The sequence below is a fragment of the Apodemus sylvaticus genome, chromosome 14 (genome assembly GCF_947179515.1).
Source record: "Apodemus sylvaticus chromosome 14, mApoSyl1.1, whole genome shotgun sequence".
In the NCBI taxonomy this organism is placed as follows: Eukaryota; Metazoa; Chordata; class Mammalia; order Rodentia; family Muridae; genus Apodemus; species Apodemus sylvaticus.
The window spans coordinates 88602508-88674596 of record NC_067485.1 but is presented as its reverse complement, the minus strand read 5'-3'; positions in this window follow the sequence as shown (position 1 = coordinate 88674596).

Below are 72089 nucleotides of genomic sequence, written 5' to 3'. Positions count from 1 at the left end.
ACAAGATGCATATATATATGCATCTAATTTTTGAATGGATATAAATTCAAAGCTAATTGTACAATCTGATCTAGAACCCAAATTTACTCTTCATTATAAATAAAGGAAAAATGACAACAGAAGACATAAGAGAGTAAGGACTCATTCCACAAAGCAAAATAAATGTTGGTGTGTCATGACCATCAATGGCAGAAGTAACAGGTAAGAAACAAGAGGTAAGATATGTCATCGCAGAGAGCCAGGGATGCTCATAGCTCAGACTTCCCATTCTGTAAGAGAAATACGAGGAGAGGAGAAGGTGAGAAGAGAGAGGAGAGGCATGCTAAAGGTGTAGGAAGGATGACAACGTAATGGTGAACTGATCAGGTGACTGAGATGCATGAAGCCATTCACTACTATTTAGTGACTTTCTTCTTAAAAAAGATGAGAATTGTAACAAGGATTTCTTCCCCATAACCTTACTAAAATAATGACTTGAATAACTAATAACCTTGCACAGAACCTAGGGTACAAAAAGTTCTCAAAGGATCCTGTAAAAACACTGATCATGATAGAGTAGTAAAGGATGTTAAGGTTTTTTTCACAATGCATGTCAGGCATTGTTGGTTTTGTTTATAGTCTCTTTAGTTTTGGTTATCCAGTGCATTGTGAGTTTGTTTCACAGAGTTATACTTCAATGTGCCTTCATGCCTTGTTGCAGAATCAGAATGTAATTGATTAAATTGATATACTTAAAGATCCAGCTATACTCCACTTGGGTGTATACCCAAAGTACGTTTCATCCTACCACAAGCTCCACCATGTTCATTGTTGCTCTATTCATAATCTTCAGAAGCTGGAAACAAACTAGATGTCCCCAATCAGAAGAATATATAAAGATTATACGGTATATTGATACATTGGCATATCACTCAGCTGTGGATGGAACTCAATACTGAGTGAGGTATTTCATAAACAAAACTATGGTAGGTATTCATTCATATGTGGTTATTAGTTGTTAAGTCAATAATAATCACACACAATCATAAAACAACAGAGGTTAGATATATAGTAAGGGACAATGAAGGAAAGGTAGATTCAGAACAGTGAAAAAAATTTAATTATGGATAGATGGGAGAACTGGAATCTGAGCATCAAGTGGGGAGGGATGAAAAATAATTGGGTGAGGAAGAAAATATTGGGAGTGACAGATAAAATTTACGGCCATTTGTGGGGAGTATGTAAACCCAATATAGAAGTTTCCTATATAAAATAGTCAAATATTAGAGAAATAGAACCCCAAATGATCATCTTCTGTCACCAAATGAAGTGTCTAGTTCTGAGAATGGGTTGTGCACAATTATGTTATTGGCCAAAGGGCTCCCATGGGAATTAGCCAACAGACAAAGTCTCTTGCTCTCCTCAACTGATTATAAGTTGCTCTCCACAAAATAACAGTAAGGTTCTAGCCGGGCAGTGGTGGCACATGCCTGTAATTCCAGCACTCTGGGAGGCAGAGGCAGGCGGATTTTAAGGCCAGCCTGGTCTACAGAGTGAGTTCCAGGACAGCCAGGGCTACACAGAGAAACTCTGTCTCGAAAAAACCAAATCTGAAAAACCAAAAAACAAACAAACAGCCCCCCAAAAAAACCCAAAAACAACAACAACAACAACAACAAAAAAGCCCAACCAACCAACCAACCAACTAACCAAACAACACCAACAAAAAAACAGTAAGGTTCTATTGCTAAAGACAATTCCCAAACAACCCACTGAACATAAAGAAATGGAGCTAGTGCTTACACAGAGTCTTCACCCCTATGTGCTAGGAATTTCACTATAGGTACTCTGAATCCTACTGAAAGAGAAGCATAAGCATCAATCCAGCCATCATTTATCTACAATGATGTCCTTCCTGCAAGATAAGCTAATGAAGTAGTAGCACAAACTTTCAAGAGTAATCAATTGATATCTGATTTAACTTAAAGCCCACCCCACAAAAATGGAATCTATACCCAACACTGTTTGGATAACCAATAACCAAAGACTAGATAATTCAGGTACATAGAGTAAAACAAAGTGACACTGTTCTATTAAAAGAACACATTGATACAATGAATCCTAATAACATTCTTTTCTGGTAATAAATCAGTACCCTGCTCAGCCAACAACAGAGAAGCTTCCTCCTGCATCAGATGTAAACAAGTACAGAGACCCATAGTCAGACATTTTACAGAGAGTGAGAGACCTTGGAACACTCACTCCTAAATGAGATGTCCCCACCAAATCCCTCACCTTAGAGAATCCTGAGATAGAGGAGGCAAAAAGACTGTAAAGAACAGAGTGGATGGAGGACACCCAGGAAGCAGAGTCCTCTAAATGAACAGGATCTATGCATATATTAATTCCCAAGACTATGGTAGCATGCACAGAGTCTGCAGGGATGTACACCAAATGGGGTCCTTGAGCTGAAAGAAGACATGAACACATGTCCCGAACCATAAATTAGAAGCTATCTTCAATTGACAACCACTTGCAAATGAAAATTTGTTTTTCTCCAAGGGAGTCTCACTGAGAGACAAACTACTCTTCAGGATAGGTTGCATGTCCAGCAGTAGATGGTCAAAGAAAACAAATTCAACAGCAGTAAATGAATTTTACATTTTTTCTCTTTCTGCCTATAGGTTCTATGAATATACTGTCTTTCAGTTTATTGTTTCTATGTGATTCCTGGCTTTGTGTGCACATAAATAGGTCTATATACCTTCCTTTGTTTTTTGTGCTTTCTCTTGAGCTCGTTTTCTTCTGTCCTATTCTTAAGTGTTCATTTTTTTCTCTTACATTTTATTTTATTTATTCTTTAGAGGTCTGTTTGCTTTTTAATGAGAGACAAAGGGGGTGGATCTGGATATGGGAGGGGAGGTGGAAAGGGACTGGCAGGAGTAGGATATGTTATATGAGAACCAAGCAAACAAAAATAATGAACTGAGAATGCAGATTTCACACAGAGCCAAGGAAACTCAAAATGGAAACTGACAATGGATGTCTAGTTTGTTTATTATGTGCAAGTATTGATCGACTAGTCACATGATATGGATAAGAAAAAGTACCTTTTCCTTTGGTTAAGTGCATGCAGAAAATGAATGTAGTTTTTAGTCTAATCACTTTAGAGACTTCAGCTTTATTTTAAGTGGTACAAAGACCTCGGTGGTCTGATTGCTAAGTTACAGCTATAGTGCAAATTTATAACTCACTGTATCCTCTTGCTTTTGACAAACCACTGGAGAGTATTGAAACATTCAGTAACTGAAATGTTCAAAACTAGGGAAAGGAGAAAGAACTTTCCACATTGCAATTAGGTGATTATTATTTGAATATTTTTTTCTCCATCCATATGATGTGCATGTGTGTGTGTGTGTGTGTGTGTGTATACCTGTTCTTGTGTGTGCATGTGAGGTCAGAGTTTGACACCAGGTGTCTTCCTCTAGTCCCCTCCACAGTAACATTTGGGATAGGTTCTCTCACTGCACCTAGAGCTCACTAATTGAGTTAGAAGTGCTCCATAGATCCCCTCTCCTGCCTACTCTGACCAAGAGCAGAAATTATAGATATGTACAGCAGCTTTTCACTTGAACTTTATTATGGGGATCCAAACTCAGCTTCTCACCATTGAGCTGCAATTCCTTTACTGCCTGACAGCCCAACTTCTGTGTTGTTGTTCTTGCTTCATCATTGTTTGGGTTTTTGTTTTGGTTTATTTTTTGGTTTTGGTTTCCTTTTGCAAAGGCACCAAGTTTAAGACACTAGTGAAGCTTTTCCATGTGAACATGTTGCAGCTAAAATCTGAGCTTTAATCTTTCCATTTGCACTTCATTAGTGCTTTGTGGAATTGGAAAGCATTCTCTCCTGTTTAGATTTCCTCCCGATGTGACATTTCATTAACTCAGGTTCCTTTCATTCCACACCCTCCTCCTCTGATAAACTCATTTCAAACAGTCTTTTAAAATTCCTTGGAAGAGATCATTTGTGAAGAAATAGGTTCTACTAAATGTTTACTTCTGAAAGACACAATCACTGGATATGGAGGCCAAGCTAATGGCAGATTTTTCTAATCATCCAAAGATGGGATTCTGCCAACTCTGGGAAGCAAGACATTGCAACAGAAATTGCCCTTTCTGCATAAGGGTCTGATTTTTCTAGGAGCAGGTAGGCTGCTCTTAAATGTCCTTGATTCAATTATATTCTTACTCTTATTATTATATCTTTGGTATGGATTTGCATCTGTTACTGCAGTCTGGAAATTACTGCTTTTCTGGAAGGTTTCTGTCTTTCATTAAGGCCAGAACACCAACAAATCATATATTTGGGAGGCAGAAGAAAACTCCCTGTTCTAGAATTTCAAGGTTCTCTTCCTTGGACCTGTGTCAGGTGGCTTTCACCACCCTATAACTCCAGTTCAAGGGATCCAAAGGCTCTTAACTACAGGAAGCTATATGCACACACAGGCACATACATGTGCACACACATACACAGACACACATATACTTAACGATAAATATTAAATCATGTTTTGAAAATTGAAAGCTAGTGCAGTAGAAACTTCCTAAAATATATGAAGGCAACCCTAATGAAGTCTTCAAATAATGAGGGAGAAACAGTTACAACCAACTGAGTTATTGGCCAAAGCAGACCAATGAAATCCCCACAAAAAAACAGGCTGCTGACAAGACAATATGTTGCTCTCTAAAAACTGATAACAGGGCCCATCGCTGATTGCAACACTCACACAACTCATTGAACATGGAGAAGTCAAGATGGTGCCTAAATAGACACTTCCTCCTATATTCTAATACTATTGCTTTAGGAAGGGACACTGCAGTTTAACAAAAACACAAATACTATTAGAAATTCTTTAATCTACAGTGCTGTCCTACCTGTTAATATATGCTAAGGTAGTGGTGGAACAAAATTTGTTGGAGCAACTAGCCAGTATCTAATGAGTCAAGGCTATCTCCACAAGAGGGAACCAGTATCCAACACTGCTTGGATAACCCAGTATCAGAGATTAGATAGTTCAGAGACCTAGGGTAAAACCAATAGTTGTGTTTTTAAAAACAAGGTGGGGCGTATTGATAAAATGATTCCTATTGGTATTTTTCTATGTTCAAACATAAATGCCTTATTCAGCCATCATCAGAGAGGCTTCCTCTGGCAGCACTTGAGAATGAACACAGAGACCCACAGCCAGACATTATGCAGAGAAAGAGGGAGAGAGAGAGAGAGAGAGAGAGAGAGAGAGATCTTGAAACACACAGCTCTAAATGAGATTTCTCCATCAAATTATCTCTTGGGAGCCTGTTCTTTCCTCATGAGAAGCAGAAAAGAAATAGATTCAGGTGGGAAGGAACTCGGTGAAGTAGAGGAAGGGGAAATTATAATTAGGATATATTGTATGAGAAAAGATCTATTTTCAATGAAAAGTTGATATATCCTATATAAAAATAAACAGATAAATTCTATTATTGTATTTTTTACTTTTCTTCCTCATGGTTTGTTATAATAAAAATCCATCATCATCGTTTGTATTTATTCTGAATCTCAAGGTCTCTGAAAAACAATGGTCTATTTCATTGCCCCTCATTGTGTTAGAAATGAGTGGGTGCATAGGAATGGGTGGGGGTTCTTAGCCTTAATGTTTTATGAACATTTTATTCTTAGCCTGAGCTCAAACAATATCCATGGGTAAGCAACATGGGTCAGGCCCATTACATGTTAAATACCATAATTAATAATATGTAGAAACAGCAATATTTAGTGTCCTCCCACAGCTGTTATTCCTGCTAATAGTACTTATAAGGTAGCATGCCAAACAATGAGTTTCTGGTGCCATTTTCATGCCTGCATGCCATTGTACTTTGCTTGTAGTGGGCACTACTACCTTTGTCATATTTCCTTTCTTAATGATCCCTCTGCCCAAATAGTTCCATATTTCTTACAATTCATACAAATGCACAGATGGGTAGATAGATCAAAAGATAGACAGATAGGCAGATACTTAGGAGAGACATATGCCACAGGGAAGAAGATATATTATGTGCAGATGTTTGGAGAAATCATTCTTAATCTCAAGTCCTCTAAAATAGTCATTTTGTCTATCTTCTAACATCTTAACAGTAGGCGTTCTGATGTGCTTTACTTTTTTCTGAATTTTTGCCCATTCTTGTGTCTTTACCAGAAATTTAATTATAAGTTTAAGGAATGACCTGTGGCCCATCCAAGATTTGAAATGGAGGTAACCCTAATTTTCAAATAAAACCACAGCCTTCAGAAATTATGATGATATTTCTTATTCTATGCATGTTCCATTATATTTTAACAGTATTTTCATTTTTAATATGATGAAGAAAATTAAGTGAACTTTGTTATATCACGAAGTTCTATTTAAAGCATTCTTCCTCAAATATATTTTGTGATAAATAATCCATAAATTAGCTACTATATTTATTTCATTATATATGTGATTTAGAATAGTTGACATTGGTTGTCAGCTTGTCAGGGTCTGGAGTCACCTTGGAGATAGGCCTCTGGGTGTGTCTATGGGATTAAGTCAAATGCCTTCACAGAGGCTGGGAGACCTGTATACTGTGGGCAGTGTCATTCCTTGGTCAAGGGATCCTAAACTGTGTGGCAGTAAAGAGTAGCCTGAGCTCTAACACACAGACACATTCACAGTCCGCTTCTGTGGTCTGTGAAGAAAATGTGAGTGTAAAAATACCCACCAATCCTCCTTGAACTGTGAGCTAGAGTGGACTCTACCTCACAGGAGTCTGAGCATTTTATTACCATAGTCGAAAGAAACTAAAACTAAAATGTGCTTACAGAAATCATAATCTAACTTTCAGAATATGTGTTTCATGCCCCTTTCCTCTTATGAATCCTGGGATATTTTTAAATGTTTATACTGTTTTTGAATGGCAGAGTCTTACAGAATGAAAAAGTATGATATGCAGAAATTTTGTGAGTCTTGCAACTGAAAGTCCTATTGCCAACGATATAAGAATGAGAATAAATCAAAGTAACAAAGCTTCATTGCGTGTGCATCTTACTGAAACCAACAAGATTTAAGACACAAAAAGGCTATTTTTTGTTTTTGATTTTTGAATTACAAATATGACAATAAAAAGGTCCAGAACAGACCACAAGACTGCCAAATTCCCTACAGGTTTGTGAGTTGGGCAGTGACAAACTTTTATCTATTTTAGTTATTTGATATATAGGAATACTTGTTTCTACTTTGAAAGAGAAAATTAAATTCAAAATGTCTGAGCCTATGTCTGTGGTATGGAAGTGTTAAATATGGTGGAAACTTGGGAAATACTAAAGTTTAAGATGAATAAACCAAAACCATTATCCCTGGGAGACTGAAGGGCTTGCATTATAATGAACAGTTTGGAGTTAGAAAGCACTAGATTATTCCTTCATGTGCTTTGGGATACTGTGGAGGAAAAGCAGATGCGAAGAGAATATAATAAAAAGTTCTATTTCAGTAAATCTAAATCCACAAAGCATCAAACTTTCAGAAGGTATGCCAGGTTGTCATAGAAAAAATACTGAGAGGAAGCAAGTGTGAAAATACATATTTGAGGTTCTTGGCACCCATACTGGCCAATTGGAATAAGTAACATACAATGAGTTAATTGAAATTTAAGCTAAACGTCACATGTTAAACATACTCATCCCTTACTCTGAGAACTAGAAATGACAAAACTTATAGATGGGAGTGCATATATACATGATTGGAAACTGCAGCCTATTTTGATGTCTAAACTACTTAAACCATGGAGCGTGATCCTATTGCTCAAGACACCACATGCTTTGGTCATAGGACACAGAGGGATCAAGCTTCCTCTCTGCTGCTTAGCTTCCTAAGTGCCAGAAGATATAAGCAGAGTACTTGGAGAGAAACTTCCTCAAAGTCTTACCAAACTGTGAATGTTGTGCTTTATGATAATGGTAAACTGGACAAGATACCTTTTAGTGTAATAATGGCACGAACATCATAGTCATAGTAGTAACCAGTAGGCTTCTCATTATATTTAAGATCTATTTCACAGTAGAGCACTCATGCCTGATAACTGTAAACCTGAACAAGACCCCATGGTTGAAGCTGGTAGACAGAAAAAGAGAATATACTATGCATATAAATGCTTATATTTATATCCATAAATTAGTTAACCTTTGTATCTCATTGAAGAAGTTTCTACTTATAGAAAACTTTCAAGATAAGAAAAGATCAAAAGTTCAGTTTAAGTCACTTTGTCTAGGTAGGTATATGTCAACTTACTCTTGAAAAACTGGAAACTAAAACCATCTTTTATATACTTTCCTACAGATGAATTTTTGCATAAATTTCACCATAAAGACTAGTTGAGCTAAACCTTCTCAGCATGCTACATAATCTCTATATACCTACACTTAGAAAACATGTTAGCAGCGAAGTGGAGAGGGAAATTGAGAAGATAGTGAATAATCAGACTTTTCTGTACATTTGAAAGTATCATGTTTTTCCTCATTCCAATTCTAAGTAGCATAGACTTCTCTACCTACCAATAACAACAAAGTTTTTGATACTATGACCATTTCTCGTGGGCAGTATGAGGTAACAAGAGACAGAAGAGTATTATATAGACAGATTCAAAATTTGGATCACTATACCCTACAACCAAGGGTCTCCTTATTAAAAGTTTAAGACACAAATAATTCAGGCATATGATCATGAAAAGGTTTAAGTTTAAAATCTTCTTATAAGGTGTTTATCTCTCTCTCTCTCTCTCTCTCTCTCTCTCTCTCTTTCTCTGTTTGTGTGTGTGTGTGTGTGTGTGTGTGTTTATTTTTATTTTGGGGTATTTTGTTGTTGTTGTGTTTTCGTTTTTTTGTAACCTGATTTGAAGGTATAGTCCTTCATGGTGCGTATGACAGAGTAGTCAGAATATATGCTTAAGGCTGTCATAGAAGAATTATGAGGCTGATTGTTCATGTCTGGAACTACAGAAAGAAATAGAACAGACAGACAGACAGACAGACAGACAGACAGACAGAGACAGAGAAACAGAGAAACAAAAACACAGACAAAGAGGAGAACCCTCTAGGTTCCAAGGTCCCACAACCTTCCCAAACAGCATCATTATCATCTAAGAACCAAATTCTGAAGTGAATGTACCTGTAGGGAGTCTCATATTGAAATCTTAAAAAATATATTAGCATAGAAGAGTATATGCAAATTTTTTCTACAAAAAGACTGACCCAGAACTTCCATCTTCCAGCTGTTTCCTTAGAAACCTAAAGTTCGAGTTATATGTAGCATATAATCTCTGTTCCTAAGCAATAACATTTAATATAAAACTCTTCCATATTTGAAGAACTACATCTCCGTAGGAGGACTGGGAAAGAGCTATTATGCACATAGGCACAGGCTTTGGTTCTGGGCCCGTGGCACCTTCTCTCACCTGAATTCTTCTTTGCTTCAGGGAGATGCCAGTGTTCTGGTCTCTGGGTTGAAAGGCATTAGACTTACTTAGAATAGAGTCTCTCTACAGACACATTCTGATTTCCTAACATGCAAGCTGACTTAAGAGTTGTAAACGTGTCATAGGACATAATGAACAAAGAACATATCTTGATGCTACTGAGCATATTGTGAGCCCTGATCTCTATGTTTATACTAAAATGAGTGCATAGTGATAGTGCAGCCCCACAGGCTGTGTGAGTGGGAGACTTTTCCCAGGCTGCACTCAGAAGATGCTGTGGCCTTGTTCTCCTTATCAATGCTGCCATCTTTAAAAATGGCAAATGCACACTTGCCAACACTTTCACCATTAGATGGAGACATATTTAACAATGTTTCTGCATTTACAGCAGTGGTATTGTTATATTACATATACGTATATAAATATACTTATTTATTTATTTATTGTATATGTATATGTGCACGTACTTTACACATGCATTTATATAGGTCCTTACAGAGTCCAGAAGAAAGCATAAGATCTCCTGGTGGAGTTACATCTGACATGGGTGCTGTGAACCAAATCCAGGTCTCTGGAAGAGCATGAAGCACTCTTAAACATGAAGCCATCTCTCTAATCCTTTTACTTATATTTCTAAATATACATTCCTGATAAAGATGACTACTATCTTTGAGGCAAATAAACACCAATAAACATTCAATTAATAACAGAACCTATCATCATTCTATATATTGTATATTTTCACATAGCTCATAATTACATTATAAAATGTGTGATTAGAATGCTGGTCATTTTATGATTCATAAAGTTTTATTCAAGATATTTCCCTATTCATACATTTGATTAAAATGTTTTATTAATACATTTTACTCCAGATTATTACAAGAGATTTATATATTTCTTCACAAACATAAAATGCTTACAATACTTTTACTTAATATATGTGTTGAATTGAAATTGTGGATCATTTAAGGTTAATAGCTGTGTGAGAAACCTGTAGATTATTGTCAGGCAAAAAAGGCAACCTATTTTATTGATTGAGGGATAGAATTTTGCTCTTAACATGAAATTCCCAAGTTCTGGAAATGTTGGCAACTATAAAGATACCTAGTGAACTATAAAGAATTCTATCGTCTTTCTTTCTGTTTTTTTTTTTTTTTCCATGATGTCCCAACGCTCACTTTCTTAAGAAAGCCTTGAAGCCATGCATTTCTCAGTCCTGCTACTTCTGGAAGAGTCATGTGACTGGGGTTTTATCAATGAAGAATTAGTGGAAACAACTATTTCAGGTCTAGATTTAAAACATGGATCAGTTTCTAGTCCTTCTGACATTGGTTCTTCTCGGGAGTAGATCACAAATAAGAAGTCCGTAACTTCCAGTCAAATAGAAAAAAGCAGAGGTAAAACTCTTGGAATTGGCAACTTTAAATGCAATACATTAGACTGACTTCATCACAACTTCCCCTGAACTGGTAATGGTGTCATATCTTGGACACCAAGATATGGTGGAGGAAGGTCTACAGTCTGCAATCTTGGTTTCATTTAAGATAGCTTATTTTGAGAACTCTATGTCACTGTAGCAAACAACCTCTTCAGTTAATACAGTAACTCATGTAACATATTTTAATGGGTTTTGGATAAAAACCTTTTCCTACCTTTTTCTTATTCTCTCTCTCTCTCTCTCTCTCTCTCTCTCTCTCTCTCTCTCTCTCTCTCTCTCTCTCTCCTCTCTCTCTCTCTCTCTATATATATATATCCCTTCCTCTCTCCGTCCCCCTCTTTCTTTCTTGAGTGTGTGTGTGTATGTATGTCAGTGTGTCTGTCTCTCATTCTCATTTCAGCACATAAAATATAGGTTTCTATATACGCACATGTACAGTGGTGCACTTTCAGAAGCATTTATCTCTGCTCTTGTCTTAGATTTACATCCCAGGCACAGTAGTAAAAAAAGATTTCCATAAAGAGCTACCCTTTAAGAGAGCTTTTCAGAATGAGTTTCTAGAGGGTTGAGGGATTCAATATTGGGTGGAATTTTAATACTAAATAGTTAATCCATGATCCCCTTCCCACTACATAGGACTCTGTTGTGTTGACCAAGTCAGAGACTTTATGGCCCTACTCCTATGCCAAATAAACTCTGAGCCACCTCCAAAGAAGGATAGAGATAGTGATAGGTGACATAGAACCTGTCTGTCTTGATGATTCCATTAAAAAGGAGACACATTAGGGAACTATAAATAACCACTCTTCCTAGAAGTTGGAGAAGGCGTATGGTCCCAGGATGTCTGATGCCACACACAGCACCATCCTTGACCTTCAGAGTTAGACAGGTAAACTAGAGAAAATGTTAATGAATCTTTTAATCTGGGATCATCCTATTTTGTGTTTTTGTAATTATTGGTAAGGTCTCACTTAAATTTCTCAGGCACATGTACTATGCCACAGGAAACACAAATACTTGCGTCTTGATTCCTCTAGACCATTGTCGTACTTGTCCAGGATCTGTGGAATCAAAGTTGTGCTTCTGCAACAGTCATGAGCAATATTCTCTAGTTCCTACACTCTGTGAAGCTCAAGATATGTTTGTCTCTATACATAATAATATATGGAGCCCCACAGGACCACAAGAAAAGTGCAGAACACATTGTTCCTGAAGACTCAGGGCACAAGAATGATAGAGTTGACTTGCAGAGGCCTTGATAAAATGAGCATTTTATTACAAGAAAATGTAGAGTTTTCTACAAAAATAAAGAGTTGGGGACTCAATCAAAGTTCAAAGTACAGTAAATGTCCCTGTTTCAAATTCCCATGGTTTTACTCTTTCATAAGAATTACAGATCAAGCCATGCATGCTATCTCTTATTCATGGATCTCCATTTGCATTAAGTAGTTTCTTTTCTTCTTTTCCCCTTAACATATGTAATATGAGCGTGCTCATATAAAAGAGTTTGCGCATGCATGCATGCATGCATGCACTTCCATGTGGAAGCCAAAGCGCAGCCTTAGATTTTGTCTCTCAAACTTCAGCTTGTTATTTGAAAACAGGATTATGTCAATTAGGCCATAATGATCAGAAAGCCCAGGCCTCCCCCCACCTTACCCCAATTTCTGAGCACTGGAATTACAAGATCATGCCACCACACCTCACATTTTTATGTGGGATCTAGGAACAGATTTATGTCTTCACAGTGGCATTCACAGAGGATGTTACTGAGTGCACTGTCTCCTCAGCCTTAGATGTTTTTGCAAGTCAGTAGGATGGTGTGAAGAACCTTTCTTCATATTTCAGAATGTAATGGGAGGACAGATAAGACCTGACTGAACTCATTTTTATAATTCATAGATAAAATCAAGAGAATCTGAAGACACATGCCACTATAAAAATGTGTTTTCAAATTATTTCTGAAATTTATTCACTTAAACTGTATTAAAACAGTTGAGTTGCAGTTGGGAGAAGAGTATCACTCTCAGAGAGTTCAAAAGAATCGTGTGTTCATTAATGTACTGAGTAATTAAATTACTACTTTTGACCTGGCTGTAACATCCACCACCCCAATTTCCCAAAAGGAAGGAGTTTTTTCCTGATTAGAAACCAGAAAAATGAAGGTTTCAATGTCTAGTATATAACAGAATAGAATTAGGTTGTATGACTGCCACTGTCATCAAATTACTGCTTTGAACGAGATTAGAGGGCCTTAATTTTCCAGTTTCTAAATCAATGTAAGTCAAAACTCACTATAAAATAATGTCTTTAGATTTGTTGGCCTCCTGAAGGTTTGTTTAAACTTTTAGTACTCATAATATTAGCAAAAGTATCTAGGAGTTGACTTCTTAAAAAACATTAAATTTTAAATTTATGGTGTGTGTGTGTGTGTGTGTGTGTGTGTGTGTGTGTGTGTGTGTGTGTGTGTTTAAATATAACATAACTGGTGTGGAATCCAGTTTTCTCCTTCTAATTTGTCTCCTGTGTATTAAATTCAGGTTGTTAGACTTGGCAGCAAGCACTGAGCCATATCATTGGCTATTTGTTTTTTCACTTTTATAAGACATGTGTCCTTTAGTTCAGGTTGTCTTTGAATTCACTGTGGAGTGGAAGATGACTCCTGATTCTCCTGCCTCTACCTCCTAGGAGCTGGGATCACAGGCCTACACTGCCACACTCAACTTGGAAGAACTTTTAATTTAAGGAGAAATTCAGGGATGTCTGTGGATCAAGATCTTAACAATCACAAAACCCAAAAAGTTCACTGTGTTGCCTGTTGCACAGCAAACTAAGTCAATCAAGTTAATAAAATGTGGAGCAGGAAAGTTAGATGTTAAACTTCAGGTACATATGAACATTGGTTGCACAGTTAAAAATCCATATGTGGCTCTCTAGAAGGGCAACTTCCCTAAAGCAGAAAAGTCAGAAATAGAGTTCCCAGGGGATGTTACTAATTCATGTGACTCATTGCTGCTCTGTATTCCAATTAAGACTATAGACTTGAATAGAACTATCTTGGTCCACTCTAGCAGTCCTTGCAACACAGGAACTGGGGATATGACCAGGGGGCAAAAACCTGTAAAAATGAGGATTGGTATTTTGATCCTCAGCACCCAGTTTAATGCCCTGCAGTCACAATGGACCAACTGTAATCCCAGTGGTCAAGACTCAAAGACCAGAGATCCCTCAGGGTGGATAGCTAGCTAGACTTTCAGACTCAGCAAGCATCAGATTCAGTGAGAGTCAACCTTAGGCTCCCACACATATACACACATGTGCACACCTAACCAAGCATACATGTACACCCCAAAACACCAAAACAGAATATAGATACCTATACACACTATGTATAACCAAATGAAAACAGGCTTAGATTCATCAATAGCACTTTCTTTTGCAGGTACCTGAAACACAGCCAGCATCACCCTTGGAGTTCCAGATGAGCTTCCTCTGCCTCACAGATACCTTTCCAAGTGTATCCTGAAGGATGAGGACTAGAGCTATGGTCTCTTCTGATTCTGGTTATATCAATCCCATCATCATATCCTCAGTCTCACTTCATTTCGAGGTCCTAGTCACTGTATAATCCAGCACTTCTCATTGCTATCATGTGGCAGATGAGGGCTCGTCATACAGGTTTATGCAGTTTAATGATAAGCAAAACCACTTCCTGAAACATGGCTGACTCTGATGCTTGTTTTGAATCCCTTTGTTTTAGTTTATGGAGACACACAAAAGAATTATTGATATTTCTGATTCCTAAGGCACAAGGTGGCTTTAATTCCCATGCGGCTTTGGAGCCATTGCTATTGTGCTCTTTGTGACCAAATCCCACAAAATATTCACTCTTTATTTTTCTAAATTAGAAATATTAAAAATCATCAGAGCCATGCTAGCCTCCCCTTAACGGCAGAAATCCAGTTTTTAAACAAAGTAAAAGTAAAAACAAAACAAAAACAAGAAGAAAAAGAAATACATTAACTGTGAAGGGAAACTTCATGACACCTCTGAAATCATTTGAGCATTTGCTATTTACAAATTTGAAGTTAATTCTCCATGAAAGTTAATACTATAATTTGTGTGATGATTGCAGTAAAGAGCACACTGCTTAGCATCACATCCCTAGAACAAAATCCATACAAGAGGAAAAGGATTCTATGGCTCAATGTTTTGAGGTCCAAAGGCATGGCACCCATTTAGGGGCAGATGAGGGAGAAAGGTCTCAGTTGAAGAAGCTCATTGTGATATGAGCATTCATGCCTTGAGTCAAGAGGCAATGGAAGAAAGACTGGGAAGGTTCCTTAATGTTGCTGAACGGCATGACTCCAGTGACCTAAGGGCTTCATGGGGCCTAGTGCTTCCCGTCTTCTCTACCCTGGACACCAGGCACTGATACCAGCATTCTTAGGTTACAATGCTTATGTTTAAAATATAAAGTAAGGGCAGAATGTTAGAGACAATCTAAAAATAAGAGACTTAACCATGTCAATAATAAATATTTTTAATATCGAGTAATATAATTGTCTATTTTTAGAGGTTCTTAAAAGAAATAAACACATTATATTAGAAGACAGACATACAGAAACTAAGACTACTCTATTATGAATAAAAATTATCTAATACTGTTGGGGATAAGAACAAGACAAACAAAAGAATAGGTAGATGTGAAAGAAAACTAAACTCTAGATACTGAACCCTCAAAAAAATTGTAGTCAGACTAATTAATTGCTGGTGCACAGAAAATGAGTAAAATCTGAAAGAGTTCAGAAAAGTAGTGACAATCAGGAATCATGGCATCCAGCTTTGCCACTCTAACAGGCTCTAGGAAAACACTTGCTGCTTTGGGAAATCTCTCTTTCCCTAGCTGGTTCTATTACTTTGGTCTCTGAGGCAAACTATCTCAGTAGCAGAGATACTGACAGGCTATGCAGCTCATGGTGAGTAACACACACAGAAGTAGACTAAAGCACAGGACCAAAGGATTGCATCTCTGAAAAGTCATGTCCTCAGCTGCCTACTTTTTCCAAATATGCCCTGCTGCCTTTCCTATTGGCTGTTAATAATGTCATCAGTTCATGAGTCTGCCTATGAACCAAATCTGTCATATAGTAAGAATCCTAAGGATTCAGTCACTTCCCCTACCCTGCTTCTCAACACTGCTTACATATGAGAATACATGCATGATTACATGAACGTTTTAATAGATATGTCCAAACTATAATAAGAAAACAGTGTTAATTCTGAGATTATGTGGTATAAAATATTTAGAAGACAGCAGAGTATTTGATGAGATAAATTTCTATGAAGGAACTTCAAAAGAAATGAGAGACAAACTATGAGTACTACTAATAATAGCTCACCAGTAACTTGCCACATGTAAGATGCAGCAATGAAAAACAAATAGTTACATCCAAAAACCAAGAAGGCGTTCCACGTTTCAACATAGAATATAATTCGACATTATCAGTGAGTTCTAGGAATGGAAAGTGCTAATGACTGCCCATCAAAATGAATGTGCTTAATACTAACTGCCAAGGGGCTGGAGAGATGGTTCACAAGTAACAGTACTATCAGAGGATCAGATTTTGGGTCCAAGAGCCCCCATCTGGCAGGCTCAAAAATGCCTGGACTTCCATACCCAAGCAATCCCACTCCCATTTTTTTTCTTCCATAAGCACCCTTGGACACATGTGAATTCACACACACACACACACACACACACCACTAAGATGTGTACTTGAGAGGTTAAGATAGTTGAAACTTAATGCTTCTTTAAAAAGTCAGTTGTGCTGGATGGTGTTTTGCTGGGGCAAACACATAAAAGAGTGCTTTCCTTAAGCAGACACAGATGAAAGACTAAGGCTGACTCCTAAAGGAACATATCACTGAATCAGACACAGGTGAAAGGATGTTCTGCTAAAGCAGGCACATGACAGAATGTGTGATGAAGGCCTCTTCACTAAAGTCATGCATACATATATTGGTCTGCCTTACATTGTGCAGTTGAACTCCTTTTGTCAGGACTATATAGAGATAAATGCACCAAAAAAACAAAACAAAACAAAAAAAACTTCCGGTGGTTTTCTGGTGGCTTTGCCTCTTCTGCAAATTCAGGCTGATTGGCAGAGTGATGTCACTTGAGACAACTTAAGTGGAGTTTTGCTAAGTCAGATTCACATGCTGAGGCAAGACCTGTGGAGGACGAATGATGTTTGGAGGGCATAGAACTCAAAAGACAGTGAAGGCTGAGCTTGCTTTGCTTGCATAGCAAAGCACTTCAAGGTCTCACATTTTCACTGATATTTGCTTCTTCAAGAGAGGCACAACTGAGAACCTTCCCTTTGGCCCTGATCCTTCCTGCTGACTCATAAATATTTGGCTTAGGCCCGGCTATTCCTGCTTGGTCATGGCACCATTGCCTCTATCCGGACACTGTGGAAATGGACTGCTGGTGTATCTGTAAAGTGTTTATGAGTGAATCGAGCTGCTGCTGACCTGTGAACTGAACTGCTGATTTCCTGACAATGCAAATGGGATTTGCTCCAAAGAACCATTTCTAAACAGGTCCACTTCCCCTATATCCTTTCTTTTCCACTACCTCTGGTGGGTAGTGGGCCAGAAGTGTGTTTAAAGTGTTGAAGAAAGCACACTCAGTAAAAGGATTTAAAAGAAGTTAAAGTTACAATGTTTTTTTTTGTTATTGCAACAGTGACTGAAAAATTTGAAGAATAAATGTGCAGACTCCACAAAAATTCTGTAAACTGAAACAAACAAGTTCATGAGTATAGAGGTAAATCTTTCTCATAAGTGGAAGAGTTCTATGTATTATATTTTCTCCATAATAACATTTAATTAAATGTAATCCTAATATTCATCCCAGGAGTGTTTTATGACAGTGGGATGTTTTCATGAAATTAAATTAAAGAACAAGTTATTGCTCAAGAAGAAGGAAGCCCAAAGTGTGGGTGCTTTGGTCCTTCTTAGAAAGAAAAACAAAATACTCATGGGAGTACATATGGAGACAAAGCATGGAGCAGAGACTGATGGAACAGTCATCCAGAGACTGTCCCATCTGGGGGTTCATCCCATATACAGTCACCAAACCTGGCACTATTGTGATGCCAAGAAATGCTTGCTGAAAGGATCCTGATATAGCTCTCTACTGAGATGCCCTGCCAGAGCCTTACAAATACAGAGGCGGATGCTTGTAGCCAACCACTGGACTAAGCACAAGGTCCCTAATGGAGATGTTAAAGGACTGAAAGAGCTGAAGGAGTTTGCAACCCCATAGGAAGAACAATAATATCAACTAACCAGACACCCCAGAGCTCCCAGGGACTAAGCCACCAACCAAGGAGTGCACATGGCCCCAGCTGCATATGTAGTACCAGAGGATGGCTTTGTCAGGCATCAATGGGAGGAGAAGTCCTTGTTCCTATGAAGGCTTGAGAGATGCTCCAGGGTAGGGAAATCAAGGGTGGGGAGTGGGAAGTGGACAGGTAGGTGGAGGAACCCTTATAGGGCAGGGGAACTGGGAATGGAATAGAGGGTTTCTGTCAGGGGGAAACCTGGAAAGGGAATAACATTTTAAATGTAAATAAAGAGAATATCCAATAAAAACTCAGGAGACAGCAGGTGTTGGCGAGGATGTGGAGAAAGAGGAACACTCCTCCACTGCTGGTGGGGCTGCAAATTGGTACAACCACAATGGAAATCAGTTTGGCGGTTCCTCAGAAAACTGGGCATGTCACTTCTGAAAGATCCTGCTATACTACTCCCAGGCATATACCCAGAGGATTCCCCAGCATGTAATAAGGATATATGATCCACTATGTTCATAGCAGCCCTATTTATTATAGCCAGAAGCTGGAAAGAACCCAGGTATCCCTCAACAGAAGAATGGATGCAAAAAATGTGGTATATCTATACAATGGAGTACTGTTCAGCCATTAGAAACAATGAATTCATGAAATTCTTAGACAAATGGATGGAGCTGGAGAACATCATACTAAGTGAGGTAGCCCAATCTCAAAAGATCAATCATGGTATGCACTCACTAATAAGTGGATATTAGCCTAGAAAACTGGAATACCCCAAACATAATCCACACATCAAATGACGTACAAGAAGAAAGGAGGAGTGGCCCCTGGTTCTGGAAAGACGCAGTGTAGCAGTATAAGGCAAAACTAGAACAGGGAAGTGGGAAGAGGTGGGTGGGAGAACAGGGGGAGGGAAGGGGGCTTATGTGACTTTCGGGGAGTGGGGGACCAGAAAAGAGGAAATCATTTGAAATGTAAATTAAAAATATATCGAATAAAAAAAAAGAAAAAAAAGAGTATATCCAATTAAAAAACTAAAATAAAACAAAAAACAAAAGATTAGCAAAGTTAATTTTGAAGTTGACGAATATGGATGATATAAATACCACTTGTTGCAGCTATAAATGGTAGGAAAGTTCTGACATGCCTGCTATGGAGCGTGGGATAATAATGGAGAGTCAGCTTTAACATTCTCTGATAATAGTCTAAGGGCTACCACAAATGAAACTTTGGTCATAAAGTCCCTGGGGAAGGTCCTCTACATGGTGGAGTCTAGGAATTCAGGGACACATGTGAGACTGGCAGAGATTTGAGCTCACCTCTCTGACTTGAGAATCATGAAAATTTCAGAAAATCTTGAGTCATCCTTTAGGCTAGGTTAAGTGAAGAGTGAATAGGTATGCTGTGACTGTTTACCAACCAATACTGAAAGACATCTGAATCGAGGACTGAGATATGACTCAGTAGGTATAGTGCTGGCTTTGCAAGCCTGAGTTTTCATATTAAAAGCTAGAGATGGTAGAATGCCCCTCAGCTCCCAGGGATGGCAGGCATAGACAAGAGGGTCACTGCAGCTTGACAGCCAACTAGCAAGCCTAGACAATTGATGAGCTGCATGTTCAGAACTCACCAACTTTGTTTTTGAACAATAAGGCAGAAAAGTGATAGAGGAAGACACCCAGTCTTGACTTCTGGTGTCTACATGTCCACACTGGCTTTTCTGAATCTCTTTCCTCTCTCTCTCTCTCTCTCTCTCTCTCTCTCTCTCTCTCTCTCTCTCTCTCTCTCTCTCTCTCTCTCTCTCTCTCTCTTATCTGCTCTCATATATCTGTCTGATGTCTGTCTGTCTTTCTCTTCCTCTGTGTTTATGTAGGTGTCTCTAGAAACAATGTACACACCCATCATTGCTTTGCATGGTAGCCCACTGAGTCATGTTGGAAATGTCTCCTCCAAATGGGCTTGATGCTGAAGTCAAAAGATCCCAGACAGGATCACAGAGAGTGGGGATGCTATTTCTTTTCTTTAAAAAAGTTCAAAGGTGAGAAAGTGGAAAAACAAAAACATTAACAAGAAACTCCACATATGTTATAAAGGTTAGTAAGCCCAGGAGACCTCTGATGCGCCCCTGCAAGTATCCCCACAAGGGAGCCCGACTGGAATGCCTAGCCCACAATGACTGCAACACATATGGCTAGGAAGAGGAATGACAGAGAACAAGTGTTACCTGAAAATGTAAACAAGAAACACACCATTCTTTTACTCCTTTTATTCCTACACATTAGTTATATTCTGCAAAGAAGAGTAACAGGTATTTAATTCAGAGAGTGAAGGTGTAAGAAGTCTTGACAGCTACAGCATGAGCTGAATGTAAGCTGTGGCATACACAACTTCATTGAGTTTACCTTTCTTGAGCACCTGCATTCACAAAATAAAATATAGAAGTGTTGCACACAGACCATGTAAACTTTCCCAAATTTGCTTTACTAGTATGCTCACTTTCTATTTTAATAGGTGAATTATGATTTATGTTAATACTGTAGTTTTTCCACATTAGAATTGTGCTCCATATGTCTATGATCATGATTATAAATACTACTTTCATCATTTCAGGTCTGTTTCTCTCCATTTTGATATCCTTGTGAGCAGTGTGAAGCTGGTGGAGGCTTTCCCATTGCTTTGGCTTCTTCTTGCATGAAGGATTACCTTTCACAAACCGTGAGAGGTGGGCCAGAGGTGGGGATTAATGGCAAGCAGACTAGTCCTCAGAATATTCAGCTCTTTTAAAATCTGGCTTGTACAGATGCAAAGTCACTCAGCATCTATAATTCTCTTCCTTGCCGTAGATTCACGATATTTTAAATTGGATGTAGTAGAGCAATTTTAAAATCAGATGAATATTAAAAGTTCAGAGGAACCCAAAGCCTTCACTATATAAAATAGAATATTTTAAGAAGGACTCCAAGCAGTCAGTGTCTTCCTTATCATGGTATATTCAGGAGCTGAGTAATGGAGACTGGGGCAATGTACAATGTCAAAGCACTATCCAGGAATTAAAAGATAGTCTAGCTGATTTCCTTTCTAACTTAATTTTCTTGCTCCTTACACACTAATTACATTTGAATCTACTTAATGAGAATATCTTAATCCTATTTCATGTATAAGTGCAATACATTTAAATGTATTTAAAAAGAGAAGATGCATGATTATGTCACCAACATAGCTTCAACTCAGGAGAATAAGAATGCAAGTGAAATTTATCTTATTGAATAACTGATTACTTTTTATCTTTTCTATTTTATTTATTTACTTTTTTTGTTTATTCAGTCTACATCCCACTGCCCCTCTCCTCCTGGTCATCTTCTCCCACAATCCTTCTGACATACTCCCTCCCCTACATAGGTATCCCCCCACTCTGGCACATCAAGTCTCTGCAGGGCTAGATGAATCCTTTCCCACTGAAGCTAGACAAGGTAGCCCAGCTAGAAGAATACATCCATAGACAGACAAGCACTATTAAGATGGCCTCCACTCCAGTTGTTTGGGGCCCACATGAAGACCTAGCTGCACATCTGCTATATATGTAGGGAGGCCTAGATCCAGCCTGTGAATGGTCTTTGGTTGGTGATTCAGTCTCTGAGAACTCCAAGGGCCAGGCTAATTGGCTCTGTTGGTCTTCCTGTGGAGTTCCTATCCCTTTGCAGCCTATAATCCTTCCCCTTACTCTTCTTGTTCTTTTTTTTTTTTTTTTGTAATTATTTTGTGAAGTCTCTCTTTTCTATTTTTTTATTAAATTTATTATTTATTTACATTTCAAATGATTTCCCATTTTCTGGGTCCCCACGCCCCACAAGTCCCATAAGCCCTCTTCCCTCCCCCTGTTCCTCCGTCAACTCCTTCCCACTTCCCTGTTCTGGTATTCCCCTATACTGTTGCACTGAGTCTTTCCAGAACCAGGGGCCACTCCTCTGTTCTTTTTGGACATCATTTAATATGTGGATTATTTCTTGGGTATTCCAAGTTTCTAGGTTATTATCCACTTATCAGTGAGTGCATACCATGACTGATCTTTTGAGACTGGGTTACCTCACTTAGTATGATGTTCTCCAGCTCCATCTATTTGTCTATGAATTTCATGAATTCATTGTTTCTAATGGCTGAATAGTACTCCATTGTGTAAATATACCACATTTTTTGTATCCATTCCTCTGTTGAGGGACACCTGGGTTATTTCCAGCTTCTGGCTACTACAAATAGGGCTCCTATGAACATAGTAGAGCATGTGTCCTTATTACATTCTGGGGAATCCTCTGGGTATAAGCCCAGGAGTGGTATAGCAGGGTCCTCTGGAAGTGCCATGCCCAGTTTTCTGAGGAGCCACCAGACTGATTTCCAAAGTGGTTGCACCATCTTACAATCCCACCAGCAGTGGAGGAGTGTTCCTCTTTCTCCACATCCTCGCCAGCACCTGCTGTCTCCTGATTTTTTGACCTTAGCCATTCTGACTGGTGTGAGGTAAAATCTCAGGGTTGTTTTGATTTGCATTTCCCTAATGATTAATGATGTTGAACATTTCCTAATGTGTTTCTCAGCCCTCTGAAGTTCTTCAAGTGAGTCCCTGAGCTCCATCCACTGTTTGGCTGTGGGTGTTTGCATCCTTCTGAGTCAGTTGCTAAGTGGAGCCTCTCAAGGACAGCCATGTTAGAAAGGAGTCTTCCTTTCATTAATAGTGTCAGAGTTTGGTTCTTGCACATGTAATGGGTCTCAAGATGGGCCCCTTATTGGTTGGCTATTCCATCAGTCTCTGCTATATCTCCTGTTCCTGCATTTCTTATAGATATGAAACATTTTGGGTCCAAAATTTTTAGGTGGGTTGGTGTCCCTATTGATCTACTGGGGTTCCTGTATGGCAACAGGAGATGGTTTCTTCAGATTCTGTATCCCCAGTGCTTTAAGGCACAACTAAGGACACCCACATTGTTTCTTAGGTTCTTTTCTTATCCCAGGTATCTGTTACATCCTGGAAATGCCCCCCCACTTCGGCACCCCAGTCAGTTATAGATTTTCATGCATGCTGATACCTATGTGACCATCTCTCCTGTCCATCCCCACATCTGATCCTGAATCCCCCCCTCATTTCCTTCCCTCTATCTGTCTCATAACTATTTTATTCCCCCTTATAAATGAGATTCAAGCATCCGTGCTTGTGCCTTCCTTCTTGTTTAGCTTTTATAGAGTATAGCATCAGTATCATATATTTTATGATTAATATCCATTTATAAGTGAGTATACATTGATAGGTTAGATTAACATAGTGAAAATGGCTATCTACCAATTCAATGCAATTCCCATCAATATTACAACACAATTTTTTACAGACCTTGAAGAGCAATTCTCAAATTCATATGGAGAAACAGAAACCCAGGGTAGCCAAAACAATCCTAATAATAAAAGAAATTTGGGAGGAATCACCATCCCTGACTTCAAGCTGTACCACAGAGCAATAGTGATGAAAACTGAATGGTACTGGTTCAAAACCAGACAAGTGGTCAATGGAATCAAATCAACCCAGTAGTAAGCCCATATACCTATTGACACTTGATTTTTGATAAAGAAACCAAAACCATGCAATGGGGGGAAAAGCATCTTCAATAAATGGTGTTGGTCTAACTGGAAGTCTACATATAGAAGAATGCAAATAAAACTGTATTTACACCCTGCACAAAACTCAAGTCCAAGCCAATGAAGAATCTGAACATAAAACTGAATACACTAAATCTCATAGAAGAGAAAGTTGGAAATAGACTCAAAAATATTAGTATAGGAGACAATTTTCTGAACAGGACACCAATAGCTCAGGCTCTAAATCAACCATTGATAATGGGACCTCATGAAACAGAGAACTTTCTCTAAGGCAAAGGACACTGTCAACAGGACAAAATGACAGCCTACAGATTAGTAAAGTATTTTCACCAACCCTACATCTGACAGAGGGCTAATATTCAAAAATTATAAAGAAGTCAAGAACACAGCACAAATAACCCAATTTAAAAATAGAGTACAGAGCTAAACAGAATTCTCAACAGAGGAAGCTCTAATAGCCGAGAACCACTTAAAGACATGTTCATATCCTTAGTTATCAGGGAAATGCGAATCAAAACAACTCTGGGGTTCCATCTTACACCAGTCAGAATGACTAAGATCAAAAACTCAAGTAATAACAAATGTGATGAGAATGCTGGAGGGGAGTGCAAACTTGTGCAACCACTTTGGAAATGAATTTGGAAATCAGAAAACTAGGAATAGTTCTACAAGACCCAGCTATACCACTCCTGGACATATACCCAAAAGATGTTCCACCCTCATACAAAAACTCTTGTACAACTATGTTCATAGCAGCTTTATTCTCAATAGCCCCAAATTGGAAACGACCTATATGTCCCCTAACTGAAGAATTGATAAAGAAAATGTGGTACATTTACACAATGGAATACTACTCCTCTATTTAAAAAAAAGACATCATGAATTTTGCAAGCAAATGGGATTTGAGGATATCATCCTGAGTGAGGTAACCCAGTCCCCAAAGGACATGCATGTGATATCCTCACATTTTCATTTTGTTAAAATATTTTATTCAACCCTAGATATTTAATGTTGTTCAGGGTATCTGCTGAGAATTAGAATAATAATGCCATTTTGTAATCACTCCAATGTAAAGACAGAAAAGTGCTTTTTCACATAAATGATACAGTGTTTGACTCATGAGTCAAACACCTGATGTCCACACTGAATGTCCATTCCCAATGAGATCTTTATGTCCAGAGCCAGTTTTCCCCAGATACACCTTAACATTCACCATGTTAGCAGCCAAAATTGTAATCATTGTGTCAAGTAAAAGACAAGGGGTCCTCCTTGAACCATCAGGTTTATTCTATAGTCTGTGCACCCAGTATATTTTGTATTCTACTCTATATTTTCTAAACATAATCCCTTAACTGGCATTTTTTTCCAAATCACTGGTGCCAACCCCGACCCTAACAGAGCTAAGGCTTTCAAAGTACCATGTGACGTTTTTTAAAGAACTTAATATGGCATTCTATAAACAATGTATCTATTAACATTTTACATGCTAATATATAATTAATATATTTATATCACATATAAATATAAAATTGCATGTTTTATAATTACATATTATATAGCATTATTATGTAATTATATATAGTTAAATCATATAATACTTATACATTTATACTGTATAATAATTACTATATCATTATAAAAATGTAATATGTAATTAATACTATAATATATTAAAAAACTGTCCTTTCTTCCTCCTACACTGCCTGTCCCATTCTTTCTGACATGGTAGACGCATGCCAGTTCTACCACAGGGAAGACCCCATTTCCTGGTACCTTCTAGAGATCCAGCAGCAGGGCATCTTTAAGAACCACCCCATACCTCTGGAGGCCCAGAGTCACAACCACCAAAACCGGCCATCACTCCAGCTCACGACTACCATTCCATCCTTTCTACCAATCTCTCTTCCACTACTGCCTGTGCAGTTCTTGCCACCAATGTGGTAGACCCATGCCAGGGGAAGACCCCATTTCCTTATCATTTCTAGAGATCCAGCAGCAGTGGTGCATTTGAGATACAGTAGCAGCAGGGCATTCAACTCTTGCCAAGTCTGCCACAGGGAAGACCCCATCTCCTGATACTTCCTAGAGAACCAGCTGTATGCAGGGCATTTGAGTAAAAGGGAATCCCAGAAGTAGAGATACACAGGCCTACAGGACAGAGAAGTCACAGTCAGAGACAGCAAGACCAGATAACACCTGAGATAACTAGATGGCTAAAGGCAAACACAAGATCATTACCAAGAGAAACCAAGGCAACATAGCACCATCAGAACCTGGTTCTCCCACAACAGCAAATCCAGGATCCCATAAGAAAAGCAAGAACTGGATTTAAAATCACAACTCATAATGCTGTTAGAGGACTTCAAGAATGACATAAATAACTCCCTTAAAGAAATGCCAGAGAACAAGGGTTAACAGGTACTAACCCTTAAATAGAAAACACAAAAATCCCTTAAAGAAATTCAGGAGAATATGGATCAACAGGTAGAAGCCCTTAAAGAAGAAACAAACAAACAAAAAAAAATCCCTTAAAGAAATATGGGACAAAATGTGTCAACAGGTAGAACCCCTTAAAGAGGCAAAACAAAATTCCCATAGGGAATTATGGGAGAACATGGGTCAGCATGCATAAGGAATCACAAAAATCCCTAAAAGAAACAAAGGAAATCATGGGTCAACAGGTAGAAGCCCTTAAAGAGGAAACACAAAAATCCCTTAAAGAATCTCAGGAAAACACAAACAAACAAGTGAAGGAACTGAACAAAACTATCCAGGATCTTAAAATGGAACTAGCAACAATAAAAAAAAAAAATCACAAAGTGAGATGTCTCTGGATATAGAAAACCTTGGAAAGATTTCAGGAGTCATAGATGACAGCATCAACAACAGAATACAGGAGATAGAAGAAAGAATCGTGGATGCTGAAGATTTCATAGAAAACATTAACTCAACCATCAAAAAAAAATAAAAAATGAAAAAAGCTTGTAACCCAAAACATCCAGGAAATCCATGACACAATGAGAAGACCAAACCTAAGGATTATAGGCATAGAAGAGAGCAAGGATTTGCATCTTAAAGGGCCACTAAATATCTCCAGCAAAATTATAAAAGAAAACTTCCCTAACCTAAAGAAAGAGATGCCCATAAACATACAAGAAGCCTACAAAGCTCCAAACAGACTGTACCAGAGCAGAAATTCCACCCCCCCCCCGTCATATAATAACCAAAACCCCAAATGCACTAAACAAAGAAAAATATTAAAAGCAGTAAGGGAAAAAGGTCAAGTAACATATAAAGGCAGACCTATCAGAATTACACGAGAATTTTTAACTGGAAACTATGAAAGCTAGAAGATCCTAGGCATATGTCATGCAGACCCTAAGAGAACACAAATGTCAGCTCAGACTACTATACCCAGCAAAACATTCAATTACCATAGACGGAGAAAAGAAGACATTCCATGACAAAAGCAAATTTACACAATATGTGTCCACAATTCCAGCTCCACAAAGGATAATAGGTGGAAAACACCAACCCAAAGTGGGAAACCACACCCTAGAAAAAGCAATAAAGTCAAGAAGGAGGACTTCAGTGAGGGTGCTTCGGTTCCTCTAAGAAAGAGAACAAAATAGTCACAGGAGCAATAAGGGAGAGAGTGTGTGGAGCAGAGACTGAAGTAAAGGCCACCCAGAGACTGCCCTACCTGGGGATTTATCCTATAAACAGTCAGCAAACCCCAACACAGGAGCATGCCAGAGGGTCTCTAGAGGGTCCCTGCCAGAGCCTTACAAATACAGAGGCAGATACTAACAACCAACTATTGGACTGGGCATGGGGTCACAAATGAAGGAGCTGGAGGATGGTCCAGAGGAACTGAAGGGGTTTACAGCCCCATGGAAAGAACAATGATTTCAACCACCCAGACACCCCAAGACTCCCAGGGACTGAACCTTCAACCAATGGGCACACACGGTTCCAGCCAAAAATGTGGGAGAGAAAGGCCTTGTTGGGCGTCAGTGGGAGGAATGGTCCTTGGTCCAGTAAAGGCTCAACAAAGGCCCGAACAAAGGGAAACCGAGAGGAGGGGAGGTGGGATTGTGTTGGGGAGAGGCATATACATGGAGGCAGGGGTAAGTAGGAGGGGGAGGGGGATATCAGGAAAGGTTTTACCATTGTCAATGTAAATGAAGATGATATTCAATATAAATAAATAAATATATATGTTTAAAAAAAAAGAAAAAGCAATTTAAAGTAATGTTTCAACAAACCCAATAGAAGATAACTACACAAAAAGAATTTCACCTGTAACCAAAGAAGATAACAGTAAGCAACCATCACTTTTCCTTAATATCTCTGAACATCAATTCCCCAAATAAAAAGACATAGACTAAAAGACTTGCTATTTAAACAGAACACAACATTTTGCTGCATACAAGAAACCCACCTCAGTGACAAAGGCAATCACTATTTCAGAGCCAAAGGTTGGAAAACAATTTTCCAATTAAATGGTCTCAAGAAACAAGCTGGAGTGGCCAATATTATATCAGAAAAAATTGACTTTCTATCAAAAGTTGTCAAAAAAAAAAAGATAAGGAGGGCACTTCATACTGGTCAAAGGAAAAGTCTACCAAGATGAACTCTCAATTCTGAACATCTATGCTCCAAATGCAAGGGCACCCACATTCATAAAAGAAACTTTATAAAGCTCAAAGCACACATTGGACCTCACACAATAATAGTGGGAGACTTCAGTACCCCACTTTCAACAATGGACAAATCAGGGAAACACAAAGTAAACAGAGACACAGTGAAACTAACTGAAGTTATGGACCAAATGGATCTAACAGATATTTATAGAACATTCCACCCTAAAGCAAAAGAATATACCTTCTTCTCAGCACCTCATGGTCCATTCCCGAAAATTAACCATATAATTGGTCACAAAACAGGCCTCAACAGATACAGAAATACTGAAATTATTCCATGAACCTTATCAGATCACCACAGCCTAAGGCTAGTCTTAAGCTCAAACAAAAAGAAGGGAAAACACACATACACAAGGACTTTGAACAATATTCTTCTCAATGATTGCTTAGTCAAGGAAGAAATAAAGAAATTAAAGACTTTTTTAATATATATTTTTATTTTCTATATTCTTTGTTTATAATCTGAAAGCTTTCCCCTTTCCCAGTTTCCCCTTCCCCATATGTCCCATAAGTCCTCTTCTCTCCATCCATTCTCCTATCTTTCCCCCTCCCTTTTCTCTGTCCAAGTACTCCCCTACAAGGCTGGATCAAGCCTTTCCAGGATTAGGGCCCTCTTCTTCCTTCTTCATGGGAATCATTTGATATGCTAATTGTATCTTCAGTATTCAGAGCTTCAGGGCTAATTGATATCCACTTTTCAATGATTGCCTTCCATGTGTATTCTTTTGTGATTGCTTTACAAACCTCTCTTAGGATGATATTTTCCAGTTCCATCCATTTGCCTAAAAATTCATGAATTCATTGTTTCTAATTGCTGAGTAGTATTCCATTGTGTAAATATACCATATTTTCTGCATCCATTACTCCTTTGAGGGGCATCTGGGTTCTTTCCAGCTTCTGGCTATTATATATAAGGCTGTTCTGAACATAATGGAGCATGTGTCTTTATTGCATGCCGGGGAATCCTCTGGGTATATGCCCAGGAGAGGTATAGCAGGGTCCTCTGGAAGTGTCATGTCCAGTGTTCTGAGGAACCTCCAGACTGATTTCCAAAGTGGTTGTACCATCTTACAGCCCCACCAGCAGTGGAGGAGTGTTCCTCTTTCTCCACATCCTCACCAACACCTGCTGTCTCCTGAGTTTTTGACCTTAGCCATTCTGACTGGTGTGAGGTGAAATCTCAGGGTTGTTTTGATTTGCATTTCCCTAATGACTAATGATGTTGAGCACTTCTTAAAGTGCCTCTAGGCCATCCGAATTTCTTCAGGTGAAAATTCTTTGTTTAGGTCTGTACCCCATTTTTTAATAGGGTTATTTGGTTCCCTGGGGTCTAACTTCTTGAGTTCTTTATATATATTGGATATTAGCCCTCTATCGGATGTAGGATTGGTGAAGATCTTTTCCCAGTTTGTTGGTTGCCATTTTGTCTTTTTGACGTTTCCTTCGCCTTACAGAAACTTTGTAATTTTATGAGGTCCCATTTGTCAATTCTTGATCTTAGAGCATAAGCTATTGGTGTTCTGTTCAGGAACTTTTTCCCTGTGCCTATGTCCTCAAGGGTTTTCCCCCTGTTTCTTTGCTATTAGTTTCAGTGTGACTGGTTTTATGTGGAGGTCCTTGATCCACTTGGAGTTGAGTTTAGTACAAGGAGATAAGAATGGATCAATTCGCATTCTCCTGCATGCTGACCTCCAGTTGAACAAGCACCATTTGTTGAAAAGGCTATCTTTTTTCCCACTGGATGTTTTCAACTTCTTTGTTGAAGATCAAGTGACCATAGGTATGTGGATTCATTTCTGGATCTTCAATCCTGTTCCACTGATCCGCCTGCCTATCCCTGTGCCAATACCATGCAGTTTTTAACACTATTGCTCTGTAGTAATGCTTGAGGTCTGGGATACTATTTCCCCCACTTCTAAAAAGAAGTTCGTTTACTGTGGAGAATAGTTTTAGCTATCCTGGGTTTTTTGTTATTTCAGATAAATATGAGAATTGCTTTTTCTAACTCTGTGAAGAACTGAGCTGGGATTTTGATGGGGATTGCACTGAATCTGTATATTGCTTTTGGCAAGATGGCAATTTTAACTATATTAATCCTGCCAATCCACAAGCATGGAAGATGTTTCCATTTTCTGAGGTCTTCTTCAATTTCCTTCTTCAGTGACCTGAAGTTCTTGTCGTATAGATCTTTCACTTGTTTGGTTAGAGTCACACCAAGATACTTCATATTGTTTGTGGCTATTGTGAAAATTAAAGACTTTTAATAATTTAATGAAAATTAAGACATATCATACCAAAACTTATGTGACACAATGAAATCAGTGCTAAAAGGAATGCTCATAGCTCTGAGTGCCTCCAAAAAGAAAATGGAGAGAGTTTACACTAATAGCTTGACAGAGCACTTGAAAGATCTAGAACAAAAAGAAGCAAATACACCCAAGAGAAGTAGACATCAGGAAATAATCAAACTCAGGGCTGAAATCAACCAAATAGAAACAAAAAGAACTATACAAAGAATCACCAAAACAAGGATCTGCTTCTTTGAGAAAATCAACAATATATATAAACCCTTAGCCAGGCTAACAAGAGGGCACAGAGGAACTATACAAATTAATAAAATCATTAATGAAAATGGAGACATAACAACAAAAACTGTGGAAATTCAAAAAAATCATCATATCCTACTAAAAGAGCTTATATTCAACAAAGTTTGAAAGTCTGGATGAAATGGACTTTCAAGATACATACCAGGTGCCAACATTAAAACAGGATCAGATAAGCCATCTAAATAGTCCCATAATTTCTGAGGAAATAGAAGCAGTTGTTAATAGTCTCACATCAAAAAAGAGCCCAGGATGAGATGGGTTTAGCAAGGAATTCTATCAGATCTTCAAAGAAGAGCTAATACCAATACTGTTCAAACTATTCCATTAAATAGAAATTCAGAGAACACTACCAAACTCATTCTATGAAGCCACTATAATGCTTATACCTAAGACCAAATAAGGAAGGAGAACTTCAGAACCATCTTCATCATGAACATTATACAAAAATACTGAACAAAATTCCAGCCAACCGAATCCAAGAATGCATCAAAATGATAATTCACCACGATCAGGTATGCTTCATCCAAGGGATGCAAGGATGGTTCAATATACTGAAATCCATCAATGTAATACACTACATAAACAAACTCAAGGAAAAAAAACACATGGTCATTTCATTAGATGCTGAAAAAGCTTTTGACAAAATCCAGCATCCCTTCATGATAAAAGTCTTGGAGATATCAGGAATCCTAGGCCCATACCTAAACATAGTGAAAACAATATACTGCAAACTGGTAGCCAATATCAAACTAAATGGAGAGAAACTTGAAGCAATCCCACTAAAATCAAGGACCAGACAATGCTGCCCACTCTCTCCCTATCTATTCAATATTATACTTGAAGTCCTAGCCAGAGTAATCAGACAGCATGAGGAGGTCAAAGGTATATAAATTGTAAAGGAAGAAGTGAAAACATCACCATTTGCAGATGGTATGATAGTATACTTAAGTGACCCCAAAACTCCCACCAAAGAACTCCTAAAGCTGATAACTTCAGCAAAGAGGCTGGATATAAAATTAACTCAAAGGACTCAGAAGCCTTTCTCTACTCAAAGGATAAACAAGCTGAAAAGAAATTAGGGAAGTTGCACCCTTCATAATAGTCCCAAATAATATTTCATGCCTTGGTGTGACTCTAAAAAAACAAGTGAAAGATCTTTAAGACAAGAACTTCAAGCTTCTGAAGAAAAATTGGAGAAGATCTCAGAAGATGGAAAGATCTCCCTTGCTCGTATATTGGCAGGATAAATATAGTAAAAATGGACATCTTGCAGAAAGCAATCTACAGATTCAATGCAATCCCTATCAAAATACTAAATTAATTCTTCCTAGATCTAAAATTCATTTGGATTCTCAAATTCATCTGGAATAATAAAAAACCCAGCATATCAAAGACTATTCTCCACAACAACGGATCTCCTGGGGGAATTACCATCCCTGACCTCAAACTCTACTACAGAGCTATAGTGATAAAAACTGTTTGGTATTGGTATGTAGACAAGCAGGAAGATCAATGGAACAGAAAATAACCCCCACACATATGGTGACTTGATATTTGACAAAGGAGGTAAAACTATCCAGTGGAAAAAAGCATTTTTAACAAATGGTGCTGGATCAACTGGAGGTCAGCATGCAGAAAAATGCAAATTGACCCATTCTTATCTCCTTGTACAAAACTCAAGTCCAAGTGGATCAAGGACCTACATGTAAAGCCAGACACACTGAAGCTTATAGAGGAGAAAATGGGGAAGAATCTTGAACACATAGGTATAGGGGGAGAGTTCATGAACAGAACACCAATGCCTTATTATCTAATAACAAGAATGGACAAATGGGACCTTGTAAAACTGCAAAGTTTCAGTAAGGCAAAGGAGAGTGTCAATAAGACAAAATGGCAACCAACAAATTGGGAAAAGATCTTTAAGAATCTTACAACCAATAGAGGGCTAATATCCACTGTATACAAAGAACTCAAGAAGTTAGTCCCCAGAGAGTCAAATAACCCTATCAAAAACTGCAGTACAGAGATAAACGGGGAATTCTCAACTGAGGAATCTCATGTCTCTAAAGCACCTAAAGAAATGTTCACTTTTCAACAAATGGTGCTGGATCAATTGGAGGTCAGCATGCAGAAGAATGTGAATTGATCCATTCTCATCTCCATGTACTAAACTTCACTCCAAGTGGATCAAGGACCTCCATGTAAAACCAGACGCACTGAAACTAATAGAAAAGAAACTGGGGAAGACCCTTGAGGACATGGGCACGGGGGGGGGGGGTGTGGGGGTGTGGGGGGGAGAAGTTCCTGAACAGATCACCAATAGCTTATGCTCTAAGATCAAGAATTGACAAATGGGACCTCATAAAATTACAAAGTTTCTGTAAGGCAAAGGACACTGTTAAAAGGACAAAATGGCAACCATCAAATTGGGAAAGGATATTCACCAACCCTACATCTGATAGAGGGCTAATATCCAATATATACAAATAACTCAAGAAGTTAGACTCCAGGGAACCAAATAACCCTATTAAAAATGGGGTACAGATCTAAACAAAGAATTTTCACCTGAAGAAATTCGGATGGCTGAGAAGCACCTTAAGAAGTGCTCAACATCATTAGTCATTAGGGAAATGCAGATCAAAACAACCCTGAGATTTCATCTTACACCAGTCAGAATGGCTAAGGTCAAAAACTCAGGAGACAGCAGGTGTTGGCGAGGATGTGGAGAAAGAGTAACACTCCTCCACTGCTGGTGGGGCTGTAGGATGGTACAACCACTTTGGAAATAAGTCTGGCGGTTGCTCAGAAAACTGGACATGACACTTCCTGAGGACCCTGCTATACCTCTCCTGGGCATATACCCAAAGGATTCCCCAGCATGCAATAAAGACACATGCTCCATTATGCTCATAGCAGCCTTATTTATAATAGCCAGAAGCTGGAAAGAACCCAGATGCTCCTCCAAGGAGGAATGGATACAGAAAATGTGGTATATTTGCACAATGGAATACTACTCAGCAATTAGAAATAATGAATTCACAAAATTTTTAGGCAAATGGTTTGATCTGGAAAATATCATCCTAAGTGAGGTAACCCAATCACAAAAGAAAACACATGGAATGCAATCTCTGATAAGTGGATATTAATTAGCCCAGAAGCCCTGAATACCTAAGGAACAAATCGCATAACAAATGACTCCCATGAAGAAGTATGGAGAGGATCCTGATCCTGGAAAGGATCGATCTAGCATTGGAAGGGAATATAAGGACAGAGAAAAAGGAGGAGGTGATTGAAGAAGGGATGGAGAGAAGAAGGTTTATGGGACATATGGGGAGGGGGGATCTGGGAAAGGGGAAATCATTTGGAATGTAAACAAAGAATATAGAAAATAAAAATATTTAAAAAAAGAAATGTTCAACATCCTTAGTTGTCAGGAAAATGCAAATCAAAACAAGCCTGAGATTCCATCTCACACTGGTCAATGGCTAAGATGAAAAACTCAGGGACAGCAGATGCTGGAGTGGATGTAGGGAAAGAGGAACACTTCTCTATTGTTAGTGGGATTGCAAGGTGATATAACCATTCTGTAAATCAGTTTGGTGATTTCTCAGAAAATTAGACATAGTACTACTTGAGGACCCAGCTATACCACTACTAGGCATATACCCAGAAGATGCTCCTACATATAATAAGGACACATGCTCCACTATGTTCATAGCTGCCTTGTTTATAATAGCCAGAAGCGGAAAGAACCCAGATGCCCTTCTACAGAGGAATGGATACAGAAACTGTGGTATATATACACAATGGAGTACTATTCAGCTATTAAAAACAATGATTTCATAAAATTCTTAGGCAAATGGATGGAACTAAAACTCATCCTGATCGAGGTAACCCAATCAAAAAACACACATAGTATGCACTCACTGCTAAGTGAATGTTAGCCCAAAAGCTCAAAATAAACAAGGTACAATTCACAGAACACAGGAAGTTCAAGAAGAACTTAAGTGAGGGTGCTTTTGTTCCTCTGAGAAAGAGAACAAAATACTCACAGGAGCAATAAAGTTGACAAAGTGTGGAGCAGAGACAGAAGTAAAGGCCACCCAGAGACTGCCCTACCTGGGGATTTATCCTATAAATAGTTACCAAACCCCTGACACTATTATTTGTGACAAAAAGTGCAAACCAAAAGCATTCCATGCATTCGGAGCATGCCATGGTTGTCTCTGGAGGGGCCCTGACAGAGACCACACATACAGAGGTAGATGTTAGCATCCAACCATTGGCCTGGGCGTGGGGTCCCAATGGAGGAGTTGGAGGGTGGTCCAGAGAAGCTGAAGGGGTCTATAGCCCCAAGGGAATAACAAGGATGTAGGCCACCCAGATGCCTTCGGGATCCCAGGGACTAAACCATCAACAAAGGGGTACATATGGTCCCAGCCAAAATATGGCAGAGGAATGTCTTGTTGGGCATCAGTGGGAGGAGTGGTCCCACTCAATAGATGCAAAAAGGGAAATGGAGGGGGGGGGGAAATGGAACTAGGTCAGGTGGAGGGGCATATACTTGGAGGCAGGCGGTGGGAAGAGAGATTGAGGGTTTTAGGAGAGGGGGAACACCAGGAAAGGTTTTTTTCATTTGAAATGTAATGAAGATTATATTCAACAAAAGAAATATGCTCTATCAAATTTTCGAAAACATTTTCTGTGTCTTTGACCTGAGTTTCTTCTCCGTCCTGTATTCCTATTATTCTTATTTGTTCTTTTCATGGTTACCCAAAATTCCTGGATGTTTTATGCCTGGAGTATTTTATATTTACTATTTTGTTGACTGGGGTATTAATTTCTATTTTGTGTTCAATGCCTGAGGTATCTTTCTTTTTCACATCTAGTTTGGTCCCAGTCTGAGTTCCCCTTGATGATTCCAAATCTACCTTCATGTCTTGATTCCATGTCTACCTTCATTTCATTGTAATGTTTATGTGTGTTTCCATGGATTTTATTCACAGATGTGTTCATTCTTCTTCCAGATCCTTGAACGTGTTCGTCACAGGTATTTTGAAGTCCTCGTTTTTTTCTTTAGCTATGTTCCATTTTCAGAGCCTACTGTCGTAGCATTGCTGGATTCTGGTACAGACATATTGTGTTGGTTATTTTTATTGTATTTTTGTGTTTGTGTCTAGACATTTGGGTTTGGGATAATTGTGCTTCTAGTATTGATATTTGCTCTTGTCTTTATTGTTTGGGTCTTTGTTGTGTGGGTATTCTTGGTTTCTTTTACCTCCTCTGGATCTTAGGAACATTCTGTGCCTGTGGGTTCCCTGGCAGGGAGTACTTGCTTCTAAACTCCTACCAGGTGTGGTCAGTGGGGGTTCCAGGTAGAACTTATTTTTAGTAATTGGGGATGATACAAAGGAATGGGGATGGGCTATAAGGGCATGGAGATGACCACAAGAAAGAAGAAAGCTGCACGTGCTATGAAGTTTGGCAGAGTCTCCAATAGGTGACCTCAGAGATGGAAGCTCTTGCAAGTGATCTGCTACAGCGCTGGATGAGACTGGAAAACTGGAATTGCAGGACTGGATGGAGAGTAAAGATTGCTTACCTGATACCCAGGCCAGAAGAAGGAAGGAAGGCTTGCTCTGCCAAGAGGATTTGGAGACTCCCTAAAAAATAGAGCATCACAGATTTTTAGAATTAATATAGTAAAAATGGTCATCCTACCAAAAGCAATCTACAGATTCAATGCAATCCCCATCAAATTTTCAACATAATTATTCACAGAACTTGAAATATTCTGCTTCATGTGGATACACACACACACACACACACACACACACACACACACACACACACACATACACATGAGAGCTAAAATGATCCTTAATAATAAAAGGACTTCTGGTGGCCTCATCATCTTCAACCTCAAATTGTACTACAGAGCTATAGTAATTAAAACACCATGAAAGTGTCTTTTAAAAATTGCACATTGGGGCTGGAGAGATGTCTCAGTGGTTAAGAGCATCGACTGCTCTCCAGAAGGTCCTGAGTTCAAATCCCAGCAACCACATGGTGGCTCACAACCATCCATAACAAGATCTGACACCCTCTTCTGGTGTGTCTGAAGACAGCTACAGTGTACTCACATAAACAAACAAAAATAAAGGAACCAAAAATATAAAAACAAAACAAATGTTTTTAAAAAAAAAATTGCACATTGATCAATGACTGAGCCAAACACCTATACAGTCATGGACACCTGATTTTTGATAAAGAGGCCAGAAATACACACTGGAAAAAAACATTTTCAACAAATTATGCTATTCAAACTGGATGTCTGCATGTAGAAGAATGCAAATAGATTCATACTTATGTCCCTATATAATATTCCACTACAAATGAATCAAACTGAATCTGATAAAAGAAAAAGTAGAAAATAGTCTTAAATTCTTTGTAAAGAAAAAGACTTTCTGAACAAATCACTGTTAACACAGATACTAAGTACAACAATTAATAAGTGGGACCTCATGAAACTGAGAAACTTTTGTAAGACAAAGGACATGGTTATTTGGACAAAATAGTGGAGTACAAACATTTTTACCAGGTACACATGATATAGAGTGCTAATATCTAAAACATGCAAAGAACTAAAAAAAAAATGGGCATCAACAAAATAAATAATCCAACTTAAAAGATACCACAAATCTAAGCAGAATTCTCAAAATATGAAGCACAAATGGCTGAGAAGCACTTAAACACACATTCACCATCCCTAGCCATCCAGGAAATACAAATCAAGACTTCTTAGAGATGTCCCCTTATACCAGTCAAAAAGACTCACGATCAGTAACATGAATGACAGCTCATGCTGGCAAGCATGTGGAGCAAGGGGAACACTCATGCTTTGCTGATGGGAGTGCTAAAGTGTATAGCCACCGTGGAAATCGGTGTCATGTTTCCTCAGGAAAGTGGGAATAGATCTACCTCAAGATCCAGATATCCCATTCATGATCACATACCTATAGGACTCTACATCCTACAACAAAGGCACCTGTTCAACAAAGTTTATTGCTGCTCTATTCATAAGAGACTGAGTCTCTAAACCCAATTAAATGTTGTCCTTATAAGAGTTGTTTTGGTCACGGTGTGTCTTCACCAGCAATGAAATACTAACTAAAACATGCCTAGATGTCTAGCAATTGAAGAGTAGATTTTAAAAGTTGTGGTACATTTACACAATGGAAAATTTCCCATCTGTTAAAAGAATCATAAAAAATGGCAAGTAAATGGATGGAAGCAGAAAAATAATTTTCCAGAGTGAGACAAGCCAAGCTCCAAATGGCAAACATGGTGTCTATTTCCTTAAATGTGGGCATTAGCTATCAAGCCATCAGTAAGCATGATATAATACATATATCCAGAGTGGTTAGATATAGAATGAAGGTCTAGATGTTGCCATGCTCTCAACTTGATGATAATGGACTGTACCTCTGAATCTGTTAGCCATCCCCAATTAAATGTTGTCCTTTATAAGACTACCCTTGGTCATGGTGTCTGTTTACAGTAGTAAAACCCAAACTAAGACACACACCAAAAATAAAATAAAAAGCATGTAAAGGTATGAGGACACAAAACCTAAAAAGAGCCACAGCAATTTTGCCTTGTAGAATATGTTCAGGAAGCAGCAGGCCCTGCTTTGCAGCATATAACAGACTATAGCAATGAAAGTAGCTGATCAGAACAGACTCAGGAAGCCAACCCTACTCATTTGGACATTGATTTTCTTAAACAAAGGTATCAAAGTAATTCAATGGGGAAAAGGAACCCTTTTAGCCAATGGCTTCTGAACCACTGGATATCAGCTGTCAACTGTGAGAGGAAACTGCCATCCCTTCTTCCACTCACACAGAAAAGAAAGGATTCCAGTTGCATCACAGCAGGAAATCAAAATCCATGCTTATAAAATGTTAGAAGTGCAGGAGTATTTCTGTTGCTGTTGTTCTTTGACTTGGCAAAAGATTTCTAGTTTGAGCATGAAAAGAAAAACCATAAGTTGAACTTCAGTGAAATAAAAACTGATTTTCAATAGGAAAAGAGTGAAAAGACATGTTTGAGTAGGAGAAATATCCCAATCTGACAAAAAAGGACCAGAATCCAACACAAACCCTGGGCAACTCTCAGAAAAATATTACAGAGAGAAATAAGACACAGAAATGTCTGAATCTGTCTCGTGGTTCCATGAATTCAATCCTAGATACACAGGAGATACAAAGGATAGAATCCTAGATACAAAGGAGAGAATGCAGCTGTGTACTACATGCAGGAAGGTGCAGGCATGAGCCAGTGACTTCAAAGGACAGCAAGGAATATGAAGGTGCTTGAGGGAGCGGTGGAAATATTCACGTGTCTTGATACTGGGTGGAACACATGACACAGTATTGATGTAAAGGCAGTCTTCACACACATGAACATGTAATTCTTTAAGTGAGAAAGTGCCTAAATTGTTTTTCAAGAAAAGTCTTCAAAATCCATTTGAGGTTAGCACCCAATTAGAGTTTTAGAAATGAACAGGAAAGAAATCTAAACACCAAATAAAAACTTTGGACATCACAAGCTCAAAACCTGAGGAAGATCAAGATCTCCAACACAAAGTAGCCCAAGACCCAAAAAATACTCCTAGACTTTACATGTCTGTAGACAGAGTGCAAAAAGTCCACTTCTCAGCATCAATCAACAAGTAGCTCCTTGCTGTTTCTTCTATAAATATTGTTACTATCAACTCTGAAACAGACTTATGTTTTATTTGTTGTCACTTTAATGGCTGACTTGATAGCGATAGTATTGGATTCTTTGCATATCTAGTGGCAAATCCATACTTAGTATAATACACATTTGCCAAAATTCTTCATTTTCTACCTTTACCTATTAATGAAGTTAATTTTAAATAAAACATGCCTATTTCTATTATCTAAAACTTAGACATAATGGTTGTAGAGATGGCTCAGCAGTTAAGAGAAAATACTGCTATCAACATTGGATCCCAGAACCCATATCAGGCAGCTTACAAGCACTTGTAACTCCAGCTACAGGGGATCTGACATACTTTTCTGACCTTCAAGGATATGTATACTCATGGGTTCATACCTCCACAAGCACATGTGCATACACACACAAATTTAAAAGTAAAATATATCTTAAACAAACTATAAATCAATCAAAACACCCAAATCTGGGCATGGTGGACATGTCAGCCATTCCTTGTCTTGCGAGTTGTAAGCTGGAGAATTGGGAAACCAAGTCCAACCTGATTGAATACAGTTAATAGAAGGTTGAAAGGGAGAAACAAAAGTTAAATATGTTCTTTCCCCATGTTTATTTAGGAATTAGATATTTGGGTGTAGTAGATTAACATCAAATAAATGAATTTGCCTCCAGGTTAAGTGCTTCTGTTTATCAGATGTGTCAGGAACAAGACACTTCTTTATGTAAGTGAACTGTAGTTTTCTAAGTCACTGTGACAATTACAGTCATGACTCTTGGGGTCAACATCAGATAGGGTGTGCTCCAGGACATTGCTCTAGAGGATATATTTGAATGTCTGAAATAGTGTCCAGTTTGCTCCTACAAGAAGCAAGCATGCTGGAAAAAAGACACCATGCCTCTCCAGGCTTCTTCCTGTTAACAATAGATATCAATCTTTGGCTGCATAATAAAATTTGTCATTTAAGAAAAAAAAAAAACGTGTTTTGAACTTCTACCAAGTTTCTAACCGTGCTCTGAGGCCAGCTGACTGTGGGCATAGTCTACTGTGACTTTATGGTAATAAATACACAGGGAAAGGAAAGACATAATCTCTTTGAAAACATAAGGCATCCTTTGGGCTCCTCTAGGCCCTCTGATTTAATGTAATCAATCTGGATTTTGCCTGCTGTGCTTAAGGATTTACTTCTTGCTGCATTTTATTTTGTTAAAGAAATATTTTAAGCAGTTGGACATTTGCATTTGAAAAGAAGCTGTGGATGTTGCAACCCTGCAGGATCCTCTCTGTAATGATCTCCGGAATTACAGAAAGGCTAGCAAGGGAGAGATTTGGGCCAAAAAGAAACGTCCATGCCTGGCTGGCTCCCAACGGCTCTTTTACTTTGATATTATCTGTTCAGTTCTAATTCAAAGAAGGATATCCAGTGTAACAATTTGCCTGGGAGAACTTCTGTGTATTTGAGGAAGTAAATCGTCCACATGGTGTGGGGAAGAAATTCCTTCTTTCAGCAAGATAGGCAGGAAGAACAATTCAGTATAATTAAAATGTAGAAATAAATTAAAGATGAGTGAGAACTTAGCATAGGTTAAAAATAGCGCGCAAGCCAGAGGCAAAAATATAAAGTGAATGGTAATTCACAAGGGTAAGATGGAATCTGGCTGTGTGAGACACATTTACACTAAATGGATCAAATTATTTCCAAACAGATTATAGAATTAAATCTTGAAATAGCAATGGGAGAGGCCCCATTGTGGGAAAAGCTGCTCTAAACAGGACTTTTAATCCAAAAACAATAAGGAAGAATGTTTGACCCCACTAGAAACTTGCCAAAAGCCTGTGGAGATTGCTCAGTAGGTAAAGAGCTTGCTTTGCAACCACTTGGAAGGGAGTTCAGTTCCCCAGATATCCATGGGAAGCCTGATGGTGGTGTATGCTGATAATCCCTGTGCTCCTCTGCAAAACAGGAAGAAGAGTACTGGCCCACAACCCTGCTTTACACAGAAGATAAGGACAACAGCTAAACTTGTTCTCTGATGTCACATGAACAGGGAAGCCACTAATACAGGCACACATACACTTAAAAAAGTGAAAAGGAGAGGTCGTCTTACAGCCAAGTTCCAAGTAAATAAACAAATGGAAATACAAAAGAAAAAAGAAAAAGTCCCCACATCAGACCAGCTTAAGGGCTAAGTTCAAGGCCAGCGACTATTGACTCTTTAGGAGTGTATGCAGAAATGGCTACCTCTTTACCCTGCAATGGGGATAAATAGCAACCCTAAAGGAGGGTGAGTGTTTATATTTTCTAAAGTAATAGTCTACATGTTGATTGGAAATTACACATACGGAAATTTATCCAGAAGATATGTACATATTTTCATAAATTTTTTGCTTATTCACTGAAAAAATAAATAACAAAAGTATTGAGAAAAAAGAATATAACAAGGCATTGATTATTTATAATATATATGATGTATACATGTATAGATGTAACACATGTATTAAAATATAGAGAATTGTCCTTTGATAATTTCATACATGAATATAATATGCCATTTTGACTTCTTATTCACCCAAAGTTTCTTCCTTCTTTTTAAAAATTCCATACATATGAATAATTTTTATTTTAGCACTTAAACTATTTTAAATTATTACAAATAAATAATAAAATGATACTATCATTTCATAAATCATAAAAATATTACTAGAATTCAAACTATGTTTATTTAAATGCAGGTCCATTAATGTAACTTAATGTATAAAATTATTATGTTTTATAAATAATAAAATCAGCACTGTAATTTAAATGACATAATTTAGGTTAAAAAATTATGTTCATTCAATATTGACATATAGGATTATAACCCTACAATCAGGGAAGCATTTCAAGATGTAGCAAATGCAAAGAGAAGTCTGCTGCACAGTGATTGGGTTTTTGTGTGTGTGTACATAAGAACTTACACCTATATTTGCTTTAATGTGTAAAAAAATGTAAAGAATCAGGCTTCAGAAAGAAATCAAGAATAGCAGGTATCAGGTTAAATGCAAAGGACTACCAAGTGGCAGGGAAAGTAATTACTAAAAAGCTGGCTCTGTCCTCTTGATGTGGAATTTTCTGAATGCTGAATGTGGTTTGATCAAGCTAGCATGAAGCACTCAGGGTATCCCAGCTTCCTGTGGAGGCTATAACTGCAAAGAATGGCTCATCTGTATTTCCCCAGACACCCCCACCTTGACATACACAGATCAAGGTATAGGATATGTCATTCCAGATCAGCAAATACTGACCCTGCCTCTAATTATGACTCTTGAAGCAGCACAAAGCTGTGGATGCTCCGGAGAACAGGGCTACAGCAGCAAGGATGAAGCACCTAATACCCTGCTACAATGTTCAAAACACAAGTCACCACAAAACATTTTCTGGCACAGATCCCTTTGGATTTTAGAAGTTAAGGAGCCCAATTTGTCCCCTATTCTCTGGCTGTCCAATGCTCATCTCATTGGTAACATTTCTGATAAAACTAGAAACATATTTCCCTGTTAGTCAAGTATAGGTGCAAGAGTAACCACAAGTTGCTGTTCCTCCCCATTGAGGTCATTTGATATCTTATATTTAATATGATTTTCATATCTGTTATGAACCTGACTGTTGGGTTGGATGTAGTCCTGGTTGTAATTATTTAATATTGTGTTTGTGTGTCTATATAAGAAGCTGACAGGTAAACTCTATTATACATTTTGTCTCTTATTTCTTAAGATTGGTGTCAGTCTTGTTCAGCAGGCCAGGGCCCTAGGAAGCATTGTAGCGGATTCAAAGACAAAGTCCATAGTGAAGTACGGATTTTACTCACTGACCACCAGAACGCTTCAAAATAACCTAGAACTTCCTGAAGCCTGAACTTTGAGTCTGTGCAAATCCCCTGTGTTGATTGATTTGCTCTTAGCAATTGCTGATCAATAGCAGTCAGAATAATTTAAGTGGATATAGGAATCTATATTGGCAGTACACCATTGCTTCCTCTCAGTGTAAGACAGCAGAGAAATTGTTTCTTATGTGCATGCAAGCATAAAATGAACAGAAAGGCTCTCAGAAGTCACTTATATTTTAAATGGACAGTTATAAATTTTAATGTTCACTGATAGAAAGCCTTATCATTCCATGTTTCTCACATTGCAGAAGGAAGAAAACATTAATTCTGATAATTCTTAATTCATACAAACAGCAAAGTATGTATTTTTAGATGGGTGGTATGCTTAGAAATTATAATAGACTTCTACTTTACATAAGAAAACACAGTGAAAACTATTCAAATTGAGGATTCCCAGAGGCCATGCATACTGAGATACGACAAAGATCTAGAATATGAGAGAGACAGTGTTTTTTGTTGTTTGTTTGTTTGTTTTAATTTAGGCCTTGCTCTCTTCCTAAGCACCTTCAAAGATGAAGGTGGGACAGCCAGCTGGATCAGTCGGTAACTGATATTAATCTCCATGACCTGGGTTTTTCAGATCCACATAGTAGGGGGAGAGAACTGACTCTTGCAAGTTATACTCAGACCTCTATGCTTGTACTGTGGAATAGGAATCTACACACACAGCAAATAGATGGATAGATAGATGGGTAGATAGAGAGATAGAAAGATAGAGAGATAGAGAGATAGATAGATAGATAGAATGATAGATAGATGGATAGATAGATAGATAGATAGATGATAGATAGATGATAGATAGATAGAGATAGATAGATAGATAGATGATAGATAGATAGATAGATAGATAGATAGATAGATAGATAGATAGATATATGGTAGATGGATAAATCTTAATTTTCATTATATTTGTGGCATTAAAAATTAATACCATCTTTTCTGTCATTTGCACAAAAATAATAATCACTATAAATTTTATGCTTTCCATGGTGTTTTTCCAGCAAACTGAGAATTTCACAAACAGATATAAAGAGATTTCAGTGAGTAATGATATCCTTCAACAAATATTAAACTTAGAATTTCAAAGTGCAAATTCCCGTGCTCTGATACAAAGGATTAGTTTTGGTTTGTGGTCATTTCAACACTGCCTAGCAGTATTCTTTCTAGAACACTGTGTGTCTTTGTGTCTATCACACGGGGATTCCTTCATTTATTTGGTGACACCGAGCAGACAAAATCCTAAGTTTTCAGCTCATTTCTATAAAATATGAGTTTTAAGTTATTAGTTACTATGTTCATCTGTTTAATATCACCATATTAAGTTGGGGCTTCAAAATTCAGAACAAAACCATTTTTTACTGTTTACTTTCTGGTCAAACTTACTTTAAACATTAAACTGTAATATTACAAACATTTGCAGCTTTTCAAGGACCCTCTCCCGTGCTGTATCTTGATGGGATTCTGTTCCTATCTCTCCTGGTCAGACTTCACCACGGCTCCCTGCCCCACTAACACTGACTATATTCTGCTCCACCTGGATAATAATGGGTTTCCTTTAACATTAAGACCATGGAAGCACTGACGAGGGAGACCTTATCTTCCAGCTTCAGTCCTGGCCTGTTGCCACTGCTCCTGTCTCAAAGCTCCGCATCCTACACTGAATCTAATTTTAAACCCGAATCCACACTTGGTGCCACCTTCATGGACAACGCTCTCCAGAAATTCCACCTCACCACGTACTGAGTCTCTGTGCCGAGGAACACGGAGTTCTATTGCTCTTGTTCCAGTGTCTGCTGCCACTTAACACACTTTCTCGATCCGTGAAGTTGAGTGCTGTGCTGAGAATTGCATATAAATGGCATGTGCTAAGTACAGTTATGTTGCTGTGATAAAGCACACTAATGAAAAGCAATGTTGGTAATAAGGGCTTCATCTCAGCTCACAATTACAGGTTCTAGTTCATGGTAGCAGGGAAGTCAAGGCAGGGAACACACACGCACATGCACAGGCACACGAGCAGCGGGAACTGCTCCATCCATGCTCTCATGCTCAGCCCCTATCTATATTTTCACAGCTCAGGACATCATATCTAGAGGTTGATGTCCATAGTGGTAAGGGTTCTCCCACATCAATGCATGTTTCAACAAAATATGGCATATTCATCTATGGGAATATTATTACTTTCCTACCACAAATTTCAATCAAGATTAGCAGCATGCTGAATGATGAATAAACTTTGAAATTTCTCACATTAACTGAAATAAGCCAGATATAGAAAGATACCATGCAATGGTTCTTTTAACACTGTTGAGAATCACCTGAGAGACAGTCTCAATGAGGAATTGTGGAGACTGTGAAAGATTGTCTTGATAACTAATGTTGATAGATGTTTAACACCTAAGGAATCCCACTATTTTCCATGATATCTGTAGTGACAAAGGCCAAAAAGGGAGTGTTTAGGGCTTTTTATTGTGGCTTTGTGGTTTTATTTGTTTGTTTGTTTGCTTGCTTGTTTGTTTTCTAAGGACTAGTAATTCTGAGCAATTTCCCACTATGCTTATAAGGCACTTGCATTGTGGAGAAATCTATTTGCATCCTCTGTTGATTTTGGAACTAATCTGTCCTTGTTGTAAGGAATCTTTCTTCAGTATTTTTCCCTATAACTTAAGGATCTGTGTTGCGTTGGGTTTCAACTTCATATATATCCAGAAATGACAACAATAATAATGATAAATGATTGCTTATTGAGAGGATATATTGTATCAACCACTTGCCAGGAAATGCTACTTTATCAGTGGATGAAACAGATGAATGAGTGACCCAAATAGAAACACTGCTTCCCCAGACCCTGTGCTCTCCTGAGAGAGCTAGACATTCCGCAGATGTATATGATGGTAATATGCTTTATGGAGATTGTGCAGGGACAGGGAGAGGAAAACAAGACAAAGTGTACAAATTTATGAAGTGTTCAGGGACCCTCTCATTGTGAAGTTGATGTTTGGGTAAAAAATGTCCAGAATGGGCTCTGCAGATTTCGAAAGAAAGAGAAGCTAAAAGCACAGAAAGGCAATGGAAATCCACAAGGGAAGATCATATGCAGAGCTTGTTATGACGAGCCAAGGAAGCAAGGTGGCCAGAGCAGAGGGACACAGGTAGAGAGACACAGACAGGAGCAGAAAGTTGCAGCAAAATGTGTACAAAGGCACACACAACCATAGGGATTTAGCTCTTAGTCTAAGTGAAACTAAAAGCTGCTAGAGTACTTTAAGCAGCAGGACAATGTGTTTTAGGCTGTTCTAAGTGAATGACCCTGGTTTGGGAATTTGCACAATTGTAGGAAGAAAAAGATGGTGTTAGAAAGGCCACTTAAGATGTTGCTGCAGTAATTCAGAGTTGCAGCAATGGTCTACTAATTGTTTTTTTTTTTTTCCGGACTTGTGACAAAATAATCCAACAAAAGCAACATGGACGAGGAAGGGTAGATTTTGTCTTACACTTCCAGAGGCATACAGTCTATCATAGTAGGGAAGACACTGCAGCAGACAGAAAGGAATACCTGCAAGAACTAGACGGTGGAGGCTCACATGGCATCTGAGTTCAGAGAATAGTTAGCAAGAAGTGAGATGGACTATATAGACACTGTGGGTGGTTCTTTACTTAAAGTGACAGTATCAGTCATTCAGCCTCGCTTCTACTCCACATATTCCTTCTCATAATGTATCTGGCTTTGATCCTGGTCAACTATACATACACACAAGGTGGTTAATAAAGAACTCTCCCTAAATGTTGACTTAAAGGGCACAGATAGTGCTGTTGTACATGAACACAAAACCAGTCTAGACTGGATCATCCCCTCTTTCTAATCTTGACAATATTAAAGATTACATGTGATATTAATGAGATGCTGACTTGTAACCACACTCACACACACTTCACCATTTGCTTCACTTCCATGCCATCTGTATTTCTGCATATAATTAAACTCCTAATTAGAATGAAGTTTCACTTTCTACATGCTTTCATGTTTACTAACATGTTTGGGCTATTTCCATTATGATAGCATCCACTGGTTTATTTTTGAAGACAGAGACCTGGCTATATCCAAACCAAACAATCTAAAACAGAAGAAAACATTTCATCTGTTTTCTTTAGACTTCTGTTTTTAAATTTCTCATAGCTAAAATTCTTAAATATTTACTTATGTTTGTGTGTGTGTGTGTGTGTGTGTGTGTGTGCATCTATATGTGTGTATGTCAATGTGAGTGCAGTGCCAGCAGAGCTCAGAAGACAGAGCTGATCCCTGGAGCTGGAGATTCTGGCTTGTGTTGTCAGACATGGGCCCTGGGAACTGAATGTATAACCTTAGAAAGAGCAGCGACCTCCCTTACCCAGTGAGCCATGTCTCAGATATCTATAGCTAAAATGAAGAATTGTTAATGTTTCCTCTAGTTAAATTAATACCTAAGTAGCACTCAGTCAACGGTAATGCATTCTGCTTCCTTCCTACAATAATGAGCAGTTTCAACCAAACCTTGTCTTTCTCTATTTCCGTCATTTTTCTATCTCTTGTAATTCCAATTCCATTTTCTTCTTGTGTTCTTCCATCCTCCAAATAAGTATTAAAGACCATGGGCTTTTTTTTTTTTTTCACCATGATTTTCTCTTTTTATTTTTCTATTTTCTCCATCCTTAGAGTTCATTCAAAAATCACTTTTTCAGAAGATTTCCCTGGTCCTTCAAGTTGTATTTCATTCAGAGCTCTCCCCTATGAAGTCGAGTAGTTGTTAGCTCGCTCCCATGACACACAAATTGAATCAACTCTGACTAAATCAGCTGAGCCCTCATATACCTCTCTAAACATCTGACAATTGACACCACACTTAGCCATGACTGTGAAGCAGAACACTTACACCAAATTTGTGTCTTTAGTGTTTTGGGTCCATAGTCTCCCACTCACTAATCTCAAGTGCCTGGCTGGATTGCCATGAGCTGTCCTACATTTCAAACTTATCAGATGCTCTGGAAGATAGTCTTCTGGAAAAGCAGTGAGAGTCATGTGTAACTTGGTCAGCTCAGGTTTTCCTTCTCTATTTCCCAGTAGAGGCTCCACTGTGTCCAGAGGAAAAGCAGTTCTCTCCTAAGACAAAAAGCACCTTGATTTACAAAGAGAAATCAATTTCTGGAACATGAAATCATGATCTTCAAAGACCAGGTGTCAACAGTTTGCACAGTAAAAAACAGTATCTTCAGTGTACGGAGCTCTAAACTATTTTCTCATTTCTTTGTCTCAAGTTAAAATAGTCATGATTCTTAGAAGTTATATTCATAGTGTCACTGTCTCATTATACAGTGATAACAAAATAAATCCAAAAGATGTAAAAAGAGATGGACTAAACATACTTAGTTTTAAACTTTAGCGTGGTTAAAATAATAATAATGAGTCTTAGGAAAATTGAAGTATTTGGAAATAAGAGTTGTTAGGCAGCCGGTCAGCCTCATTCATAGCATACATTTTTACCAAGAAGAAAGGTTGTATTTGTCAACTCTTAGAGAGTTAAATGACAACAATTCAATTATTTTGTATTGGTTCTACTATCAAGCAGTCAGAGACTTACTAAACATTCAATACCATGAATACCATGAGAAGCATGGTATTGAAAGAGTCTTCTTTTTCTATAGCAACCTAATAAACAACACTACTGGGTATCAGTGCTTTCTGAGAGATCAGCTTCCAGATGGGAGCTTTTAATTCTGAACATGAAAAAGAGATTAAACACTTGGGTCAGTCTTCAAAGTTTATGTTTCTTTTTTACTTAGCAAAGTTAATGTTTTACTTCAGTGTACACATAACCTTCTGAGAGTCTGTGCCTCAGATTTCTTAAAAATCCATTTATTGAGAAAAGCTGCACAGTGTAGTCCTTTTATGAAAGATATATTGAATTTCTCAGGAAGAGCATAGAATAGATATTGTATGTGAGCTGCATATTGCAAGAAAAATGAGAGCAGCAAAGTTGGAAAAAAATCAATAAGAAGAATTGTAGATTCCTTGCATTAGGAATAGAGATGAAGGTTTGTGTCCTTCCTACATTTGTTCCTTAGGATGAAGGTGGACAAAGAACAGAGCTAGCTTAGCCTGGTATTCTCATTTAGAATCAGACTAGTCCTAAATTTACAATGTTGAAAACCTTGGTCACCATTTATGAAAGGATTTTAAAAATATGCTTAAAGCATCACATCAAATATTAGCCTGGTGCTCCAGTTTGCCTTCAGGCAAATTTAATGAATAGAATAGTGGTTCTGGATTTTTTTAAAGACACTTCATTAACGTTGAATTGCAACTTTGCCCATAGTAGAATTAAGAGGTTTATATTAGTCCCACGTCAATTAAATACCTGTATGTTTTGTTTGTTTTCTTCCTCAAGGCAAAGTATCAAGAAACCCAGGCTGGCCCCAAGTTGAAAAGTAGCCATGAATAGCTCAGCTCTCTCTACTCTTCTACCTGGATGCTTGGGTTATATGTATGAGTCAGCAAGTCCAGTATATATGCTACACGTGATCAACCCCAGGGCTTTATGAAGAAAACATTCTGATAACTGAACAGTCTGCAAAGGATCCCTTCATGCTATTGCATGAGGCTGAAGATTCAAGTTCCACAAAGAAATAAGCAAATCAGTAACTCTCCAATACTGCAAGGCCAGTCCTGCTCATGTGGGAGTCAGGAGGAATTAAATATGGCTAGTACTGTTATATTTACTTTACAGTTATTTAAAACATTTTACCAGGAGGTGGAGATGTAGCTCAGTACTAGAGGTAGCATATTCATCAAGTGTATAAGGCCTTAGGTTCTATATCCAGTGCCAAAATACATGAAATAAAACAAAGCAAATAAAACAAAAAAAGGTGTTTTCCTAGTATCTGTAGGTGCACAGCAGTGTAACACACAGGAAAGTATTTCGGGAAATGTTCTCAGACTCAATCCATCCAATTTAGATTATTATGTCCTAGATCAGCATTTTTAAAATAGAATTTTGTTTTATGGTTGCACTACTGGCACCTGTCTCTGTGTTAAAGATCCATGAAAACAGTCCTATTTTTTGAAGAAATGTATTTATAATCTGTTAGGTGACAATCACTCTTCTAGGAATGGAGTTACAAAAATAATTTTAAAAATCTTGTACAGACATGAACTATCTATAAACAACAGAGTCAAATCAGCCAGAGAGACGTCTCTGAAGAATGCAAGGAAGATGAAAATGCAGTAAAGGTCATGACCTAGATCCACTGTTCTCATCCACATTGACCTTTAGTCTTTACAGTAGTGACCCAAACATTTTACGGTGAATACAGATAAAAAACTTAAAATGATGATTGATTTGGAAGGCTTTCTGAAGATTAGGATAATGGTTTGGATAGACTTCTTGAAATGACAAAAGTCCACTGAAAATTATAACAAAAGTGTGTGCCTTGCTGAGGTTTATTGCTGATGTTTATGTTTTATGATTTTTAATTAGTTTTTTATTAGAAATATTTATTTACATTTCAAATGTTGTCCCTTTTCCTGGTTCCCACCCCTGAAAATGCCATAACCCATCTCCCCTCCCCAGTCCCAAATCAACCCTCTCCCATTTCCTTGCCCTGGTATTCCCCTACGCTCCTGCATCAAGCCTACCCAGGACCAGGGGCCTCTCCTCCCTTTGATGCCCAACAAGGCTATCTTCTGCTGCCTATGCATCTGGAGCCATGGGTAACTCTATGTGTACTCTTTGGTTGACAGTTTTGTCCCTGGGAGCTCTGGGAGTACTGGGTGGCTCATATCATTGTTCCTCCTATAGATCTTCAAACACCTTCAGTTCCTTGAGTACTTTCTCTAGCTCCTTCATTGGAGACCATGTATTCAGTTCAATGGCTGGCTGAGAGTGCCCCCTCTGTCTTTATCATGCACTAGCAGAGCCTCCCAGGTATCACCCATATCCTGCCCAAGTAAGCCTGAACTTGTGGGCATTGATAATAGTGTCTGGGTTTTGTAACTGTATATGGGATAAATCCCTGTGTGGGGCAGTCTCTGGATGGTCTTTCCCTCAGACTCTGTTCCACACTTTGTCTCTGTATCTCCTTCTGTGGCTATTTTGTTCCTCCTTCTAAGAAGGGCCAGAGTATCCATACTTTGTTCTTCCTTCTTCTCGAGCTTCATTTGATCTGTGAATTGTGTCTTGGGTATTGCAGGCTTCTGGGCTAGTATCCACTAAACAGTGAATGCATACAATGTGTATTCTTTTGTTATTGGACTACCTCACTCAGGATGATATTTTCCAATTCCACCCATTTGCCTAAGAATTTCATGAATTCATTGTTATGTATAGTTGAGTAACATTACATTGCATAAATATACATTTCCTGTATCCATTCCTCTGTTGAGGGACATCTGGTATCTTTCTAGCTTCTGGCTATTAAAATAGGGCTGCTATGAACATAGTGAGGCATGTGTCCTTATTACATGTTAGAGAATAGTCTGGGTATATGTCCAGGAGTAGTATAGCAGGGTCCTCCTGTACTATTATGCCCAATTTTCTGAGGAACCACCAAACTGATTTCCAGAGTGGTTGTAACAGCTTGCAATCTCACCAGAAGTTGAGGTGTGTTCCTTTTTCTCTCTAGCATGTGTTTTGTTCTGAGTTTTTGATCTTAGCCATTCTGATTGTTTTGAGATAGAATCTCAGGGTTCATTGGCTTTCCATCTCCCTGATGATTAAGGATGTTGAACATTTCTTTAGGGGCTTCTCAGCCATTCGAGATTCCTCAGTTGAAAATTCTCTGTACCCCATTATTTGGTTCTCTGGAGTCTCTGAGTTCTTTATATATATTGGATATTAGCCCTCTGCCAGATGTAGGGTTGGTAAAGATATTTTCCCAATTTGTTGGTTGCCATTTTGTCCTATTGACAGTGTCCTTTGCCGTACAGAAACTGTGTAAATTTCTGAGGTTCCATTTGTCAATTCATGATCTTAGAGCATAAGCTATTGGTGTTCAGGAAATTTTCCCCTGTGCCCATGTGCTCAAAGCTCTTCCCCAGTTTCTATTCTATTAGTTTCAGTGTGTCTGGTTTTATCTGGAGGTCATTGATCCACTTATACTTTGGCTTTTTACAAGGAGATAAGAATGGATCAATTTACATTCTTCTACAAACTGCTAATTGCCAGTTGAATGAGCACCATTTGTTGAAAAGGCTATCGTTTCCCCCACTGGATGGTTTCAGCTCCTTTGTCAAAGATCAAGTGACCATAGATGTGTGGGTTCATTTCTGGGTCTTCAATTCTATTCCACTGATGTACTTTCCTGTCACTGTGCCAATACCATGCAGTTTTTAACACCTATTGCTCTGTAGTATTGCTTGAGGTAAGGGATACTGATTCCCCCAGAAGTTCTTTTGGTGTTGAGAATAGATTTAGCTATCCTGGGTTTTTGTTATTTCAGATGAATTTGAGAATAGCTCTTTCTAACTCAATAAAGAATTGAGTTGGGATGTTGATGGGGATTGTATTGAATCTGTAGATTGCTTTTGGCAAGATGACCATTTTTACTATATTAATCTGCCAGTTGACGAGCATGGGAGATCTTCCCATCTTCTGAGGTCTTCTTCCATTTATTTCTTCAGAGGATTGAAGTTCTTGTCATACAGATCTTTCACTTGTTTGGTTAGAGTCACACCAAGATAACTTTATCTTGTTTGAGACTTTTGTGAAGGGTATCATTTCCCTAATTTCTTTCAGAGCCAGTTTATCCTTTGAGTATAGGAAGGCTACTGATTTGTTTGAGTTAGTTTGATATCCAGCTAATTTGCTGAAGTTTATCAGGTGTAAGAGTTCTCTGGTGGAGTTTTTGGGGTCGCTTAAGTATACTCTCAAATCATCTGCAAATAGTGATAATTTGACTTCTTCTTTTTCCAATTCATACCCCTTTTGACCTCCTCTTATGGTTTAATTGCTCTAGCTGGAATTTCAAGTACTTTATTGAATAAATATGGAGAGAGACAGCAGCCTTGTCTAGTCCCTGATTTTAGTGGGATTGCTTCAAGTTTCTCTCCATTTAGTTTGATGTTGGCTACTGGTTTGCTGTATACTGCTTTTACTATGTTTAAGTATGGGCCTTGAATTCCTGATCTTTCTAAGATTTTTAACACGGAAGGCTGCTGAATTTTTGTCAAACACTTTTTCAGCATCTAATTAAATGACCATGTGGGTTTTTTTTCTTTGAGATTATTTATGCAGTGGACTACATTGATAGATTTCAGTATATTGAACCATCCCTGCATCCCTGGGATGAAGCCTACTTGATCATGGTGAGTGATTGTTTTGATGTGTTCTTGGATTCAATTGGTAAGAATTTTATTGAATATTTTTGCATCGATATTCATAATGGAAATTGGTCTGAAGTTTTATTTCTTTGTTGGATCATTGTGTGGTTTTGGTTTCAGCATAATTGTCGCTTCTTAGAATGAGTTGAGTAGTGTTCCTTCTGTTTCTATTTTGTGGAATAGTTTAAAGAGTATTGGTGTTAGGTCTTCTTTGAAAGTCTGATAGAATTCTGCACTAAGCTGAATTTCAATGACCACTTCTATTTCTTTAGGGGTTATGGGACTGTTTAGATGATCTATTTGATCCTGATTTAATTTTTGAATTTGGTATCTGTCTAGGAAATTGTCTATTTCCTCCAGATTTTCCAGTTCTGTTGAGTGTAGGTTTTTGTAGTAGGATCTGATGATTTTTTTTTAATTTTCTCGGTTTCTATTTTTATGTCTCCCTTTTCATTTCTAATTTTGTTAACTTTGATACTGTCTCTGTGCCCTCTGATTAGTCTGTCTAAGGGTTTATCTATCTTATTGATTTTTTTCAAAAAACCAGCTCCTGATTTTGTTGATTCTTTGTATGGTTCTCTTTTTTTCTACTTGGTTGATTTCAGCCCTGAGTTTGATGATTTCCTGTCTTCTACTCCTCCAGGGTGAATTTGCTTCTTTTTGTTCCAGGGCTTTCTGGTGTGCCATTAAGCTGCTAGTGTATGCTCTCTCCAGTTTCTTTTTGGAGGCACTCAGGGCTATGACTTTTCCTCTTAGCACTGATTTCACTGTGTCCCATAGATTTGGGTATGTTGTGCCTTCATTTTCATTAAATTCTAAAAAGTCTTTGATTTCTTTATTTCTTCCTTGACTAAGGTATCATTGAGTAGAATATTGTTCAGCTTCCATGTGTATGTGGGCTTTCTGTTGTTTTTGTTGCTATTGAAGACCACTCTTACTCATAGTGATCTGATAGGAGACATGGGATTAGTTTGATCTTCTTATATCTGTTGAGGTCTGTCTTGTGACCAATTATATGGTCGATTTTGAAGAAGGTGCCATGAGGTGCTGAGATGAAGGTATATTCTTTTGCTTTAGGGTAAAATTGTCTATATTTATTTGTTAAATCCAATTGGTCCAATACTTCAATTACTTTCACTGTGTCCCTATTTAGTTTCTGTTTTCCTGATCTGTCCATTGAGGAGAGTGGAGTGTTGAAATCACCCACTAGGTGCAATGTGTGCTTTGAGCTTTAGTAAAGTTTCTTTTACAAATGAGGGTGCCCTTGCATTTGGAGCATAGATGTTCAGAAGTGAGAGTTCTTGGTAGATTTTACCTTTGACCTGTAAGAAGTGTCCTTCCATGTCTCTTTTGATGACATTAGGTTGAAAGTCAATTTTATCTGATATTAGAATGGCTACTCCAGCTTGTTTCCTTAGACCCTTTGCTTGTAAAATTGTTTTCCAGCCTTTTACTCTAAGGTAGTATTTGTCTTCGACACTGAGGTGTTTCCTGTATGCAGCAAAATGTAGGGTCCTGTTTATGTATCCAGTTTGTTAGTCTATGTCTTTTTATTGGGGAATTGAGTCCATTGATGCTAAGAGATATTAAGGAATAATGATTATTGCTTCCTGTTATTTTTGATGTTATTTTTATGTTTGAGTGGTTATCTTCTTTTGGGTTTACTATCTTGCTTTTTCCAGGGTGTAGTTTCCCTCCTTGTATTGGCGTTTTCTACCTGTTATCCTTTGTAGGGCTGGGTTTGTGCAAAGATATTGTTTAAATTTGGTTTTGTCATGGAATATCTTGGTTTCTCCATCTCTGGTGATTGAGAGTTTTGCTGGGTATAGAAGTCTGGGCTTTCATTTGTGTTCTCTTAGGTTCTGTATGAGATCTTCCCAGGATCTTCTTGCTTTCATGGTCTCTGGTGAGAAGTTTGGTGCAATTCAGATAGGTCTTCCTTTATATGCTACTTGGCCTTTTTCTCTTACTGATTTTCAATATTCTTTCTTTGTTTAGTACATTTGGTGTTTTGATTATTATCTGACAGGAGTAATTTCTGTTCTGGTCCAGTCTATTTGGAGTTCTGTAAGCTTCTTATATGTTCATGGGCATATAACATGGGGTTCTCTCTTTAGGTTAGGGAAGTTTTCTTGTATAATTTTGTTGAATATATTTACTGGCCCTTTATTTTTTCTTATTTTTTTAACTTTAAAACAACCCCTTCATGTCTGAAGTCTACTTTTACACTGATTATTTAGCTAAAAGTAACTTTCAATGTTAAAAAACAGGAATAGTTCAGTGTTTCAAGTTCTGTTCTATGGACTTTTCTAGCAGAGGTCTATTCTGGATGACATAAGCAATAATGTCTATTATGGTTTGAACAGAAAAACTCCTACATGCCCATATTTTAGAATTCTTGCTGCTCAGGTGGTGTTATTATTTTAAGTGCTGGAACCTTGCTGGGTGAAGCAGATCAACCAGAAGCAGACCTTAAGAATTACAGCCCCTCCCATATCCTTTCAGACATCTCCGTTTTCTGTGCCTGTGACATATGGGAAGGTACAGAATCCAAAACCATGCCTTCCCACCATTGAGGAATCCTCTTTCTGACTTAACTTGTTCCTTCTCAGTAGAACTAGTAAAGTTTCCAATGTGTTGTTGTTACATCAGTTGTAATCCTGGATGTTTCCTCAGTAGTTTATATAAATTATATCTAGTATTGGCAATATTCTTTTGGGCATAAATTGGCTAGAAGTACACCCTCAAATGCTAGTCTAAATGCTAATACCTTTCTTGTTTTACCCTGGGTAGAAATAAAAAACGAATACATGCCCTTGAAACTTCAAACATCAGGTAGTTATATAAAATAGAAAATGTAAGTGTGTTGTGATTAGAGTGGGAGTTAGGGTCAGAGAGATTGTGCTGAGCAAAAACCTTTGCCAATGTAGCCCAATTTTTTATATATATATTTTGCAAAAGTCTCTTTGAAGTTTGAAAAAAAGTTTTAAAAAAGCACAATGGCCCTTTTTAAAAAATGATGTCCTTTGATAAAGGCAAGAGAAAACTCATTTAGGAATGAGAGACCCAGGACATCTGGGCTTGTTGATAAGTTAGGCAAAGGCAGGTGGAAGCCTGGAGAACCACTGCCCATTCTATATTCCTAGAAGACAGAAAAATGAACCTCTGGTAGGATGGTGGCCCTGCCAGGACAGGCATAGGGATATATAAGTCAGACGTGAATGGTTGTACACAGGATATTGGAAGAGAAATGTGGCTCGGGGTGGCCTAGAACCAGGTTACTTATAATGAAGGTGGCTTGGTTATTTTGGTCAATGAATCACCCCTTGTAAGCAGAGTCCCTGGACTCCCTTAGTGAAATACTGCATTAGAGTAAACGTTAGCATGGACGTGCTGGGAAGATAGGCTGCTGCATGCACCATGTCTGAGCTAATGGAAGCATCATTCAGGAACGAGAGCCACACAAGACTGCAGAATCAGAGTTCATTGCAGCTTCTCTAAACTAAACACTTAGATTGGTGTTATTCTGTCATCCCAAGCTATCAACATGTAAGCCCTTTAAGACAAATTCCCCTCCTCTGCTGTGGAGTTTTAAATCCACTGCCAGTGAAATGGTTTGCCTTTTTATGCAGCAGTAATGAATTATGTTTGAAAAGTACTATGGATATCCAAGAATAGAATCAAATGTGTTCATTGATAGCCTCCTTGCAGTGAGCTTTCATTTCTTTTCAGTTTTATATTTCATATATATCTAGTATGTACTATGTATTCAGATCCCTCAATTGTCACCCTCTCCCATTTCCCTTCTGATCTTATAGACCCTCTCTCCCTACAGGAGCCTTTCCTTCATTTACTGGTTCTGATTTTATTCAGTGTTGTATAGTGTTTAGTCAGGGCAGTGTCTATACTCATGTTTGGACTAGCAAATAGGGCTTAGTGGTACACTAAGTATGTACACTATGTGTATATATATATATATATACATATATATGTGTGTATATATATATATATGTGTGTATATATATATATATATATATATATCACCTCTTCCAGAATGACTCAGTCCCCAATCAACAAGCAGTATACCATAGTAACCTGTGACTCTCTTCTTTCATGACTTTTGTTGGCACAGTGTGCACAGTCACATGAGCTTGTAGCTCTTAAGTTTATGTCTTATTTAGGAGATGTTATATTGTAGCCCCTTTCCTCATCTTTTGAATATTACATTCTTTCTACTGTCTCTTCTGGAATGTTCTCTCAGCCTTAAAGGGGTGGTATCAATTTCTTGAATATTTATTTTGAGTGTCTTGTGCAGCCATGGGTTATGGCGTTTATCTCCACTCTTGTACAGACCGGATTTCCTGATTAAAGCCCTGTTGGGGTACACTGTATGCAAACTGTCTTTGTATTATTCAAACGTTCTATACTGGTAGAGCACTAAGAACCAGCCAGATTTTGGTGTTATTATTCTTATGGTTCATCTCTTGCTTCTATATTTTGTAAATATACAACTGCTCTCTGATTGACTTAATAAACTTAATAAACAGACAGAATAGGGAAGGCAGAACTTCTGGTCTGAGAGAGGATCTCTAGGAAAAGAATCAGGCACCAGAGGATTAACCAACTGAACATGAAGGATCCAGAGCTGATGGGTCCAAGAAACTCTGACAATAAGGCTGAGAGTTGTCTTTTGTGTGTGGGCAAAATCATAGATATTTAAGGAGTGGTTTGATCTAATGCCAATTCAGTTAAGTGTACTCAACTTAGGTTCTACTTCCTCAGTGTATTGGTTTGGAGCTAGGGTGTCATTACTTCCAGCCTTCTGGAAGCTTCTTGAAGCTTCTTGCTGTACCTTAGCTTCCCTTATAAATACAGAGCTTCCTTGTTAAACTGAAACAATACTCACTGCTTCATCCAAGTCTTGGTTTTTCACAGCAATATTTCTTTAATTTCCCATATTATTTATTCCAATGACTTTCCTTCCTGAAAGGGCTGCCACTATTGATTTCTAGGAAAATTAAATATCTCTTCATTCAGTGATATTTTATTAAATATCTATCATCTAAATTGATAAAGATATGGAAATTTCCTGATTTCTAATCTCTACAAGTTCATAATTATGCAAAAATTACTTCAGGCAAATGGCAGATCTAGACTGACCCAGTTTGGAAAAGCTGATTTTAACTCCCCAATGCTTCGTGTTCTCTCCTTTGGCATGTAAACTAAGTCCTTTGCTGTTTCTCTAGGGAAACATGTCCTTCTTCACTATGAAAAAGTGTTAATGGGGGTGACTGGAGGTGATTACTTAAAAACTATACTTCGTTCGAGCAAATCTTGTCTGAACTGCATCTTAAGAGAGTCACCCAGAGCATGTATTGCTCTAGCATCCCCTGGAATGAGATTCCAGATGTCTCCTCAACAATCGGCTTAATGAAGTTCAGAGCCGCCATCCTCTCTCCCACACAGGGAACTATTTTTAAGTCGTTATGTTAATGTGTTGTTCTGCTCACTTTGACTGAATTGACTCCTCCTTAACATTCATTTTGGCACTGATATTCTTAAGTACAAAAAAAAATCAGAAATAGCATCTTCAGGAGAAAACATTTCTTAACATCAATTTTTAAAGCCCTGTATATATTAGTCTAGGTAAAGAATCAACACAATTAATTGTTTTCATCTTATTTACATGACTTCCCTCCAAATACTTGGAATCTGAAGTAAATTTTTTATTAGTATCTAGGTCACCATTAATACTTACTTTCTCCTTTGTGAAACATTATAATTATCTTATTTCTCTTGGAGTTCTTCCCACCCAGCCTTTTATAACCACACATTTGTTATCTTACCTCTTGTGGGTCATTGCCTCATTTCAAGTTCTCCTCATGGGAGATTGCCTTCTATTATTTAGCAATACTAACTGTTCAGAACATGTTTATATCTGAAGAGTGACAAAACCAGAAGAAGATAAACCAAAATAGATACCATACACTCAGGTGTGGCCATGAGAGTCACCAAATGGCGCACGGTCATGGTCACTGGCTCACATTGCTCTGCCAGTGATCTTTACTCTTCAGTTTGCAGCAGCAATTTAGGTACACTGAAATGAACCAGACACATGCAATGAGCATAACAGCTGGAGTCCAGAAAACTGAAACAAACTGTGAAAGGCAAACGTGAGAACTCACAGAAGCTTAACAGTTAAGGGGACACCTAATGGAGGTGACAGCTGCTTTCATAGTGCTAGACTTGGGTGGCCTACAGGAATTAGACTATGACTCATTATCAACCACCAGCAGTCATGAAGAATGCACGAAGAATTATATAAGAATAATTCATCACCTGCCTCAGTAATTTGTAAATGTACCTTCACTCTCTGATTGGCTTAATAAACAACCAGTGCTTAGGCAAAATCAAGAAGGCAGGATTCTGGTCTGAGAGAAGATATCTGTGAGAAGAATCAGGCACCAGATTCTTCAGACACACACAATCACATGCACAACACAATTGATTAACCATTTATTCCATTGTGTGTGTGCATGGGTGTTGGTATATGCGTTTGTGTTCATGCATGTCAAAGGCCATCTTTGAATACTGTTTCCCATGAACTAGCTACCTTTCCCACTGTTGAGATAGCCTCTCGCCAAGACAAAGCTCAGTTTGCAAGCTTAGCTGGCAATTCACGCAGATCCTCCTGTACCTGCCTCTTGACCCATGAGATCACCTCCCTTGGCTTTTTGTTTGTTTGTTTGTTTTTGTTTTTTGTATGGATATTGAACTCAGATCCTCATGTTTGCACAGCAAGTATGTTCCCAACGTCGCCACTGCTCCAGGCCCTTGGTTGTTCCTTTACCAGGTCAGACACACAGAACACATCTTCTGACCTGTGCTCCTGTTCCCATCTAAATGGAACAATAATACATAACAATTTAGAATACTCCAATTTTAATGGAAAATCCTAGCATTTATGAGGAATCCATTATACCATTATCCTATGGAGTCAAAAAATAAAATTAGAAGAGAATTTGCCACTCAACTAATCAACTAATTAGCTTACAGCCTCCCTGTACTCTAAGGTCCTCTGTTTTCCTGAAGGTTTCCTTCTTAGGCTGAGACCCCACTCATCTGTGCAATTTCCCACAGCTTTCCCATCAGATCTTGTTGTGGACTGTGAACTGAGTAATCTTTCCATTAAAATTTCCCCTGCTATGGTTAAAACATGGCCATTTACTTGCCCTCCTACAAGAACATATATTTAAGATACATGTTCACACAGCATTCATATTTCAAGTGTTTAACATTATATGCCCCATTCTCTAGGCTTATCTACTAGGCAACAAATATGATGAAATGTAAGTAATTAGCTAGCTCAGATATTGAAAGCAACAAAGGATATGTTCAGATATGTTAAATGACAGGCTTCCTGCAGACTCCACACACACCGTTATCCTTAGAGATATTTTCTTATATTGGCAAAGCCCTATCCTCCTCAGAAAATTTGATTAATGTGTCAATATTTACTAGAAAATGCCATTTCTTACATGAATTTAATCAGTAGATTTATAACCCTAATAAGGTAAACTACACACAAGGAATGCTCTAGGGAACTGCATTTCAGTAACATTTCAGATGAATCGCTGGGGTTTTGCTCTTGTTTAAGACTGTAGAAATAGATACAATTGTTTTAAAGTCTGTGAAACCTTAGGAATAAAACAAAAAACAGTATTTTAGAGTCACACAACTGATGGACTGACTCATTAGGGATTATTTCAAAAGCACTGGCTGGGTCGATGTTCCTAGCACTGTTTTCTGCCCTTTGTTATAAACAGCAAGGTGCTGTCAGCAGTTACTGAACCAAGAACTGAGCTCTCATGGAAAGCTGTTTCTAAACATTAATTAATTAGTTTGATGCATTATTTTGAATGTTCTGAGCAGTTCCATGTGTTCATGGAACAAGTCTTTTCAACTCCATTGAAAGGAGATGTAATAGTAGCCAAGAAGACAACTCTAGTGCCTTTGCTTTGCTTAAAAAAAATCTATTCAGCAACATAACAAGCTGCTTCTGTAAGTCATATTTAAATTTATGGTTTTTTTTATTTGAAGATGATATCATGATGGTAAAAATATACTTATTTGTATCTATAGATGCTCATAGTATATGTAAAGGTAGCCATGTTTGAATGACTGTGCTGTTCATGGACCTGATTTACGGTATGCTGCAGTTTCCCTTAGATGTATCCCTAAGATCAAACCCCAGATCTTCATATTTAAAGGAAGAAATGTGAGCTGAAAAATCTGAAAGAAAAACTGGAATGCATCTCAGCACAAAGAAAGCAACTAAGCCTAGGAAAAGAACAATGTTGTATGCCAATGGCTGAGATACAGGTCATAATGTGTCAAATGAGACTCAACTGTTTGAGGTTAAATAGAGATAATTGTGTCAAAAGTATTTATGGGGATGCAGTCTCTGAAAATCTGCAAGTTCAGAGAAAAGCACATTTATTCAACTAAAAATTAAAAACAATAACAACAACAAGAACTACATTAATGCCAAAACCCTGTTTGTACTAATTTCCTGGTAAATTTATTATTTCAATTAAATTACCCTATGTTTTTAAATAAATGGAAATTAATCCACACATTCGACAATTACTGCTATCTTGTATTATAATACTAACTCAAACAACTTGGGTGTTAGCTTCTACTTTTCCTAATCACTTCTCATTTTCTAGTCATTTATTGATGCCCTTAGCTATAAAAATCTACAAAATACATTCTACCTAGCCAGGGCCTCTGTGCTACTATTTGTGAACTTTGTCTGGGACACAGGTCAAGTACACAGTGTCTTCTCCAATGAGTTAAATGTAAAACAAACACACAGTATTAAATGTTATAAGAGTAACCCTTTGGTTGGAATCAGGCCATCATATCTTACTTCAGCCATCAATCTCCCCACAAAATAGTGGTGGGGAGCCGAAATACAACTGAACAAAAATTACCAGGAAGATGCACATGAAACAAAATTTTAAAAAAGAAAAATGGAAAATGCCTTACAGCTGGATCTCATGGATTAAGGGAGGCTCCTTTCTCTGTGATAACTTTAGTTTATGTTAAGTTGATACCCATAATCAGCCAGTATACCTACTATAGACCACAAAAGCCTTAACACATGCAAAATAAAAAAATATTTACTTTCATTTGGCCAGGAATAAAAATAGAATTAAACAGAAGATAACAGAAGGTAAAAGAAGATAATTTTGAAAGGCATGACCATTCTCTCCAATCTTAGTATAGTATTCAAAGTCTTAGGAGAGAAATAAAAGGCATAAAAATAGGAAATGAAGAAAGAAAAATGTTGGCTGATGGCATGATTCCATACTTAGAAGATCTACCCTACCCCCCCCCCCAAAAAAAACCCAAACTGTAACAAATACCATAATATAAAACTGGAAATGTTTAAACCAAAGAGGAACATTTTAAGATATAAGTATAAGCAAGAACTTTCTACAAGGGACTCTAACAGTACAGAAAATGGCCCCAATAATTGTCAATGAGATTATATGTAACTAAAAAGCTTCTGCACAGCAAACAGCATCTTCATAGGGAAGATACAGGATAAGAGTGGAAAACACACTTATATACTAGAAGTCAGACACGGGATTAATATGTAGAGTATGTAAAGAACTTCAGGTTTTTAATATTAATATTCCTAACCATCCAGTCATTAAACAGGCTAATGAACTGACCACAGATGATGGATGGATGGATCAAAGTTGGAAACTGAAATGTCTAATGTTGGGCTTTTCATGTCTTCTTTAGGCCCTTGTATTGATTAGTGAGATATATACTTTTTCTTGTTTTAATAAAATGTTCATACAATATTTTGTGATCATGCTTTCCTCTCCTCCAGCTCCTTCTAGAACTTCCTCAACTCTTTAACTCCTTATTCACTCAACTCCACAACCTTCTTTCTCTTTATCTCTTTCTCTCTCTCTCCCTCTCTCTCACTCCCTCTCTGTTTGGAAAACAAACAAATAGGCAAAAACAAGCAAATAAACAAACAAAAAACTAAAAAAAATTGATTAGCATATTTTTGAAGTTAGGCATTAAATTCACACACTGATTCAATTCTTTTCTAATTATATTCTGGCCTGGGTATTTGCTCCCCAGTCATTCTCCATTAATATTGAAGCATTTTTTATTTTTTTTATATCTCTGAAGTATTGTGTCGATTAACTCAGACAGCAGGTAGACATTTTTTGATCTTAGTACTCGACACTGGATGAATACTCAGCAGATGCACTTCTGTTTGTCTCTTCTTCCCATTTAGAACCTTGGTCTTCTCATCTCATTTTGGAAAGTCAAATCAAAGCTAGTATAGATGAAGCCAGAATTACACTCTATAGCGAACACAAATAATAAGCGAGTGTGTATACTCATGCCAAAGCCTTGGAGACTGAGACATCTCCCTTTCTTCAGAACTCAATACAGGAGAAAGCAACAACGCTGTCCTGATGGGATAGGGAAGCTGTGGTTGCTCTACTCTTGCACAGAGCACTATAATTCAAAATCAGTGCCAAAAGTAGAGAATGACTTAGTATTACTACTTCATTATGCAAATACTCACTTAGAATTTGCAAGCCTGTTTTGTATACATTCTATATGTCATGCTTTTCATGTCTGTTCTAATAAATTTATGATTGTACTTGACTGTAGGACCAGTTCTCCAGATAAATATTCACTTTTAGACATATTTCAATTATCTTTTAATTTTGGTCCATATCTAGATTATCAAAATAGCCCTTTATTTTCCTTTATTCTTGAGTTTTCCTATATATACGATGAAATATGATCATGGCAACCTGTTTCTCCCTTTAACTCCTTTCAAATCATCCCAACAAGTCTTCCTCTCAATTTCATGACATATATATAACCTACTAAATATGGCCAGTATTGCCCAAATATGCATGGGTGTAGAGCTAGCTACTAGAACATGGGAATACTAGGAAGTACACATCATCACCAAAAAGTGACTCTTCTTCCAGTCACTATCAACTGCCTACAGCTCCTTAGTAATGAGTGAGGCCTTGTCATTACCTACCCCATCTGAGCTAGGACTTCAGACCTTTTTATATGTCTGGCTATAAGACACCACAACAGCATGATTCACTTTGCATATTGAACTAAACATAAATTGTGATCTCTAGGAGCATTTTAGTTATAATGTTACCATAGGTTGTAGATGCTGAAAATGTCAACTTAGGTCAGATTTGCTTCCCAGAATGCTGAATCCTAGTAAGCTGGAAATAACTATTCTCAGGATGCCTCCTTTCATTACCCCCCCCCCCCCACACACACACAAACACGTGAGATCCTCACAACCAGCTAGGAAACCACTGTAGTGCACACTCTAGGTAAACCAGGCAGAAGCAAAAAAAAGAGATCGTGGTTTCAATGATCTACCTACACAAATCACAGATGATCTTTTCCACAATTTAAAAAAAAAAAATATATATATGCACTCTAAGAGACCATATAATGGTATGAATACCAGGTGACAGAGATCATTTGGGACATTTAGGAGATATTTCTTTGTTAAGTCTAAGTAGTGGTTATATAAATGCACACATTTGAAAAATTGATTAACTGTATATATATTCAAGATTTGTGTATTTTAGCCTGTGTATATAATTAAAGCTAGCAAATGAAGAAAAGAATGCACTCTCTAAAGGTTAATATTTGAACATTTTTAAAATCCCACAGATTAAGCCAGACATAGGGTTGCATGCCTTTGATCCTAATACTTAGGAGGCAGAGGGAAGCTGATCTCTGAGTTCCAGACCAGCTTGATCTACAGAGCTAGTTCCAGGACAGCTAAGGCTACACAGAAATCTTGCCTCTAAAACCAAACAAATAAACATTTATAATGAGTTTATAATTACATAGAAATAAACTCCAAAGTCTTGTTGAATCTGTATTTTATCAGTTATTTCTGTGCATATGGGTCTTACGTAGAAGCACCATCTGTGTTTACCTTCATAATTCATCAGGATGCAGAAACACCTTGGGACAGGTTCATGTCAGTGTGGACCCAGGCTCCCTTTGGCTGCTTTTCAATGTCCAGTGTTCTTTGGGATGAAATTTAATGGTTCTTTTTTTTTTCAATTTTGTTGAGTATTTCATAATATTAACAAACACAATAGGATTAACAACTTCCTCTGCAAATCCAAATTTTTGTTCTTGATGTCTTCCACCAAGCTGGTCCAGGGCCAATCTGTCTGTCCCAAGGAAGCAGGGGAAGACTGCAGTTTTGAGGGTAACAGAGGGTGAAGCCCCACAGGGTTACCCAAGAGGACAACTGGAAGAGAGCCTTCAACTGTTAGTCTTTATGGTATCATCTTGGTTGTATTATCCCAGAGACAGTAACAGCAATAGACTGGCACATCTTTTAGTTAATGAATTTTATATCAAAGATTTTCTTTAAAGGAAAAACTAAGCAACAAAAGAACAGACATACTGCCACCTCCAAAAGGAACCAAAAGTCATTAGTGGGTGCTTATTGAGTTGATAGCAAAGGGAATACTCTCTGAGATAGCTTGTATACTGGCTGGTTTTGTGTGTCAACTTGACACAGGCTGGAGTTATCACAGAGAAAGGAGCTTCAGTTGGGGAAGTGCCACCATGAGATCCAACATTTTCTCAATTAGTGATCAAAGAGGGAGAGTCCATTGTAGGTGGTGCCACCTCTGGGCTGTCAGTCATGGGTTCTATAAGAAAACAGACTGAGCAAGCCAGGGGAAGCAAGCCAGTAAAAAACATCCTCCATGGCCTCTGCACCAGCTCCTGTTTCCTGACCTGTTTGAGTTCCAGTCCTGACTTCCTTTGGTGATCAACAGCAATGTGAAAGGTGTAAGCAGAATAAATCCTTTCCTCCCCAACTTGGTCATGATGTTTGTGCAGGAATAGAAACCCTGACTAAGACAGATTGGGAGTTAGTTCCTAGGAACCAGATTGGATTTTAATAAATTAATAATAATGATCAATGGTGATGATGGTAATGATGATGAAGATAAAGGTGAAGGAGAAGGAGGAGAAGGAGGAGGAGGAGAAGATAGCAATGCTTGTTTCTCTGGGTCATTGCAAGCTGAGGCAAGATGTGTGCCTCATGCTTCCCTATCATCACAATGACTATGAAGCCAGCTATAACTTCGAGACACCTCCAGGCAAGGCAAACCTTGCCTTGACTCAGCAAGGGCTTTTCAAGCTGGGTGTCCAGTATCATAGGAATAGTTAATGAAAATGTGATTTTCATACACAGTGGATTTTTTTCAACCAAAAAGAAAGGGAAGCCATGTCATCTTCAGGGGAAAGGATATAATTTGATACCTATAAATTAAGTGTGTCGAGTCAACTTCAGAAAAGCAAATATTATGCTTTCTTTCCTTTGTACTTTGAGATTTTACATGAAGACATAAAATTATATATAATATATACAATTATATATAATATATATACCATATATACCATATATATACCACATATATATATACCATATATATGTACACACACACATATATTTATATATAATGTGTGTGTGTGTGTATATATATATATATATATATATATATATATATGTAGCTAGTCCCATAAACACTGTGATGGGAGGTGGGCCTGAGACTTGTAGAGGTACAGGGAAGCAGGCTTAGCTACTATCATCATCTTTATTTTAATCATAATCATCATAATTATCACCATATAAATATACACATACATATACATATATACATATAATGCAGTAATACATGCTTAAGACATACATCATCTATAATATACATGTATGTATAATATACTAAGACATAAATGCAGAAGTCTTGGGGAATAAAAGAGACTAAGAGGAGAGGGAGAAGGGGATTAGGGGGCCTGGGAAGAACCACACTCAACCTGCAATATCTCTGTTTTAGTCTTTGGTTTTCCCCGGGGCTTACGCTTGTGCAGCTTGGCTCATAGCTGTTCTGTTTTTACATAACCTTAACTTTGCTCACTCCATGAGATAGAAATAGTTTCTTAGAAGCATTCAGACAACCACTTGCAGAAAAATCATACTTTTGGGCAGACTTTAGACAACAAACATCTCAATAGATGTATTTTGGGAAAAGAATGATGCATCAAATTATCTAAGAAGTGGTTTATATAATAAGTCTAAAAGATGGAGACTCTTAAGAAAGCTGTGAGCAGCACCTCGACCGTAGCTTCATACTGCCACGACCTTTGTACAAACAAAGTCCAGTACCTTGGACTGGAACGAGACTGCCAGGCAGAAAGCCTTTCTTCACAGGCCTCTGCTGCTGTCTCCAAGGCATTAACAGGCATTAGGAATCTAAGCATTCATCCATACTAAATGAATTACTTGACAGTCATTTACAAATTAAAATATAGAGATTACTTATGTGCTACGGCAAATTTAATTTTGATTTTTAATGGTCCTGATGATAAGAGGAAAGTTCACATTGATTTTGAAGCCAACTGTTAAGCCAATATGGTTAATAAATTCAGCTGTGTCTATTGGAAGCTCACTGTTTACTAAAAAAACAATTGTGGTTTCCAGTTTACTGCTGTGGCAGTTAACATTGTCAACTTGACGGTAATAGAATCACCTAGGAGACAAACATGCATGCTTGTGCAGGAGTTTCCAGACTGTATTAATTGAGGGGGACAATCCATCAGAAAAGTAGACTGCACTGTACCATGGGCTGGCATCCTGGACTGAATTTAAAAGGCAGTGGAAGGAACGCACCAGCATTCAGTACTCTGTGCTTCCTGACTGGGAAGACAATGTGACCAGCAGCCTCCAGCTCCTGCCACAGTGTGTCTCCACCATGACAGACTGTCTCCCTTCTAGCAGTAAGGTGAAATAAAAACCTACAAACCTTACAAAATTCTCAAATGGGTTTTGTCAAGTATTTTGTTCTAGAAGGCAAGTAACTAATCAAGCTAGGTTCAAAGCCCTCTTGACTGATCCTGTTCTTCCCATTAATTATTAGTTACAATGTTTACCTAGCAATTAGTGAGTAGAAAGTGCCTCCCATATACATTGGTTTCTTTGTGGCTATATCATTAGTGGTATGTTCTTTGTTTTATTTGTTGATTTTTCACTTCCTTGTTTACTTATTTGGCATAGCACACAGAATTGGACTGAGGGCTTCAAAGATGATAACCAAAGAGTCTACCTTCTTCTAGCCTTCCTAAAAACACACTGCTTTAAACTTTAATTATTTATTATTTATTTACGTGGAGTCACACTGATTTCCTAAGGCTACCTTTGAGTTCATTATGTAACTCAGGCAGAAGTTTACCTCTCAGACTTTCTTGGCTCAGCCTCCTGTGTAGCTGAGACTATAGGCTTGCACTCACACCTAGCTATTTTTACATTTTTGACAAAACTGACAAACATAATAAGAAATACTATCATTTGGTACCAGGACCATTTTACCCGTGATTGAAACTTGAGTGAAACCTTGATTTTACCCTTGAGTGAAACTTACTAGTAAAATGCAGAATTCTATAAAGCTAGACCCAAGTTTTCTGGCACATGGCTCATATCCACCAAGGGAGGGGGGCTTGGAAGGAGGGAAATACACACAGGGCCACAGACATCAAGCATGTGAACTGCCAACTATCAAGTTCTTAGGTCTTATCAAACTCATTACAACTTGACTTCAATTTTACTCCTGAAGAAGCATGTTAGTTTAATGCCTTCTATGACACTCTGAAGAGGAAATACCTAGAATAAACTGAAGCATGTTCAAAATCAGTTTCATGGTTCTATGAATTTTGCAAATATAAAAGCTTCTCTGTTCAAAACAACAAAGATTAAAGGGACCATTGTCAGTCCTAAAAACTCCATCTGGCAGACTGGAATGAGGACAAACGTTTTCCCTTCCAAAGAGGCCATTTAACACCCAAGCACTTAAGTTAGCTATGGTACCCCAAACTGCTCCTTGTGTATATTTAACTGGTTATGTGCTGTCTCTAAGCAAGTAGGGATGTTCTAGTTAAGAGAACTTGCCTTTCCTCTTGACATTGGATGCTAGAGACGCATGATTTTACAGGAGTCTTTGTGAAATCAGAACACTGAATATATCACAATTGTTATGATACATGCCCGTAAAATAAGAATGTATCCTGAGTACAGAACATTTGAGACTGTTATTAAATTAATCATGATATTTAAAGTTAGATGAGGAAGCACTCTGCCAATTTGTATCATGTAGGAGGAAAATTCGATAAAACCACAACCCCACTGAGAATAACCCACAACAGTCAGTTCAAACACAAAATAAATTTGTTTGATACATTGCAGAGGTTCTGAAGAAAGAATTACTTGAAGGACCGAAGTCTTAGAGAAAGGGAACTTCAGAAATGTCCCTACATGAACTGTGCAGGATTGAGCTCAGATATGGTGGGCACAAGGCACCAAAACACCAAACAATAGAATGCGCTGCTCTGTAGCCCAGCAAACAAGTAGGGCCCACAGCCTCATTTCAGGGAAGTGAAGCCAAGTTTGTGGTTTGCTGCTGACAAACTATCTGTGATGAGACAACCCAACATCCTGAGAAGGGACAGGAAGGAAAATAACCCTGTTCTAGGAGTTCCTGTCCATTGATTCCTTAGTGAATTCCTTGGTGTGTGTGTGCTCCCAAAGCCTTATGTATACCCCCCCCCCCCTCCAGCAGAACAGCAGAGTCACTAGCAGTCTGGATATGAATGAGAAAGCTGTAAAGACCAGAGGCCTGGTGTCCCAGCTGATAGCCATGATACCACTTGCCCCCTACAGATGGGGTGAAGTAGATGTAAATAAAGTTGTGTCCACAGCACACATTGGTTTGAGTCCATTCGGTGCCTGGTTGGTTTAAGGTCATCTCTGTGATTCTGACGAGTTTTCTATATTGAGTGTTTATAATACCTCTGTAATTTTAGATTTCCTCATTTTTAATGTTCTTCATTCACTTCTCCACCAGCATTTTCACCTCTACCACTCTGCCTGTGACAATTTGGAGTTGAGGGAAAGAGATTTTGACTTGTCTCACTCTCCTTTCCCACAGCAGTACTGTCCTCCCCACCCCACCATTAATATTCTAATAAGGCTCACATTCCCAATTACCAGTTTTATTCAACTCAGAACTTCTCCAAATATTCTGACTTTTTCAAAAGTTTATCCTTTTTCGGTGTGATATTTCCCTACTATCCTGACTCTCCCATCTGATCTCCAAGAAACAATTAAAAAATAAAATCTCTTTAAACTCAGTCTCTAACGATACAAAAATGCCACCTTAAAATAAAAATGTCACCTTAGAATAGCTGGTTCATCTATTGAATTTGATATGACTCTACTTCACAATGAATTCTCCAGATCCTAGTAACTGAATTCTCCCACTAAAATATCCCATGATATCCCCATTTTGTTAACTGTGTTCCCAACCACTGTCAACTTTCCTGTAGCCATTATAGTTTCCCATAACTACTCTTGTTACACATCCACTCTGAGATCCTGGAGTCACTTATCCACAGGGGCCTTTTGTACCTTGAAGCTCTAATCACACCACTCCTGTGTTCAGAAACTTCAATCACTTCTGGGAGCATTACAGACAAAATCTGGTCACTATCAATTGCTCTGGCAGCATGGTGTGCCATTATCTCTCCATCCCTTTATTCCTGACAGATCATCGCCCAACTCTCAGCTCCTTGAATAAACCACACTCCCTCCTGCCAGAGATCTTTTGAACAAACTATTCCTCCT